Genomic DNA, 72089 nt, shown 5'->3' on the forward strand with positions numbered 1-72089 from the left:
ATCAACTCAGAAGCTATTTCATGGACAGGTGTGGGCTATTCCCTCGTTATTTCATTATCAATTAAGCAGGTAAAAGGTCTGGAGTTGATTCTAGGTGTGACATTTGCATTTGGAATCAGTTGATGTCAACTCTCAATATGAGATCCAAAGAGCTGTCACTATCAGTGAAGCAAGCCATCATTAGGCTGAAAAATCAAAACAAACCCATCAGAGAGATAGCAAAAACATTAGGTGTGGCCAAATCAACTGTTTGGAACATTCTTAAAAAGAAAGAACGCACCGGAGAGCTCAGCAACACCAAAAGACCCTGAAGACCACGGAAAACAACTGTGGTGGATGACAGTAGAATTATTTCCCTGGTGAAGAAAACCCCCTTCACAACAGTTGGCCAAATCAAGAACACTCTCCAGGAGGTAGATGTATATGTGTCAAAGTCAACAATCAAGAGAAGACCTCACAAGAGTGAATACAGAGGGTTCAACACAAGATGCAAACCATTGGTGAGCCACAAAAACAGGAAGACCAGATTAGAGTTTGCCAAACAACATCTAACAAAGCCATTACAGTTCTGGAACAACATCCTATGGACAGATGAGACAAATATCAACTTGTACCAGAGTGATGGGAAGAGAAGAGTAAGGAGAAGGAAAGGAACTGCTCATGATCCAAAACATACCACCTCATCAGTGAAGCATGGTGGTGGTAGTGTCATGGCGTGGGCATGTATGGCTGCCAATGGAACTGGTTCTTTTGTATTTATTGATGATGTGACTGCTGACAAAAGCAGCAGAATGAATTCTGAAGTGTTTCGGGCAATATTATATGCTCATATTCAGTCAAATGCTTCAGAACTCATTGGACGGCGCTTCACAGTGCAGATGGACAATGACCCGAAGCATACTGCAAAAGCAACCAAAGAGTTTTTTTAAGGCTAAAAAGTGGAATGTTATGCAATGGCCAAGTCAATCCCCTGACCTGAATCCGACTGAGCATGCATTTCACTTGATGAAGACAAAACTGAAGGGAAAATGCCCCAAGAACAAGCAGGAACTGAAGACATTTGCAGTAGAGGCCTGGCAGAGCATCACCAGGGATGAAACCCAGCGTCTGGTGATGTCTATGCGTTCCAGACTTCAGGCTGTAATTGCCGGCAAAGGATTTGCAACAAAGTATTAAAAAGTGAAAGTTAGAATTAGGATTGTTTAGTTTGTCCCATTACTTTTGGCCCCTTAAAAAGTGGGAGGCACATATAGAAACCGTTGTAATTCCTACACCATTCACCTGATTTGGATGTAATTACCCTCAAATAAAATCTGAAAGTCTGCAGGTAAAGCACATCTTGTTTGTTTCAGTTCAAAGCCATTGTGGTGGTGAATAGAGGCCAAAATATGAAAATTCTGTCAATGTCCCAATATTTATGGACCTGACTGTGTGTGTGTGTGTGTGTGTATATATATATATATATATATATATATATATTTTATATACACACACACACACAGCATATAGTCTTGTTTTGTTACTGTTAGTTCCCGATTGTAAAGCACAACAGAATATGCTGGCGCTCTATACGTAAAGGTTATTAATAATAATAATAATAATAATAAATACAAATCTGGAATTAGAAGTACAGCACCTGGTACCTATAACTGGGTCCACAGGTCCAATTGTGACAGCTGGTATCCCAATCGCCTGAATTTCATACCCAACTCCTTTATAGCAACTCCAGTGCACTTATAAAGTGATTGAGTAACTCCCATCTTTATTGTCACCTTGCAACTAACATGTAAAAGGGGAAAACAAATAGGCCTAGCCAGTTTTTAAGAAAAAAAAATACAAAAACTGGTTGCATAAGTTTGCACACCCTCTCGTAACTGGACTGTAGTGGTGTGCAGAGTCATACAATCACAATCAAAAGGGGCCCGTAAACCTAACAACGGATTGCGTGATCCTGCAATTGGATCGGAAACGATGTTCCGCTACCCATCGGAGGATCGGTGAAATTGTTCATGTTAAAATTTCAGTGATTTACAATTCACGATCATATTTTGATCGTGATCGGCAAATCCGTGAAATTCAATATGTTGGATTTCACAGATTCTACAAACCGGCATCTCCAGATTACAGGAACACGAGAATCCGTTGCTAGTGTATGGAGGAAATTAGTCATGTCCAAAGGTAATTGGCATACACCTGCCAGCAAGGAAAAATCAGATATTCCTGTAGGATTTCCATTCAGTGTTCTCGGTTGTAGTTTTCGAATTTGCACCTTACTGGGTCAGCCGTGGTCCTCAAGGAGCATTCACAACACCCGCAGGATCTCATTATACAGTACCGAGCAGGAAAATTAAAAAAAATAAATAAATATATATATATATATATATATATATATATATATATATATATATATAAATAATGAAGGTTTACATTCTGGAGATTTTTATTTTCCAGTACGTTTGTTTCATTTCACATTCAATTCATTAAATTCCCATGTTCTGGCAGGGGCATGCTCACTTCCCTTCTGTGACATCAACGCATAGGAGTCTGCCAGCTTTACGCCCGTAACCGCTGGATGGTCACAAGTGTTACAGGATCTTCAGTTCACAGCAGCTCATTTATATGGTGAACAAAGAATTATATCAGGAAGTATGGGCACGGGTAGGGCACAACACCAGCTCATCCCATAATTGCCTACTTTTGAAAAAAGTACGCCCATACTACGCTACATCTGCATCTGATTACCCAACTCCCTGTAACCGCCAAGGAACACCCAACACCTTTCTAATACACTACAATAACACGCCCATACTACGCTACATCTGCATCTGATTACCCAACTCCCTGTAACCGCCCAGGAACACCCAACACCTTTCTAATACACTACAATAACACGCCCATGCTACGCTACACCTGTATCAGATTACCCAACTCCCTGTAACCGCCCAGGAACACCCAACACCTTTCTAATACACTACAATAACACGCCCATACTACGCTACATCTGTATCTGATTACCCAACTCCCTGTAACCGCCCAGGAACACCCAACACTTTTCTAATACACTACAATAACACGCCCATACTACGCTACATCTGTATCTGATTACCCAACTCCCTGTAACCGCCCAGGAACACCCAACACCTTTCTAAAACACTACACTATTTGCTTGTTGGGGGTGACAGCTGGGGAGGGGACAGTACAGAGATGGGGTGATAGCTGGAGTGGGGATAGTGTTGAGATTGGATGGGAGCCAGACAGGGGACCCCTGTGCTGACATGGAGTGAGAACAGTGCTGGACTGCTGCCAACCTACGTTGCTACTACCAGCTAACAGCACCAGGATATACAGTGGTGGCCAAAATTGCAGACACTTTTTGAAATTTGAATGTTTTTCAACTTCCAATGCTTATAAAAACTGTTACACTTCACGCAGTGCAATGATTCATATATCAAATGAAAGGAAATTTAATGCCGAAATCAACACAATAGAGGTCAAATATTTGCATTGCAAGGGAAGTTATGCCGTGAAAACAACACTTAGGGTGAAAATCCCTGTGTACTTATGATGTTACTGTCCTATCAGTATGTTGTTGGGTATCCTTTATTTTTCAAGACAGCAGCACAGCGACATGGAATTGAGCCAACCAATGTTTGGAGCTCTTCCTTCTTTATTATGTGGCGCCATGAGACAATTATAGCCTCAATTAATTGTCTTTTATTGGATAGACGCCTCAGATGTACCAGTTTTTTCCAACAAAACCACAAATGTTCTATGGGGTTCAGGTCTGGGCTGTTTCCTGGCCATCCCAGCACCTGTATGTCATTCTCCATGAACCACTGCTTGCATATCCGTGCAGTGTGGCAGGGAGCTGAATCCTGATGGGAAAAAAATGGGACATTATCTGGAAAAAGATCCCTGATAGAAGGTAGAAGTTTTGGTTGTAGGATTGTGTCAATGTACTTTCTGCCGTTCAGTGTGCCATCTATGACATAAAGGTGGCCTACAGCATCTGCTGTCATACATGCCCAGATCATAACACTTGTAGGATGGTGTCAGTGTGCCATCTATGACATAAAGGCGGCCTACAGCACCTGCTGTCATACATGCCCAGATCATAACACTTGTAGGATGGTATCAGTGTGCCATCTATGACATAAAGAGAGCCTACAGCATCTGCTGTCATACATGCCCAGATCATAACACTTGTAGGATGGTATCAGTGTGCCATCTATGACATAAAGGCGGCCTACAGCATCTGCTGTCATACATGCCCAGATCATAACACTTGTAGGATGGTGTCAGTGTGCCATCTATGACATAAAGGCGGCCTACAGCATCTGCTGTCATACATGCCCAGATCATAACACTTGTAGGATGGTATCAGTGTGCCATCTATGACATAAAGGCGGCCTACAGCATCTGCTGTCATACATGCCCAGATCATAACACTTGTAGGATGGTATCAGTGTGCCATCTATGACATAAAGGCGGCCTACAGCATCTGCTGTCATACATGCCCAGATCATAACACTTGTAGGATGGTGTCAGTGTGCCATCTATGACATAAAGGCGGCCTACAGCATCTGCTGTCATACATGCCCAGATCATAACACTTGTAGGATGGTGTCAGTGTGCCATCTATGACATAAAGGCGGCCTACAGCATTTGCTGTCATACATGCCCAGATCATAACACTTGTAGGATGGTGTCAGTGTGCCATCTATGACATAAAGGCGGCCTACAGCATCTGCTGTCATACATGCCCAGATCATAACACTTGTAGGATTCTTTGTTGTCGCTTGAATGCAATCTGGATGTACCTCTTCCCTGATGCGACGTCTCCGATATTTTCTCCCATCACTGCCTAATATGGATATCTTAGTTTCGTCACTCCATATCACTTGTTTCCACTGACCCTCTGTCCATGCAATGTGTTCTTTTGGCCACTGTATTTGTTTCTGCCGCTGCTTTTTATTCAGCAATGGCTTTTTTCGGGGAATCCTACCTTATAGGCCAACCTCCGTTAGTCTTCTCCGTACCGTTCTTGCACTGACAAAAATACCAGTTGCACTCAGGTCACTGCTAATGGCCGCAGATGACATCCGTCTGTCCCTGACGCAAATTAGTTTTATTCTCCTATCATCACACAGCTGTTGTGCACTTTTTCCGGCCTTTTCCTTCTTTTTTGTGTATAGATTGTGTTTCCTGATCGCGTAAACAAAACTTTCGTACACCTGATGTTGTCACATTCCCACCAACGTCTCTCGCAATTGCTGCATATGAAAGACCATTTTCACTTTGCCTGGACGACATTGTTGTGTTTATTTTTTACACTGTCAATAGCACTAAACAATACACACAAACATCCGACTGTAATTGCATTTCAGTAACCAACTTTATTCTGCAAAATGAAACAGTCAAACTGACCTTTCCCACCTTTGAACATGACCCGACCTCGCATCTGCTCATCAATGACAACTGATTGGTCCTCAGAACGACGATTCCGATTGGCTGGTAGTAGCTGTTACTACAATCCGCTTCTTGAATCTAACGCATCTGTGCTTCTATGTCTGACTGAAAGTAGCAGAACTTCCCTTGTAATGCAAATATTTGACCTCTGTTTATTGTGTTGAATTCAGCATTAAATTTTCTTTCATTTGATATATGAATCATTGCACTGCGTAAAGTGAAACAGTTTTTATAAGCATTCAAAGTTGAAAAACATTCAAATTTCAAAATGTGTCCGCAATTTTGGCCACCAGTGTGTGTGTAGTGTGGGAGGTGAGGCATCCCGTATGATTGACTGGAAGGTGGGCAGGTGTATCTCAGGGCCTGATTCAGGGCCGGACGCTATTTGCGGTCGTTCGTTCACAAAAAAGGGGTGGCTATTCAAATGAACCGTTCGCTCTTTGCGGTCTGTTCACGCCTTTATGTCTGAACGAGCGAACAAAACTTGCGGTCGTAATTTTGAAAAAGACGCCCCCTGGCCGCTCGCATCCTACGTCATGTCCGCTATTTATTAGATTAATCGAGTACATCGAACAGCGTATGAACTGCTCACTATTCTTGTGGCTGGTTTTTCCTACCGCTATATTGCGAGCAGCTCTGACTTTAAAACAACCAAGTGGCGTGGTCAATGACGCTGCTGTATTAATTATGCACACCCATAAAACGCCCGTTTTGACCTTTAAGCACGCCTGCGTTCTGATCTCCACTCCCCGTTTTCAAGCACCTTCCCCTGTTACCAACCACATACGCCTCCTCCTGTCACTCAAAATAGCAGGCATTCGCTATATAGCGAACAAACGTTTTTCGGCCGCACTGACTGGTTCGCGCATGCGTATTACAAACCGTACGCATGCGCAGATGTGCGAACATCGCTCGGAACGAGCGAACGGCTGCTTACGAGCGGCTCTGAATCAGGCCCTCAGTCTGCTGAATGAGTGAGGGGAGGACAAAAACTTGAGACCTCAGACCAGGTAGAAAGGAGTACAGAAACAGCGGCCGCAGCTTACAAAATCCACGGCCGCATCCAAGCAATGTAAAAGCGTGAGTGCCGGCCCCGGCTAAAGGAACTCAGAAGCAGCGGCAGCAGACAGCTTCCGGTATGCGTTTCACAGCGGAGCGCAAAGCTCGGAAGCGCGTCAGCCGGTAAGTAGTGTGAGCCGGCCCGGCAGAGGGGTGCATGGGACCAGCCCAGCTGCCCCAATCCACCCCTGCATGTAGCCATAGGGATCATGGTGCCTTATATCCAATGCAGGGAAATGGCACTGATTATACCATTCAAATGTATATTTTTTTTCCCTTCTAGTATGTAACAGTTACATACACCCCCCCATTACTGTAAGTTACAATCAGGGAGATTTATGGACTTTTCAGGGAGATTGCCCGGGAGACTCCCTGGAATAGTAGCAATCAGGGAGAGTTTATATAATGGATAGAGCATTATATCAGGAAGTACAGGACACAGGGGGAAGGGCATCATTTATACCTTATTATTAAAGATGTGTTTATAACTACATATTACAATCAGTTGTTTTCAGTTTGGGCACTGAGGGTGTGGTTTAAATTTATGGCTCACATACTAAAGGAAACATTATTCCTGGGAGTACCAACGGTCTGATAACAGAGTCAAAAACAGTTTCAAGACATTTCTCTTACACGTATAAAGATGGTGAAATATCTGCGCTAAGATCCTGCGGAAGAAAGACGGCACTGGAAGAGGAACCAAACAACCCAGAAAATTCCTACAGGCGTTCCGGGCTCATGTAGCGGCTGCTGTATTTAAAATGTACATGGAACATATCGGTAAGTGATAAGCGGTTATATACCAGCAATATGAACATTGCAGGCAGCAAGATGTACGTTTGTTAGACAGAAAGGTTGATTACTGTATACGGTCTAGATAAACTGATGCACCTTTGCGTTTATAATGATCTCACATCATCGCCCACTGCCGTTAATAATTGCTGTGCGCTGTAAAACAACAATCTAGATCCTGTAAAGCGTCTCAAAGGAAATATTTTTATTAAAAAAAATACATTATGTACAAAACTCTGTAAATGTCCTTTTGCATTAATCGGTGAGCTGAGCGGATTGCATGGTGTTTATAACGCGTCTTTATCACCAATTCCAGTTAGACCAGAATATCCCAACACACGTTGCCAAGGTAGATTGCGCCAGTCACTGGAATGTTCATGGTAACCACTCTGACTCAGTGTCAACTTCTCCGGAACGCGAGGAAATGGGGGCTGTGAACAGATGTGGGGACTGGTGATGGTATAGAGCGCAGCTATCGTCCAGGCATGTTCCTCTCATACTCAGAGCAGGGTCCGCGTCACACATGCGTAACCCCCTCCTCCCCAGTCTTTAGGCGTTTAGCCCCTGGCTCTGCTGGGAGGAGGTTGGCAAAGTCCTTCAGAGTTTGGGCGACTGTAGCTATGTCCCAGCTGTCTTCTCTCAGCGTGTGTTCCTCCAGTGTGAATGGCCCCTGCTTGGTGCGGATAAGATCCTTTACATTGGCACAACACGACAAGGCTGTTAGAGGCAGGAGAATGGAATATAAAGCACTTCACAGTTCACAGTTAAGAGCACAGATGTAATTTCTATAGCTGCCGAGTTATCCTGGCGAGCGGTTACCTTCCTGATCTGACAACCCTGGGATTTAGCGAATGCTGGAAAATGACCCGGATATATCCGTAGAGAGTGATAGCAGCACCGGACACAGGCCTAGAGCAGGTCATTTATTCCTAAAATGCTGCTGTTATAAAGTGTTCTACACAGACCACGCTGGAACTTTAAAGTCACAACAGATTCCGCAAAGGAAGGAGACAGCAGACTAATGGCCTGATTCAGAGATGGAAGCAATGACTACGCTTACGCAGATGAGCGATTATCGGTGATCCGCGTCTGAGTCGCACTGCGCGGGCGTCAAATTCTATTACTGTTGTCGCTCTCAGTGAGGTTTTATTTGCAAGTAACTGACAGGAAGGGGCCGTTTGTAGGCGGCGGCAGGGGGTGGCGGGTCAAACGCAAGCGTGTTGCAACAGTTTTCAGGGCGTGTCTCAGACCACGACTGCAATCCTGTACGAAGTAAAAATGGCCTCTGGCGGCTCAATCCTGGCAGCCATTCTACGAGACACTATAGTTATTCAGATTTCCGTTAATCAGCTGATCATCGACTGAGCTGCGCCTTTGTACGCAGTCGCTTGGATTTTGGACTTGTGAAGCCGTTGGTGGGCGTGTCAAAACAAATCCCGGCTGCTGCGACATTTGCATATTTCCACACAGCCACTGCGGCATTAGCGTTCACCTCTGAATCAGGCGCTAAATGCTTTTATACCGGTCACGGGACCTCCAGGGTGACTTCTAATATTTATAATAATTCAGAGAGGACACCTCAACTATTATATAAACATTATGAGTCATGTGTATTATATCTAGTACAATAAAAGTAACACATTGGTTATGTTAAATAGAAAAACCAGCTAAGGAGCCAGTCCGGGCCGAGCACCTGCTATTTAGTTGCAGGGGGGGGGGTGTTACGCCAATTACTCAATCTTAGTGCACCGTACAGATATGGGGAGCAAAAAAATATATCCGCTTACCTTTCCCAATGTCGCTGACCAGGCTCCTGACGTAAAAGCCACCGCCGCACTCAACGTCTGTCAACAGAGAAGGTGAAGTCTGGTTACATTTGCAGAGAACGTACATGGAGTATGAACACTAAGCTGGTCCGGTAATATTGCATTGTATAGCTCTGTCTGACACATTTGGTGACGTGCTATCACCATCCTCACTGTCTGCACCATCCTCCTGACACTTACCCAGGACATACAGCTGACAGATACTCAGAAGTAATATTACATACCTCTTCTAAAGGAGAAATCGCAGTAACTTGAGACCAACTCAAAAAAAGGATATTAAGTTATGGTAGACTTACCTTTGCCAACTTGATTTCTTCAAAGTCCATAGGATCCACAGGGATACCATGGGGTGGGTTTGGTTGGAGTGATCCAGGCACCAAAACAGTTAAGCTTTAGCTCCCAGGATGCCCCAAGTCCTCTTCCACATATACCCCATCCCCAGCCACAGGCAGACAGTTTCGTAAACGAGCCCAAGGCAGGAGCAGAAAAGAGGGGAAGGAAGAACATTACTATCAAGAAACACTCTCCCAGAAGATGAAGGAATCAGTGATCGAGGGAGAAAATACCAATTGAAGCCAGGTGCATCAGGGTGGGCGCCCTGTGGACTTTGAAGAAAAAGAGTTATCAAAAGGTAAGTCTACCATAACTCTTCATTTCTACTTCTGGGTCCATAGGGGATCCACAGGGATACCATGGGGATGTCCCAAAGCAGTTCCCCTAAGGGTGGGGACGCTCCTGAGCAGAAAGGAGAACTCGTAGTCCAAAGGAAACATCCTGGGAGGCAAAAGTAATAAAGGCGTAGAACCTGAGAAAGGTGTGAACAGAAGACCACGTGGCTGTCTTGCACAATTGCTCAACAGAGGCACCACGACTAACCGCCCATGATGGCCCTACAGACCGAGTAGAATGTGCTGTCACCGTGCTTGAGACAGGGAGATCAGCCTGTGTCTACACCTGAGAGATAGTCATGCGTAGCCATCTCGCCAGAGTCTGCTTATTAGCCGGCCATCCTCGTTTGTGAAATCCATATAATACAAAAAGAGCATCTGATTTTCTAAAAGAGTTTGTATACTCCACATAGGTACGTAGAGCTCAAACTACATCCAGGGAGGCTTCACCTACAGAAAGATCTGGTGCCTGAAAGGCTGAAACCACAATCCCTTCATTCACATAAAACTGGGACACTACCTTGGGAAGGTAACCCTCCCTTGTGCAGAGAACAGCTCTATCCTGGTGAAAAATAAAATATGGGGAGCGACAAGAGAGCACTGTCAAATCATAGACTCTGCGTGCAGAAGAGATAGCGAGGAGAAAAGTGTCTTCGCTGCCAACCACTTCAAATCTACAGAGTCAAGATATTCAATTGGGGGAGCTTGTAGCCCCTTGAGAACCAAAGACAAATCCCACGGTGTAACCGGTGGGACAAAAGGAGGCTGAACTCGCAGAAACCACTGAAAAAAAATTCTAACATCTGGTACCAGACTGACAGTGCAGAAACCTGCATTCTCAAAGTGGCCAGGCGGAGACAAAGGTCCAGTCCAGCCTGAAGAAAAGCCAGTACCCGGGAAACCCTACACACCTTAGGGTCATATTTTCTGTGGGAACACCACTGACCAAAAGAATGTCAAACTCTAATAGATGCGGGCAGAGGCAGGCTTCCGTGCCCTAAGCATCGTTTGAATCACAGAGCTGGAGAAGTCCGGAAACAGATAGGGACCCTGCGCCAACAGATCCGGCCATAGAGGAAAAGGATACGGACTGTCTATGGATAGATTCTGTATGTCGGTGAACCAGTGATGTCTGGGCCCAGTAGTATTACTGTTCCGCCTTCCTGCTTGAATTTCCTGAAAACTTTTGGGAGGAAGGAAATCGGAGGCAAGCTTGAAGTCCCATCTTACTGCTAGTGCGTCCACGAAGGCTGCTGAGCGAGTTCTCACTCGCTCCGGGGCACGCGCGTGCACACTGCCCAACCATCGACCCGCTTGCGAGCGCTATGCGCTCGTGAGCGGGTCTGAATCAGGCCCTAAGTGCGTCACATGAGCACCCACACTAGGAGGGATTTTCAACTTAGTACATTCAGAAGCTGGGAAAGGATACAATGATGCTAAGCTTTTAGTAATATAAAACCGTTGATCCGGGTTACCCCATGCCTCTTCCATAGCTCAGTGAGCTGCTCAGATCTAGGAAACGCAGCTTTTACCACCTTCTGGTGATTAAACACTGGAGCCTTCTTACCAGGAGCTGGCTCATCATCCTGTATATCTAGGATTGATGTAACCGCCCTCACCAAAGAATGAGCATCCACTGTAGACAGATGGTCCTCCTCTGCCGAGCTAGACCGCGAAAAAGAATCCTGCGCATTATCCGATTTTTCCGATGATGCGTCTGAATCCATATGCTGAAGAGACCGATAAAAAGACAACTTCCGTTTAGGCGCCTTAGTGACTACCGGTCTGCTCGCAATGGCTGACTGACTTGAGCGGGCATAAGCATCCATCCAGGAAGGATACATAGGAGGTGAAAACATGGCATGCTGTGGGAACCCCATACAAGGAGGCAGCGTGGGAGCAGCCATAAGATGCATATACTGCTTCATTACCTGAGACAAGGAGGACACCCAATATGGCACCTGTACAGGGACTGCTATACTGGACAAGCCCGCCAAACAGGATTTACATGAAAACAGCACAGGGGCCTCTTCCCTCCCGAATCCCTTTAATTTTTGACATTTCAATTATAAAGGTAACAATGCAAAGTAATGTAACGTGACTTCACAAAGAAAAATACCCCATACACCTGCAACAGAGGGATGAGGAGAAAACAGTGATCGTTATAACTACAGAAATAAAAGGCAGTATCAACACAGCAGTCAGCACACAGTCACATACAATGCATATGCAATTTAGGGGCATATTCAATTAGGTGCGAAAAGTCCCATACTTATCGCCATCATCGCTGGTTTTCCATTGGAAAAAGTAACGCGCTCGTCCCCGCTTATCCCTGTATTCAATTAGAAATCGGCAAAAACAATGCATTGACTTTCTGCACCGGCGAAAAGTCGTTGGAATTCAAGAGGGCGATACGTTTTTGCCTAGCGAAATGACGTAACCGGAGAAACTTTTCCGCAGAAACTACCTTTTCGCACCTAATTGAATATGGCCCTTAGTTGCAATGGGCTCTGAATCAACTACTCAAAACATCATCTGTATTCTCTCCATACAGCCAGAACAACTAAACCCAACCCCACTACACCCATCACCTGTATCCTTATGTGCTCTCCATACAGCCAGAACCACTAACCCCAACCCCACTACACCCATCACCTGTATCCCTTTGTGCTCTCCATACAGCCAGAACCCCAACTCCACTATACCCATCACCTGTATCCCTATGTGCTCTCCATACAGCCAGAACCACTAACCCCACTACATCCATCACCTGTATCCCTATGTGCTCTCCATACAGCCAGAGCCACTAACCCCAACCCCTCTACACCCATCACCTGTATCCCTTTGTGCTCTCCATACAGCCAGAACAACTAACCCCAACCCCACTACACCCATCACCTGTATCCCTATGTGCTCTCCATACAGCCAGAACCACTTACCCCAACCCCACTACACCCATCACCTGTATCCCTATGTGCGCTCCATACAGCCAGAACCACTAACCCCAACCCCACTACACCCATCACCTGTATCCCTATGTGCTCTCCATACAGCCAAAACCATTAACCCCACTACACCCATCACCTGTATCCCTATGTGCTCTCCATACAGCCAGAACCACTAACCCCAACGCCACTACACCCATCACCTGTATCCCTATGTGCTCTCCATACAACCAGAACCACTAACCCCAACCCCACTACACCCATCACCTGTATCTATATGTGCTCTCCATACAGCCAGTACCATTAACCCCAACCCCCACTACACCCATCACCTGTACCCCTATGTGCTCTCCATACAGCCAGAGCCACTAACCCCAACCCCACTACACCCATCACCTGTATCCCTATGTGCTCTCCATACAGCCAGAACCACTAACCCCACTACACCCATCACCTGTATCCCTATGTGCTCTCCATACAGCCAGAACCACTAACCCCAACCCCACTACACCCATCACCTGTATCCCTATGTGCTCTCCATACAGCCAGAACCACTAACCCAAACCCAAATACACCCATCACCTGTATCCCTATGTGCTCTCCATACAGCCAGTACCACTAACCCCAACCCCACTACACCCATCACCAGTATCCCTATGTGCTCTCCATACAGCCAGAACCACTAACCCCAACCCCACTACACCCATCAACTGTATCCCTATGTGCTCTCCATACAGCCAGAGCCACTAACCCCAACCCCTCTACACCCATCACCTGTATCCCTGTGTGCTCTCCATACAGCCAGAACAACTAACCCCTACCCCACTACACCCATCACCTGTATCCCTATGTCCTCTCCATACAGCCAGAACCACTAACCCCAACCCCACTACACCCATCACCTGTATCCCTATGTGCTCTCCATACAGCCAGAACCACTAACCCTAACCCCACTACTTCCATCACCTGTATGCCTGTGTGCTCTCCATACAGCAAGAGCCACTAACCCCAACCGCACTACACCCATCACCTGTATCCCTATGTGCTCTCCATACAGCCAGGGACACTAACCCCAACCCCACTACACCCATCACCTGTATCCCTATGTGCTCTCCATACAGCCAGAACCACTAACCCCAACCCCACTACACCCATCACCTGTATCCCTATGTGCGCTCCATACAGCCAGAACCACTAACCCCAACCCCACTACACCCATCACCTGTATCCTTATGTGCTCTCCATACAGCCAAAACAACTAACCCCACTACACCCATCACCTGTATCCCTATGTGCTCTCCATACAGCCAGAACCACTAACCTCAACCACTCTACACCCATCAACTGTATCTCTATGTGCTCTCCATACAGCCAGAGCCACTAACCGCAACTCCACTATACCCATCACCTGTATCCCTATGTGCTCTCCATACAGCCAGAACCACTAACTCCAACCCCACTACACCCATCACCTGCATCCCTATGTGCTCTCCATACAGCCAGAACCACTAACCCGAACCCCACTACACCCATCACCTGTATCCCTATGTGCTCTCCATACAGCCAGAGCCACTAACCCCACTACACCCATCACCTGTATCCCTATGTGCTCTCCATACAGCCAGAACCACTAACCCCAACCCCACTACACCCATCACCTGTATCCCTATGTGCTCTCCAAACAGCCAGAGCTACTAACACCAACCCCACTACACCCATCACCTGTATCCCTATGTGCTCTCCATACAGCCAGAACCACTAACCCCAACCCAACTACACCCATCACCTGTATCCCTATGTGCTCTCCATACAGCCAGAACCACTAACCCCAACCCCACTACACCCATCACCTGTATCCCTATGTGCTCTCCATACAGCCAGAACCACTAACCCCAACCCCACTACACCCATCACCTGTATCCCTATGTGCTCTAAATACAGCCAGAACCCCAACTCCACTATACCCATCACCTGTATCCCTATGTGCTCTCCATACAGCCAAAACCACTAACCCCAACCCCACTACACCCATCACCTGTATCCCTATGTGCTCTCCATACAGCCAGAACTACTAACCCCAACCCCACTACACCCATCACCTGTATCCCTATATGCTCTCCATACAGCCAGAGCCACTAGCCCCAAACCCTCTACACCCATCAACTGTATCTCTATGTGCTCTCCATACAGCCAGAGCCAATAACTCCAACTCCACTATACCAATCACCTGTATCCCTATGTGCTCTCCATACAGCCAGAACCACTAACCCCAACCCCACTACACCCATCACCTGTATCCCTATGTGCTCTCCATACAGCCAGAACCACTAACCCTAACCCCACTACATCCATCACCTGTATACCAGTGTACTCTCCATACAGCCAGAATCACTAAACCCAACCCCACTACACCCATCACCTGTATCCCTATGTGCTCTCCATACAGCCAGAACCACTTACCCCAACCCCACTACACCCATCACCTGTATCCCTATGTGCGTTCCATACAGCCAGAACCACTAACCCCAACCCCACTACACCCATCACCTGTATCCCTATGTGCTCTCCATACAGCCAAAACCACTAACCCCACTACACCCATCACCTGTATCCCTATGTGCTCTCCATACAGCCAGAACCACTAACCCCAACCCCACTACACCCATCACCTGTATCCCTATGAGCTCTCCATACAGCCAGAACCACTAACCCCAACCCCACTACACCCATCACCTGTATCCCTATGTGCTCTCCATACAGCCAGAACCACTAACCCCAACCCCACTACACCCATCACCTGTATCCCTATGTGCTCTCCATACAGCCAGAACCACTAACCCCAACCCCACTACACCCATCACCTGTATCCCTATGTGCTCTCCATACAGCCAGAACCACTAACCCCAACCCCAATACACCCATCACCTGTATCCCTATGTGCTCTCCATACAGCCAGAACCCCAACTCCACTATACCCATCACCTGTATCCCTATGTGCTCTCCATACAGCCAAAACCACTAACCCCAACCCCACTACACCCATCACCTGTATCCCTATGTGCTCTCCAGACAGCCAGAACTACTAACCCCAACCCCACTACACCCATCACCTGTATCCCTATATGCTCTCCATACAGCCAGAGCCACTAGCCCCAAACCCTCTACACCCATCAACTGTATCTCTATGTGCTCTCCATACAGCCAGAGCCAATAACTCCAACTCCACTATACCAATCACCTGTATCCCTATGTGCTCTCCATACAGCCAGAACCACTAACCCCAACCCCACTACACCCATCACCTGTATCCCTATGTGCTCTCCATACAGCCAGAACCACTAACCCTAACCCCACTACATCCATCACCTGTATACCAGTGTACTCTCCATACAGCCAGAATCACTAAACCCAACCCCACTACACCCATCACCTGTATCCCTATGTGCTCTTCATACAGTCAGAACCACTTACCCCAACCCCACTACACCCATCACCTGTATCCCTATGTGCGTTCCATACAGCCAGAACCACTAACCCCAACCCCACTACACCCATCACCTGTATCCCTATGTGCTCTCCATACAGCCAAAACCACTAACCCCACTACACCCATCACCTGTATCCCTATGTGCTCTCCATACAGCCAGAACCACTAACCCCAACCCCACTACACCCATCACCTGTATCCCTATGAGCTCTCCATACAGCCAGAACCACTAACCCCAACCCCACTACACCCATCACCTGTATCCCTATGTGCTCTCCATACAGCCAGAACCACTAACCCCAACCCCACTACACCCATCACCTGTATCCCTATGTGCTCTCCATACAGCCAGAACCACTAACCCCAACCCCACTACACCCATCACCTGTATCTATATGTGCTCTCCATACAGCCAGTACCATTAACCCCAACCCCCACTACACCCATCACCTGTATCCCTGTGCTCTCCATACAGCCAGAACCACTAACCCCACTACACCCATCACCTGTACACCTATGTGCTCTCCATACAGCCAGAGCCACTAACCCCAAACCCACTACACCCATCACCTGTATCCCTATGTGCTCTCCATACAGCCAGAACCACTAACCCCAACCCAAATACACCCATCACCTGTATCCCTATGTGCTCTCCATACAGCCAGTACCACTAACCCCAACCCCACTACACCCATCACCTATATCCCTATGTGCTCTCCATACAGCCAGAACCACTAACCCCAACCCCACTACACCCATCAACTGTATCCCTATGTGCTCTCCATACAGCCAGAACAACTAACCCCAACCCACTACACCCATCACCTGTATCCCTATGTGCTCTCCATACAGCCAGAGCCACTAACCCCAACCCCACTACACCCATCACCTGTATCCCTATGAGCTCTCCATACAGCCAGAACCACTAACCCCAACCCAAATACACCCATCACCTGTATCCCTATGTGCTCTCCATACAGCCAGTACCACTAACCCCAACCCCACTACACCCATCACCTGTATCCCTATGTGCTCTCCATACAGCCAGAACCACTAACCCCAACCCCACTACACCCATCAACTGTATCCCTATGTGCTCTCCATACAGCCAGAACAACTAACCCCAACCCACTACACCCATCACCTGTATCCCTATGTGCTCTCCATACAGCCAGAGCCACTAACCCCAACCCCTCTACACCCATCACCTGTATCCCTGTGTGCTCTCCATACAGCCAGAACAACTAACCCCAACCCCACTACACCCATCACCTGTATCCCTATGTCCTCTCCATACAGCCAGAACCACTAACCCCACTACACACCATCACCTGTATCCCTATGTGCTCTCCATACAGCCAGAGCCACTAACCCCAACCCCTCTACACCCATCACCTGTATCCCTGTGTGCTCTCCATACAGCCAGAACTAACCCCAACCCCACTACACCCATCACCTGTATCCCTATGTGCTCTCCATACAGCCAGAGCCACTAACCTCAACTCCACTATACCCATCACCTGTATCCCTATGTGCTCTCCATACAGCCAGAACCACTAACCCCAACCCCACTACACCCATCACCGGTATTTCTATGTGCGCTCCATACAGCCAGAACCACTAACCCCAACCCCACTACACCCATCACTTGTATCCCTATGTGCTCTCCATACAGCCAGAGCCACTAACTCCAACCCCACTACACCCAACACCTGTATCCCTATGTGCTCTCCATACAGCCAGAGCCACAAACTCCAACCCCACTACACCCATCACCTTTATCCCTATGTGCTCTCCATACAGCCAGAACCACTAACCCCACTACATCCATCACCTGTATACCTGTTTGCTCTCCATACAGCAAGAGCCACTAACCCCAACCGCACTACACCCATCACCTGTATCCCTATGTGCTCTCCATACAGCCAGAGCCACTAACCCCAACCCCACTACACCCATCACCTGTATCCCTATGTGCTCTCCATACAGCCAGAACCACTTACCCCAACCCCACTACACCCATCACCTATATCCCTATGTGCGCTCCATACAGCCAGAACCACTAACCCCAACCCCACTACAAGCATCACCTGTATCCCTATATGCTCTCCATACAGCCAAAACCACTAACCCCACTACACCCATCACCTGTATCCCTATGTGCTCTCCATACAGCCAGAACCACTAACCCCAAACCCACTACACCCATCACATGTATCTATATGTGCTCGCCATACAGCCAGAACCATTAACCCCAAACCCCACCCCCACTACACCCATCACCTGTACCCCTATGTGCTCTCCATACAGCCAGAGCCACTAACCCCAACCCCACTACACCCATCACCTGTATCCCTATGTGCTCTCCATACAGCCAGAACCACTAACCCCACTACACCCATCACCTGTATCCCCATGTGCTCTCCATACAGCCAGAACCACTAACCCCACTACACCCATCACCTGTATCCCTATGTGCTCTCCATACAGCCAGAACCACTAACCCCAACCCCACTACACCAATCACCTGTATCCCTATGTGCTCTCCATACAGCCAGAACCACTAACCCCAACCTCAATACACCCATCACCTGTATCCCTATGTGCTCTCCATACAGCCAGAACCACTAACCCCAACCCCACTACACCCATCACCTGTATCCCTATGTGCTCTCCATACAGCCAGAACCAATAACCCAACTACATCCATCACCTGTATCCCTATGTGCTCTCCATACAGCCAGAGCCACTAACCCCAACCCCTCTACACCCATCACCTGTATCCCTGTGTGCTCTCCATACAGCCAGAACAACTAACCCCAACCCCACTACACCCATCACCTGTATCCCTATGTGCTCTCCATACAGCCAGAACCACTTACCCCAACCCCACTACACCCATCACCTGTATCCCTATGTGCGCTCCATACAGCCAGAACCACTAACCCCAACCCCACTACACCCATCACCTGTATCCCTATGTGCTCTCCATACAGCCAAAACCACTAACCCCAACCCCACTACACCCATCACCTGTATCCCTATGTGCTCTCCATACAGCCAGAACCACTAACCCCAACCCCAATACACCCATCACCTGTATCCCTATGTGCTCTCCATACAGCCAGAACCACTAACCCCAACCCCACTACACCCATCAACTGTATCCCTATGTGCTCTCCATACAGCCAGAAATACTAACCACAACCCACTACACCCATCACCTGTATCCCTATGTCCTCTCCATACAGCCAGAACCACTAACCCCACTACACCCATCACCTGTATCCCTATGTGCTCTCCATACAGCCAGATCCACTAACCCCAACACCACTACACCCATCACCTGTATCCCTGTGTGCTCTCCATACAGCCAGAACAACTAACCCCAACCCCACTCCACCCATCACCTGTATCCCTATGTGCTCTCCATACAGCCAGAGCCACTAACCTCAACCCCACTACACCCATCACCTGTATTTCTATGTGCGCTCCATACAGCCAGAACCACTAACCCCAACCCCACTACACCCATCACTTGTATCCCTATGTGCGCTCCATACAGCCAGAACCACTAACCCCAACCCCACTACACCCATCACTTGTATCCCTATGTGCTCTCCATACAGCCAGAGCCACTAACTCCAACCCCACTACACCCATCACCTGTATCCCTATGTGCTCTCCAAACAGCCAGAGCCACTAACTCCAACCCCACTACACCCATCACCTTTATCCTTATGTGCTCTCCATACAGCCAGAACCACTAACCCTAACCCCACTACATCCATCACCTGTATACCTGTGTGCTCTCCATACAGCAAGAGCCACTAACCCCAACCGCACAACACCCATCACCTGTATCCCTATGTGCTCTCCATACAGCCAGAGCCACTAACCCCAACCCCACTACACCCATCACCTGTATCCATATGTGCTCTCCATACAGCCAGAGCCACTAACCCCAACCCCACTACATCCATCACCTGTTTCCCTATGTGCTCTCCATACAGCCAGAGCCACTAACCCCAACCCCTCTACACCCATCACCTGTATCCCTGTGTGCTCTCCATACAGCCAGAACAACTAACCCCAACCCCACTACACCCATCACCTGTATCCCTATGTGCTCTCCATACAGCCAGAACCACTTACCCCAACCCCACTACACCCATCACCTGTATCCCTATGTGCGCTCCATACAGCCAGAACCACTAACCCCAACCCCACTACACCCATCACCTGTATCCCTATGTGTTCTCCATACAGCCAAAACCACTAACCCCACTACACCCATCACCTGTATCCCTATGTGCTCTCCATACAGCCAGAACCACTAACCTCAACCACTCTACACCCATCAACTGTATCTCTGTGCTCTCCATACAGCAAGAGCCACTAACCCCAACTCCACTACACCCATCACCTGCATCCCTATGTGCTCTTCATACAGCCAGAACCACTAACCCCAACCCCACTACACCCATCACCTGTATCCCTAAGTGCTCTCCATACAGCCAGAGCCACTAACCCCAACACCACTACACCCATCACCTGTATCCCTATGTGCTCTCCATACAGCCAGAACCACTAACCCCAACCCCACTACACCCATCACCTGTATCCCTATGTGCTCTCCATACAGCCAGAACCACTAACCCCAACCCCACTACACCCATCACCTGTATCCCTATGTGCTCTCCATACAGCCAGAACCACTAACCCCAACCCCACTACACCCATCACCTGCATCCCTATGTGCGCTCCATACAGCCAGAACCACTAACCCCAACCCTACTACACCCATCACCTGAATCCCTATGTGCTCTCCATACATCCAAAACCACTGACCCCACTACACCCATCACCTGTATCCCTATGTGCTCTCCATACAGCCAGAACCACTAACCCCAACCCCACTACACCCATCACCTGTATCCCTATGTGCTCTCCATACAGCCAGAGCTACTAACACCAACCCCACTACACCCATCACCTGTATCCCTATGTGCTCTCCATACAGCCAGAACCACTAACCCCAACCCCACTACACCCATCACCTGTATCCCTATGTGCTCTCCATACAGCCAGAACCACTAACCCCAACCCCACTACACCCATCACCTGTATTTCTATGTGCGCTCCATACAGCCAGAACCACTAACCCCAACCCCACTACACCCATCACTTGTATCCCTATGTGCGCTCCATACAGCCAGAACCACTAACCCCAACCCCACTACACCCATCACTTGTATCCCTATGTGCTCTCCATACAGCCAGAGCCACTAACTCCAACCCCACTACACCCATCACCTGTATCCCTATGTGCTCTCCAAACAGCCAGAGCCACTAACTCCAACCCCACTACACCCATCACCTTTATCCTTATGTGCTCTCCATACAGCCAGAACCACTAACCCTAACCCCACTACATCCATCACCTGTATACCTGTGTGCTCTCCATACAGCAAGAGCCACTAACCCCAACCGCACAACACCCATCACCTGTATCCCTATGTGCTCTCCATACAGCCAGAGCCACTAACCCCAACCCCACTACACCCATCACCTGTATCCATATGTGCTCTCCATACAGCCAGAGCCACTAACCCCAACCCCACTACATCCATCACCTGTTTCCCTATGTGCTCTCCATACAGCCAGAGCCACTAACCCCAACCCCTCTACACCCATCACCTGTATCCCTGTGTGCTCTCCATACAGCCAGAACAACTAACCCCAACCCCACTACACCCATCACCTGTATCCCTATGTGCTCTCCATACAGCCAGAACCACTTACCCCAACCCCACTACACCCATCACCTGTATCCCTATGTGCGCTCCATACAGCCAGAACCACTAACCCCAACCCCACTACACCCATCACCTGTATCCCTATGTGTTCTCCATACAGCCAAAACCACTAACCCCACTACACCCATCACCTGTATCCCTATGTGCTCTCCATACAGCCAGAACCACTAACCTCAACCACTCTACACCCATCAACTGTATCTCTGTGCTCTCCATACAGCAAGAGCCACTAACCCCAACTCCACTACACCCATCACCTGCATCCCTATGTGCTCTTCATACAGCCAGAACCACTAACCCCAACCCCACTACACCCATCACCTGTATCCCTAAGTGCTCTCCATACAGCCAGAGCCACTAACCCCAACACCACTACACCCATCACCTGTATCCCTATGTGCTCTCCATACAGCCAGAACCACTAACCCCAACCCCACTACACCCATCACCTGTATCCCTATGTGCTCTCCATACAGCCAGAACCACTAACCCCAACCCCACTACACCCATCACCTGTATCCCTATGTGCTCTCCATACAGCCAGAACCACTAACCCCAACCCCACTACACCCATCACCTGCATCCCTATGTGCGCTCCATACAGCCAGAACCACTAACCCCAACCCTACTACACCCATCACCTGAATCCCTATGTGCTCTCCATACATCCAAAACCACTGACCCCACTACACCCATCACCTGTATCCCTATGTGCTCTCCATACAGCCAGAACCACTAACCCCAACCCCACTACACCCATCACCTGTATCCCTATGTGCTCTCCATACAGCCAGAGCTACTAACACCAACCCCACTACACCCATCACCTGTATCCCTATGTGCTCTCCATACAGCCAGAACCACTAACCCCAACCCCACTACACCCATCACCTGTATCCCTATGTGCTCTCCATACAGCCAGAACCACTAACCCCAACCCCACTACACCCATCACCTGTATCCCTATGTGCTCTCCATACAGCAAGAACCACTAACCCCAACCCCACTACACCCATCACCTGTATCCCTATGTGCTCTCCATACAGCCAGAACCACTAACCCCAACCCCAATACACCCATCACCTGTATCCCTATGTGCTCTCCATACAGCCAGAACCCCAACTCCACTATACCCATCACCTGTATCCCTATGTGCTCTCCATACAGCCAGAACCACTAACCCCACTACATCCATCACCTGTATCCCTATGTGCTCTCCATACAGCCAGAGCCACTAACCCCAACCCCTCTACACCCATCACCTGTATCCCTTTGTGCTCTCCATACAGCCAGAACAACTAACCCCAACCCCACTACACCCATCACCTGTATCCCTATGTGCTCTCCATACAGCCAGAACCACTTACCCCAACCCCACTACACCCATCACCTGTATCCCTATGTGCGCTCCATACAGCCAGAACCACTAACCCCAACCCCACTACACCCATCACCTGTATCCCTATGTGCTCTCCATACAGCCAAAACCATTAACCCCACTACACCCATCACCTCTATCCCTATGTGCTCTCCATACAGCCAGAACCACTAACCCCAACGCCACTACACCCATCACCTGTATCCCTATGTGCTCTCCATACAACCAGAACCACTAACCCCAACCCCACTACACCCATCACCTGTATCTATATGTGCTCTCCATACAGCCAGTACCATTAACCCCAACCCCCACTACACCCATCACCTGTACCCCTATGTGCTCTCCATACAGCCAGAGCCACTAACCCCAACCCCACTACACCCATCACCTGTATCCCTATGTGCTCTCCATACAGCCAGAACCACTAACCCCACTACACCCATCACCTGTATCCCTATGTGCTCTCCATACAGCCAGAACCACTAACCCCAACCCCACTACACCCATCACCTGTATCCCTATGTGCTCTCCATACAGCCAGAACCACTAACCCCAACCCAAATACACCCATCACCTGTATCCCTATGTGCTCTCCATACAGCAAGAGCCACTAACCCCAACCGCACAACACCCATCACCTGTATCCCTATGTGCTCTCCATACAGCCAGAGCCACTAACCCCAACCCCACTACATCCATCACCTGTATACCTGTGTGCTCTCCATACAGCAAGAGCCACTAACCCCAACCGCACAACACCCATCACCTGTATCCCTATGTGCTCTCCATACAGCCAGAGCCACTAACCCCAACCCCACTACACCCATCACCTGTATCCATATGTGCTCTCCATACAGCCAGAGCCACTAACCCCAACCCCACTACATCCATCACCTGTTTCCCTGTGCTCTCCATACAGCCAGAGCCACTAACCCCAACCCCTCTACACCCATCACCTGTATCCCTATGTGCTCTCCATACAGCCAGAACCACTTACCCCAACCCCACTACACCCATCACCTGTATCCCTATGTGCGCTCCATACAGCCAGAACCACTAACCCCAACCCCACTACACCCATCACCTGTATCCCTATGTGTTCTCCATACAGCCAAAACCACTAACCCCACTACACCCATCACCTGTATCCCTATGTGCTCTCCATACAGCCAGAACCACTAACCTCAACCACTCTACACCCATCAACTGTATCTCTGTGCTCTCCATACAGCAAGAGCCACTAACCCCAACTCCACTACACCCATCACCTGCATCCCTATGTGCTCTCCATACAGCCAGAACCACTAACCCCAACCCCACTACACCCATCACCTGTATCCCTATGTGCTCTCCATACAGCCAGAACCACTAACCCCAACCCCACTACACCCATCACCTGTATCCCTATGTGCTCTCCATACAGCCAGAACCACTAACCCCAACCCCACTACACCCATCACCTGTATCCCTATGTGCTCTCCATACAGCCAGAACCACTAACCCCAACCCCACTACACCCATCACCTGTATCCCTATGTGCTCTCCATACAGCCAGAACCATTAACCCCAACCCCCACTACACCCATCACCTGTACCCCTATGTGCTCTCCATACAGCCAGAGCCACTAACCCCAACCCCACTACACCCATCACCTGTATCCCTGTGCTCTCCATACAGCCAGAACCACTAACCCCACTACATCCATCACCTGTATCCCTATGTGCTCTCCATACAGCCAGAGCCACTAACCCCAACCCCTGTACACCCATCACCTGTATCCCTTTGTGCTCTCCATACAGCCAGAACAACTAACCCCAACCCCACTACACCCATCACCTGTATCCCTATGTGCTCTCCATACAGCCAGAACCACTAACCCCACTACATCCATCACTTGTATCCCTGTGCTCTCCATACAGCAAGAGCCACTAACCCCAACCCCTCTACATCCATCACCTGTATCCCTGTGTGCTCTCCATACAGCCAGAACAACTAACCCCAACCCCACTACACCCATCAACTGTTTCTCTATGTGCTCTCCATACAGCCAGAACCACTAACCCCAACCCCACTATACCCATCAACTGTATCCCTATGTGCTCTCCATACAGCCAGAACAACTAACCCCAACCCACTACACCCATCACCTGTATCCCTATGTGCTCTCCACACAGCCAGAGCCACTAACCCCAACCCCACTACACCCATCACCTGTATCCCTATGTGCTCTCCATACAGCCAGAACCACTAACCCCACTACACCCATCACCTGTATCCCTATGTGCTCTCCATACAGCCAGAGCCACTAACCCCAACCCCACTACACCCATCACCTGTATCCCTATGTGCTCTCCATACAGCCAGAACCACTAACCCCACTACACCCATCACCTGTATCCCTATGTGCTCTCCATACAGCCAGAGCCACTAACCTCAACCCCTCTACACCCATCAACTGTTTCTCTATATGCTCTCCATACAGCCAGAGCCACTAACCCCAACTCCACTATACCCATCACCTGTATCCCTATGTGCTCTCCATACAGCCAGAACCACTAACCCCAACCCCACTACACCCATCAACTGTATCCCTATGTGCTCTTCAAACAGCCAGAGCAACTAACCCCAACCCCTCTACACCCATCATCTGTATCCCTGTGTGCTCTCCATACAGCCAGAATAACTAACCCCAACCCCACTACACCCATCACCTGTAACCCTATGTCCTCTCCATACAGCCAGAACCACTAACCCCACTACACCCATCACCTGTATCCCTATGTGCTCTCCATACAGCCAGAGCCACTAACCCCAACCCCTCTACACCCATCACCTGTATCCCTGTGTGCTCTCCATACAGCCAGAACAACTAACCCCAACCCCACTACACCCATCACCTGTATCCCTATGTGCTCTCCATACAGCCAGAGCCACTAACCTCAACTACACTATACCCATCACCTGTATCCCTATGTGCTCTCCATACAGCCAGAACCACTAACCCCAACACCACTACACCCATCACCTGTATCCCTATGTGCGCTCCATACAGCCAGAACCACTAACCCCAATCCCATTACACCCATCACTTGTATCCCTATGTGATCTCCATACAGCCAGAACCACTAACCCTAACCCCACTACATCCATCACATGTATCCCTGTGACCTCTCCAGCCAGAACAACTAACCCCAACCCCCACTACACCCATCACCTGTATCCCTATGTGCTCTCCATACAGCCAGAACCACTAACCCCAACCCCCACTACACCCATCACCTGTATCCCTATGTGCTCTCCATACAGCCAGAACCACTAACCACAACCCCACTACACCCATCACCTGTATCCCTATGTGCTCTCCATACAGCCAGAATCACTAAACCCAACCCCACTACACCCATCACCTGTATCCCTATGTGCTCTCCATACAGCCAGAACCACTAACCCCAACCCCACTACACCCATCACCTGTATCCCTATGTGCGCTCCATTCAGCCAGAACCACTAACCCCAACCCTACTACACCCATCACCTGAATCCCTATGTGCTCTACATACAGCCAAAACCACTAACCCCACTACACCCATCACCTGTATCCCTATGTGCTCTCCATACAGCCAGAACCAATAACCCCAACCCCACTACACCCATCACCTGTATCCCTATGTGCTCTCCATACAGCCAGAGCTACTAACACCAACCCCACTACACCCATCACCTGTATCCCTATGTGCTCTCCATACAGCCAGAACCACTAACCCCAACCCCACTACACCCATCACCTGTATCCCTATGTGCTCTCCATACAGCCAGAACCACTAACCCCAACCACACTACACCCATCACCTGTATCCCTATGTGCTCTCCATACAGCCAGAACCACTTACCCCAACCCCACTACACCCATCACCTGTATCCCTATGTGCGCTCCATACAGCCAGAACCACTAACCCCAACCCCACTACACCCATCACCTGTATCCCTATGTGCTCTCCATACAGCCAAAACCACTAACCCCAACCCCACTACACCCATCACCTGTATCCCTATGTGCTCTCCATACAGCCAGAACCACTAACCCCAACCCCAATACACCCATCACCTGTATCCCTATGTGCTCTCCATACAGCCAGAACCACTAACCCCACTACACCCATCAACTGTATCCCTATGTGCTCTCCATACAGCCAGAACAACTAACCCCAACCCACTACACCCATCACCTGTATCCCTATGTGCTCTCCATACAGCCAGAGCCACTAACCTCAACCCCTCTACACCCATCACCTGTATCCCTATGTGCTCTCCATACAGCCAGAACAACTAACCCCAACCCCACTACACCCATCACCTGTATCCCTATGTCCTCTCCATACAGCCAGAACCACTAACCCCACTACACCCATCACCTGTATCCCTATGTGCTCTCCATACAGCCAGAGCCACTAACCCCAACCGGACTACACCCATCACCTGTATCCCTGTGTGCTCTCCATACAGCCAGAACTAACCCCAACCCCACTCCACCCATCACCTGTATCCCTATGTGCTCTCCATACAGCCAGAGCCACTAACCTCAACCCCACTACACCCATCACCTGTATTTCTATGTGCGCTCCATACAGCCAGAACCACTAACCCCAACCCCACTACACCCATCACTTGTATCCCTATGTGCGCTCCATACAGCCAGAACCACTAACCCCAACCCCACTACACCCATCACTTGTATCCCTATGTGCTCTCCATACAGCCAGAGCCACTAACTCCAACCCCACTACACCCATCACCTGTATCCCTATGTGCTCTCCATACAGCCAGAGCCACTAACTCCAACCCCACTACACCCATCACCTTTATCCCTATGTGCTCTCCATACAGCCAGAACCACTAACCCTAACCCCACTACATCCATCACCTGTATACCTGTGTGCTCTCCATACAGCAAGAGCCACTAACCCCAACCGCACAACACCCATCACCTGTATCCCTATGTGCTCTCCATACAGCCAGAGCCACTAACCCCAACCCCACTACACCCATCACCTGTATCCATATGTGCTCTCCATACAGCCAGAGCCACTAACCCCAACCCCACTACATCCATCACCTGTATCCCTATGTGCTCTCCATACAGCCAGAACCACTTACCCCAACCCCACTACACCCATCACCTGTATCCCTATGTGCGCTCCATACAGCCAGAACCACTAACCCCAACCCCACTACACCCATCACCTGTATCCCTATGTGTTCTCCATACAGAAAAAACCACTAACCCCACTACACCCATCACCTGTATCCCTATGTGCTCTCCATACAGCCAGAACCACTAACCTCAACCACTCTACACCCATCAACTGTATCTCTGTGCTCTCCATACAGCAAGAGCCACTAACCCCAACTCCACTACACCCATCACCTGCATCCCTATGTGCTCTTCATACAGCCAGAACCACTAACCCCAACCCCACTACACCCATCACCTGTATCCCTAAGTGCTCTCCATACAGCCAGAGCCACTAACCCCAACACCACTACACCCATCACCTGTATCCCTATGTGCTCTCCATACAGCCAGAACCACTAACCCCAACCCCACTACACCCATCACCTGTATCCCTATGTGCTCTCCATACAGCCAGAACCACTAACCCCAACCCCACTACACCCATCACCTGTATCCCTATGTGCTCTCCATACAGCCAGAACCACTAACCCCAACCCCACTACACCCATCACCTGCATCCCTATGTGCGCTCCATACAGCCAGAACCACTAACCCCAACCCTACTACACCCATCACCTGAATCCCTATGTGCTCTCCATACATCCAAAACCACTGACCCCACTACACCCATCACCTGTATCCCTATGTGCTCTCCATACAGCCAGAACCACTAACCCCAACCCCACTACACCCATCACCTGTATCCCTATGTGCTCTCCATACAGCCAGAGCTACTAACACCAACCCCACTACACCCATCACCTGTATCCCTATGTGCTCTCCATACAGCCAGAACCACTAACCCCAACCCCACTACACCCATCACCTGTATCCCTATGTGCTCTCCATACAGCCAGAACCACTAACCCCAACCCCACTACACCCATCACCTGTATCCCTATGTGCTCTCCATACAGCAAGAACCACTAACCCCAACCCCACTACACCCATCACCTGTATCCCTATGTGCTCTCCATACAGCCAGAACCACTAACCCCAACCCCAATACACCCATCACCTGTATCCCTATGTGCTCTCCATACAGCCAGAACCCCAACTCCACTATACCCATCACCTGTATCCCTATGTGCTCTCCATACAGCCAGAACCACTAACCCCACTACATCCATCACCTGTATCCCTATGTGCTCTCCATACAGCCAGAGCCACTAACCCCAACCCCTCTACACCCATCACCTGTATCCCTTTGTGCTCTGCATACAGCCAGAACAACTAACCCCAACCCCACTACACCCATCACCTGTATCCCTATGTGCTCTCCATACAGCCAGAACCACTTACCCCAACGCCACTACACCCATCACCTGTATCCCTATGTGCTCTCCATACAACCAGAACCACTAACCCCAACCCCACTACACCCATCACCTGTATCTATATGTGCTCTCCATACAGCCAGTACCATTAACCCCAACCCCCACTACACCCATCACCTGTACCCCTATGTGCTCTCCATACAGCCAGAGCCACTAACCCCAACCCCACTACACCCATCACCTGTATCCCTATGTGCTCTCCATACAGCCAGAACCACTAACCCCACTACACCCATCACCTGTATCCCTATGTGCTCTCCATACAGCCAAAACCACTAACCCCAACCCCACTACACCCATCACCTGTATCCCTATGTGCTCTCCATACAGCCAGAACCACTAACCCCAACCCAAATACACCCATCACCTGTATCCCTATGTGCTCTCCATACAGCAAGAGCCACTAACCCCAACCGCACAACACCCATCACCTGTATCCCTATGTGCTCTCCATACAGCCAGAGCCACTAACCCCAACCCCACTACATCCATCACCTGTATACCTGTGTGCTCTCCATACAGCAAGAGCCACTAACCCCAACCGCACAACACCCATCACCTGTATCCCTATGTGCTCTCCATACAGCCAGAGCCACTAACCCCAACCCCACTACACCCATCACCTGTATCCATATGTGCTCTCCATACAGCCAGAGCCACTAACCCCAACCCCACTACATCCATCACCTGTTTCCCTGTGCTCTCCATACAGCCAGAGCCACTAACCCCAACCCCTCTACACCCATCACCTGTATCCCTGTGTGCTCTCCATACAGCCAGAACAACTAACCCCAACCCCACTACACCCATCACCTGTATCCCTATGTGCTCTCCATACAGCCAGAACCACTTACCCCAACCCCACTACACCCATCACCTGTATCCCTATGTGCGCTCCATACAGCCAGAACCACTAACCCCAACCCCACTACACCCATCACCTGTATCCCTATGTGTTCTCCATACAGCCAAAACCACTAACCCCACTACACCCATCACCTGTATCCCTATGTGCTCTCCATACAGCCAGAACCACTAACCTCAACCACTCTACACCCATCAACTGTATCTCTGTGCTCTCCATACAGCAAGAGCCACTAACCCCAACTCCACTACACCCATCACCTGCATCCCTATGTGCTCTCCATACAGCCAGAACCACTAACCCCAACCCCACTACACCCATCACCTGTATCCCTATGTGCTCTCCATACAGCCAGAACCACTAACCCCAACCCCACTACACCCATCACCTGTATACCTATGTGCTCTCCATACAGCCAGAACCACTAACCCCAACCCCACTACACCCATCACCTGTATCCCTATGTGCTCTCCATACAGCCAGAACCACTAACCCCAACCCCACTACACCCATCACCTGTATCCCTATGTGCTCTCCATACAGCCAGAACCATTAACCCCAACCCCCACTACACCCATCACCTGTACCCCTATGTGCTCTCCATACAGCCAGAGCCACTAACCCCAACCCCACTACACCCATCACCTGTATCCCTGTGCTCTCCATACAGCCAGAACCACTAACCCCACTACATCCATCACCTGTATCCCTATGTGCTCTCCATACAGCCAGAGCCACTAACCCCAACCCCTCTACACCCATCACCTGTATCCCTTTGTGCTCTCCATACAGCCAGAACAACTAACCCCAACCCCACTACACCCATCACCTGTATCCCTATGTGCTCTCCATACAGCCAGAACCACTAACCCCACTACATCCATCACCTGTATCCCTGTGCTCTCCATACAGCAAGAGCCACTAACCCCAACCCCTCTACATCCATCACCTGTATCCCTGTGTGCTCTCCATACAGCCAGAACAACTAACCCCAACCCCACTACACCCATCAACTGTTTCTCTATGTGCTCTCCATACAGCCAGAATCACTAACCCCAACCCCACTATACCCATCAACTGTATCCCTATGTGCTCTCCATACAGCCAGAACAACTAACCCCAACCCACTACACCCATCACCTGTATCCCTATGTGCTCTCCACACAGCCAGAGCCACTAACCCCAACCCCACTACACCCATCACCTGTATCCCTATGTGCTCTCCATACAGCCAGAACCACTAACCCCACTACACCCATCACCTGTATCCCTATGTGCTCTCCATACAGCCAGAGCCACTAACCCCAACCCCACTACACCCATCACCTGTATCCCTATGTGCTCTCCATACAGCCAGAACCACTAACCCCACTACACCCATCACCTGTATCCCTATGTGCTCTCCATACAGCCAGAGCCACTAACCTCAACCCCTCTACACCCATCAACTGTTTCTCTATATGCTCTCCATACAGCCAGAGCCACTAACCCCAACTCCACTATACCCATCACCTGTATCCCTATGTGCTCTCCATACAGCCAGAACCACTAACCCCAACCCCACTACACCCATCAACTGTATCCCTATGTGCTCTTCAAACAGCCAGAGCAACTAACCCCAACCCCTCTACACCCATCATCTGTATCCCTGTGTGCTCTCCATACAGCCAGAATAACTAACCCCAACCCCACTACACCCATCACCTGTAACCCTATGTCCTCTCCATACAGCCAGAACCACTAACCCCACTACACCCATCACCTGTATCCCTATGTGCTCTCCATACAGCCAGAGCCACTAACCCCAACCCCTCTACACCCATCACCTGTATCCCTGTGTGCTCTCCATACAGCCAGAACAACTAACCCCAACCCCACTACACCCATCACCTGTATCCCTATGTGCTCTCCATACAGCCAGAGCCACTAACCTCAACTACACTATACCCATCACCTGTATCCCTATGTGCTCTCCATACAGCCAGAACCACTAACCCCAACACCACTACACCCATCACCTGTATCCCTATGTGCGCTCCATACAGCCAGAACCACTAACCCCAATCCCATTACACCCATCACTTGTATCCCTATGTGATCTCCATACAGCCAGAACCACTAACCCTAACCCCACTACATCCATCACATGTATCCCTGTGACCTCTCCAGCCAGAACCACTAACCCCAACCCCCACTACACCCATCACCTGTATCCCTATGTGCTCTCCATACAGCCAGAACCACTAACCCCAACCCCCACTACACCCATCACCTGTATCCCTATGTGCTCTCCATACAGCCAGAACCACTAACCCCAACCCCACTACACCCATCACCTGTATCCCTATGTGCTCTCCATACAGCCAGAATCACTAAACCCAACCCCACTACACCCATCACCTGTATCCCTATGTGCTCTCCATACAGCCAGAACCACTAACCCCAACCCCACTACACCCATCACCTGTATCCCTATGTGCGCTCCATTCAGCCAGAACCACTAACCCCAACCCTACTACACCCATCACCTGAATCCCTATGTGCTCTACATACAGCCAAAACCACTAACCCCACTACACCCATCACCTGTATCCCTATGTGCTCTCCATACAGCCAGAACCAATAACCCCAACCCCACTACACCCATCACCTGTATCCCTATGTGCTCTCCATACAGCCAGAGCTACTAACACCAACCCCACTACACCCATCACCTGTATCCCTATGTGCTCTCCATACAGCCAGAACCACTAACCCCAACCCCACTACACCCATCACCTGTATCCCTATGTGCTCTCCATACAGCCAGAACCACTAACCCCAACCACACTACACCCATCACCTGTATCCCTATGTGCTCTCCATACAGCCAGAACCACTAACCCCAACCCCACTACACCCATCACCTGTATCCCTATGTGCTCTCCATACAGCCAGAACCACTAACCCCAACCCCACTACACCCATCACCTGTATCCCTATGTGCTCTCCATACAGCCAGAACAACTAACCCCAACCCCACTACACCCATCACCTGTATCCCTATGTGCTCTCCATACAGCCAGAACAACTAACCCCAACCCCACTACACCCATCACCTATATCCCTATGTGCTCTCCATACAGCCAGAACAACTAACCCCAACCCCCACTACACCCATCACCTGTATCCCTGTGTGCTCTCCATACAGCCAGAACAACTAACCCCAACCCCACTACACCCATCACCTGTATCCCTATGTGCTCTCCATACAGCCAGAACCACTAACCCCAACCCCAATACACCCATCACCTGTATCTATATGTGCTCTCCATACAGCCAGTACCATTAACACCAACCCCCACTACACCCATCACCTGTACCCCTATGTGCTCTCCATACAGCCAGAGCCACTAACCCCAACCCCACTACACCCATCACCTGTATCCCTGTGCTCTCCATACAGCCAGAACCACTAACCCCACTACACCCATCACCTGTACACCTATGTGCTCTCCATACAGCCAGAGCCACTAACCCCAAACCCACTACACCCATCACCTGTATCCCTATGTGCTCTCCATACAGCCAGAACCACTAACCCCAACCCAAATACACCCATCACCTGTATCCCTATGTGCTCTCCATACAGCCAGTACAACTAACCCCAACCCCACTACACCCATCACCTATATCCCTATGTGCTCTCCATACAGCCAGAACCACTAACCCCAACCCCACTATACCCATCAACTGTATCCCTATGTGCTCTCCATACAGCCAGAACAACTAACCCCAACCCACTACACCCATCACCTGTATCCCTATGTGCTCTCCACACAGCCAGAGCCACTAACCCCAACCCCACTACACCCATCACCTGTATCCCTATGTGCTCTCCATACAGCCAGAACCACTAACCCCACTACACCCATCACCTGTATCCCTATGTGCTCTCCATACAGCCAGAGCCACTAACCCCAACCCCACTACACCCATCACCTGTATCCCTATGTGCTCTCCATACAGCCAGAACCACTAACCCCACTACATCCATCACCTGTATCCCTGTGCTCTCCATACAGCAAGAGCCACTAACCCCAACCCCTCTACACCCATCACCTGTATCCCTGTGTGCTCTCCATACAGCCAGAACAACTAACCCCAACCCCACTACACCCATCACCTGTATCCCTATGTGCTCTCCATACAGCCAGAGCCACTAACCTCAACCCCTCTACACCCATCAACTGTTTCTCTATATGCTCTCCATACAGCCAGAGCCACTAACCCCAACTCCACTATACCCATCACCTGTATCCCTATGTGCTCTCCATACAGCCAGAACCACTAACCCCAACCACACTACACCCATCAACTGTATCCCTATGTGCTCTTCAAACAGCCAGAGCAACTAACCCCAACCCCTCTACACCCATCATCTGTATCCCTGTGTGCTCTCCATACAGCCAGAATAACTAACCCCAACCCCACTACACCCATCACCTGTATCCCTATGTCCTCTCCATACAGCCAGAACCACTAACCCCACTACACCCATCACCTGTATCCCTATGTGCTCTCCATACAGCCAGAGCCACTAACCCCAACCCCTCTACACCCATCACCTGTTTCTCTATGTGCTCTCCATACAGCCAGAGCCACTAACCCCAACTCCACTATACCCATCACCTGTATCCCTATGTGCTCTCCATACAGCCAGAACCACTAACCCCAACCCCACTACACCCATCAACTGTATCCCTATGTGCTCTTCATACAGCCAGAGCCACTAACCCCAACCCCTCTACACCCATCACCTGTATCCCTGTGTGCTCTCCATACAGCCAGAATAACTAACCCCAACCCCACTACACCCATCACCTGTATCCCTATGTCCTCTCCATACAGCCAGAACCACTAACCCCACTACACCCATCACCTGTATCCCTATGTGCTCTCCATACAGCCAGAGCCACTAACCCCAACCCCTCTACACCCATCACCTGTATCCCTATGTGCTCTCCATACAGCCAGAACCACTAACCCCAACCCCAATACACCCATCACCTGTATCTATATGTGCTCTCCATACAGCCAGTACCATTAACACCAACCCCCACTACACCCATCACCTGTACCCCTATGTGCTCTCCATACAGCCAGAGCCACTAACCCCAACCCCACTACACCCATCACCTGTATCCCTGTGCTCTCCATACAGCCAGAACCACTAACCCCACTACACCCATCACCTGTACACCTATGTGCTCTCCATACAGCCAGAGCCACTAACCCCAAACCCACTACACCCATCACCTGTATCCCTATGTGCTCTCCATACAGCCAGAACCACTAACCCCAACCCAAATACACCCATCACCTGTATCCCTATGTGCTCTCCATACAGCCAGTACAACTAACCCCAACCCCACTACACCCATCACCTATATCCCTATGTGCTCTCCATACAGCCAGAACCACTAACCCCAACCCCACTATACCCATCAACTGTATCCCTATGTGCTCTCCATACAGCCAGAACAACTAACCCCAACCCACTACACCCATCACCTGTATCCCTATGTGCTCTCCACACAGCCAGAGCCACTAACCCCAACCCCACTACACCCATCACCTGTATCCCTATGTGCTCTCCATACAGCCAGAACCACTAACCCCACTACACCCATCACCTGTATCCCTATGTGCTCTCCATACAGCCAGAGCCACTAACCCCAACCCCACTACACCCATCACCTGTATCCCTATGTGCTCTCCATACAGCCAGAACCACTAACCCCACTACATCCATCACCTGTATCCCTGTGCTCTCCATACAGCAAGAGCCACTAACCCCAACCCCTCTACACCCATCACCTGTATCCCTGTGTGCTCTCCATACAGCCAGAACAACTAACCCCAACCCCACTACACCCATCACCTGTATCCCTATGTGCTCTCCATACAGCCAGAGCCACTAACCTCAACCCCTCTACACCCATCAACTGTTTCTCTATATGCTCTCCATACAGCCAGAGCCACTAACCCCAACTCCACTATACCCATCACCTGTATCCCTATGTGCTCTCCATACAGCCAGAACCACTAACCCCAACCCCACTACACCCATCAACTGTATCCCTATGTGCTCTTCAAACAGCCAGAGCAACTAACCCCAACCCCTCTACACCCATCATCTGTATCCCTGTGTGCTCTCCATACAGCCAGAATAACTAACCCCAACCCCACTACACCCATCACCTGTATCCCTATGTCCTCTCCATACAGCCAGAACCACTAACCCCACTACACCCATCACCTGTATCCCTATGTGCTCTCCATACAGCCAGAGCCACTAACCCCAACCCCTCTACACCCATCACCTGTTTCTCTATGTGCTCTCCATACAGCCAGAGCCACTAACCCCAACTCCACTATACCCATCACCTGTATCCCTATGTGCTCTCCATACAGCCAGAACCACTAACCCCAACCCCACTACACCCATCAACTGTATCCCTATGTGCTCTTCATACAGCCAGAGCCACTAACCCCAACCCCTCTACACCCATCACCTGTATCCCTGTGTGCTCTCCATACAGCCAGAATAACTAACCCCAACCCCACTACACCCATCACCTGTATCCCTATGTCCTCTCCATACAGCCAGAACCACTAACCCCACTACACCCATCACCTGTATCCCTATGTGCTCTCCATACAGCCAGAGCCACTAACCCCAACCCCTCTACACCCATCACCTGTATCCCTGTGTGCTCTCCATACAGCCAGAACAACTAACCCCAACCCCACTACACCCATCACCTGTATCCCTATGTGCTCTCCATACAGCCAGAGCCACTAACCTCAACTACACTATACCCATCACCTGTATCCCTATGTGCTCTCCATACAGCCAGAACCACTAACCCCAACACCACTACACCCATCACCTGTATCCCTATGTGCGCTCCATACAGCCAGAACCACTAACCCCAATCCCATTACACCCATCACTTGTATCCCTATGTGATCTCCATACAGCCAGAACCACTAACCCTAACCCCACTACATCCATCACATGTATCCCTGTGACCTCTCCAGCCAGAACCACTAACCCCAACCCCCACTACACCCATCACCTGTATCCCTATGTGCTCTCCATACAGCCAGAACCACTAACCCCAACCCCCACTACACCCATCACCTGTATCCCTATGTGCTCTCCATACAGCCAGAACCACTAACCCCAACCCCACTACACCCATCACCTGTATCCCTATGTGCTCTCCATACAGCCAGAATCACTAAACCCAACCCCACTACACCCATCACCTGTATCCCTATGTGCTCTCCATACAGCCAGAACCACTAACCCCAACCCCACTACACCCATCACCTGTATCCCTATGTGCGCTCCATTCAGCCAGAACCACTAACCCCAACCCTACTACACCCATCACCTGAATCCCTATGTGCTCTACATACAGCCAAAACCACTAACCCCACTACACCCATCACCTGTATCCCTATGTGCTCTCCATACAGCCAGAACCAATAACCCCAACCCCACTACACCCATCACCTGTATCCCTATGTGCTCTCCATACAGCCAGAGCTACTAACACCAACCCCACTACACCCATCACCTGTATCCCTATGTGCTCTCCATACAGCCAGAACCACTAACCCCAACCCCACTACACCCATCACCTGTATCCCTATGTGCTCTCCATACAGCCAGAACCACTAACCCCAACCACACTACACCCATCACCTGTATCCCTATGTGCTCTCCATACAGCCAGAACCACTAACCCCAACCCCACTACACCCATCACCTGTATCCCTATGTGCTCTCCATACAGCCAGAACCACTAACCCCAACCCCACTACACCCATCACCTGTATCCCTATGTGCTCTCCATACAGCCAGAGCAACTAACCCCAACCCCACTACACCCATCACCTGTATCCCTATGTGCTCTCCATACAGCCAGAACCACTAACCCCAACCACACTACACCCATCACCTGTATCCCTATGTGCTCTCCATACAGCCAGAACCACTAACCCCAACCCCACTACACCCATCACCTGTATCCCTATGTGCTCTCCATACAGCCAGAACAACTAACCCCAACCCCACTACACCCATCACCTGTATCCCTATGTGCTCTCCATACAGCCAGAACAACTAACCCCAACCCCACTACACCCATCACCTGTATCCCTATGTGCTCTCCATACAGCCAGAACAACTAACCCCAACCCCCACTACACCCATCACCTGTATCCCTGTGTGCTCTCCATACAGCCAGAACAACTAACCCCAACCCCACTACACCCATCACCTGTATCCCTATGTGCTCTCCATACAGCCAGAACCACTAACCCCACTACACCCATCACCTGTATCCCTGTGTGCTCTCCATACAGCCAGAACAACTAACCCCAACCCCACTACACCCATCACCTGTATCCCTATGTGCTCTCCATACAGCCAGAACCACTAACCCCAACCCCACTACACCAATCACTTATATCCCTATGTGCTCTCCATACAGCCAGAACCACTAACCCCAACCCCACTACATCCAGCACCTGTATACCAGTGTGCTCTCCATACAGCCAGAATCACTAAACCCAACCCCACTACACCCATCACCTGTATCCCTATGTGCTCTCCATACAGCCTTAACCACTTACCCCAACCCCACTACACCCATCACCTGTATCCCTATGTGCTCTCCATACAGGCAAAACCACTAACCCCAACCCCACTACACCCATCACCTGTATCCCTATGTGCTCTCCATACAGCCAGAACCACTAACCCCAACCCCACTACATCCATCACCTGTATCCCTATGTGCTCTCCATGCAGCCTTAACCACTTACCCCAACCCCACTACACCCATCACCTGTATCCCTATGTGCGCTCCATACAGCCAGAACCACTAACCCCAACCCCACTACACCCATCACCTGTATCCCTATATGCTCTCCATGCAGCCAAAACCACTAACCCCACTACACCCATCACCTGTATCCCTATGAGCTCTCCATACAGCCGGAACCAATAACCCCAACCCCACTACACCCATCACCTGTATCCCTATGTGCTCTCCATACAGCCAGAACCACTAACCCCAACCCCACTACACCCATCAACTGTATCTATATGTGCTCTCCATACAGCCAGAACCATTAACCCCAACCCCCACTACACCCATCACCTGTACCCCTATGTGCTCTCCATACAGCCAGAGCCACTAACCCCAACCCCACTACACCCATCACCTGTATCCCTATGTGCTCTCCATACAGCCAGAACCACTAACCCCACTACATCCATATCCTGCATCCCTATGTGCTCTCCATACAGCCAGAACCACTTACCCCAACCCCACTACACCCATCACCTGTTTCCCTATGTGCGCTGCATACAGCCAGAACCACTATCCTCAACCCCACTACACCCATCACCTGTATCCCTATGTGCTCTCCATACAGCCAAAACCACTAACCCCACTACACCCATCACCTGTATCCCTATGTGCTCTCCATACAGCCAGAACCACTAACCCCAACCCCACTACACCCATCACCTGTATCTATATGTGCTCTCCATACAGCCAGAACCATTAACCCCAACCCCCACTACACCCATCACCTGTACCGCTATGTGCTCTCCATAAAACCAGAGCCACTAACCCCAACCCCACTACACCCATCACCTGTATCCCTATGTGCTCTCCATACAGCCAGAACCACTAACCCCACTACACCCATCACCTGCATCCCTATGTGTTCTCCATACAGCCAGAACCACTAACCCCAACCCCACTACAACCATCACCTGTATCCCTATGTGCTCTCCATACAGCCAGAACCACTAACCCCAACACACCCATCACCTGTATCCCTATGTGCTCTCCATACAGCCAGAACCACTAACCCCAACCCCACTACACCCATCACCTGTATCCCTATGTGCTCTCCATACAGCTAGAGCCACTAACCTCAACTCCACTATACCCATCACTTGTATCCCTATGTGCTCTCCATACAGCCAGAACCACTAACCTCAACCCCACTACACCCATCACCTTTATCCCTATGTGCTCTCCATACAGCCAGAGCCACAAACCCCAACACCACTACACCCATCACCTGTATCCCTATGTGCTCTCCATACAGCCAGAACCACTAAACCCAACCCCACTACACCCATCACCTGTATCCCTATGTGCTCTCCATACAGCCAGAACCACTAACCCCAAACCCCACTACACCCATCACCTGTATCCCTATGTGCGCTCCATACAGCCAGAACCACTAACCCCAACCCTACTACACCCATCACCTGAATCCCTATGTGCTCTCCATACAGCCAAAACCACTAACCCCACTACACCCATCACCTGTATCCCTATGTGCTCTCCATACAGCCAGAACCACTAACCCCAACCCCACTACACCCATCACCTGTAACCCTATGTGCTCTCCATACAGCCAGAACCACTAACCCCACTACACCCATCACCTGTATCCCTATGTGCTCTCCATACAGCCAGAACCACTAACCCCAACCCCACTACACCCATCACCTGTATCCCTATGTGCTCTCCATGCAGCCAGAACCACTTACCCCACTACACCCATCACCTGTATCTCTATGTGCTCTCCATACAGCCAGAGCTACTAACCCCAACCCCACTACACCCATCACCTGTATCCCTATGTGCTCTCCATACAGCCAGAACCACTAACCCCAACCCCACTACACCCATCACCTGTATCCCTATGTGCTCTCCAGACAGCCAGAACAACTAACCCCAACCCCACCACACCCATCATCTGTATCCCTATGTGCTCTCCATACAGCCAGAACAACTAACCCCAACCCCACCACACCCATCATCTGTATCCCTATGTGCTCTCCATACAGCCAGAACAACTAACCCTAACCCCACTACATCCATCACCTGTATCCCTATGTGCTCTCCATAGAGCCATAACCACTAACCTCAACCCCACTACACCCATCACCTGTATCCCTATGTGCTCTCCATACAGCCAGAGCCACTAACCCCAACCGCACCACACCCATCACCTGTATCCCTATGTGCTCTCCATACAGCCAGAACCACTAACCCCACTACACCCATCACCTGTATCCCTATGTGCTCTCCATACAGCCAGAACCACTAACCCCAACCCCACTACACCCATCACCTGTATCCCTATGTGCTCTCCATACAGCCAGAACCACTAACCCCACTACACCCATCACCTGTATCCCTATGTGCTCTCCATACAGCCAGAACCACTAACCCCAACCCCACTACACCCATCACCTGTATCCCTATGTGCTCTCCATACAGCCAGAACCACTTACCCCACTACACCCATCACCTGTATCCCTATGTGCTCTCCATACAGCCAGAGCTACTAACCCCAACCCCACTACACCCATCACCTGTATCCCTATGTGCTCTCCATACAGCCAGAACCACTAACCCTAACCCCACTACACCCATCACCTGTATCCCTATGTGCTCTCTATACAGCCAGAACCACTAACCCCAACCCCACTACACCCATCACCTGTATCCCTATGTGCTCTCCATACAGCCAGAACCACTAACCCCAACCCCAATACACCCATCACCTGTATCCCTATGTGCTCTCTATACAGCCAGAACAACTAACCCTAACCCCACTACACCCATCACCTGTATCCCTATGTGCGCTCCATACAGCCAGAACCACTAACCCCAACCCCACTACATCCATCACCTGTATACCTGTGTGCTCTCCATACACTCTCCTACCCTTGTGCCATCAGCAGCGAGCAGGTGTGGTTTTGGTGCGGGCCCGCCAGCTAAATACAGCTAACACACAGGCAGTGGCAGACATGGACAGACAATGCCGATGCAATTTGAAACTGACCGGTCGCGAGCCAATCAGAGCTTGCAGACCAGCAACCAAACAGGAGCCGCCACTGCTGAATGGCTGGCGGTCTGTGAGCTCTGATTGCCTCGCCACCGGCAGTGCTGTCTCTCGGTCTGTCTACCAATGCACCAGCTGTAATCAGCTGGCGGGACGGCACCAAAACACCACCACTGACACCCGGGCCCCCCTCGGCGGCCCTGACTAGACCGGCCCACCTTGTGTGCGTGACTGGGTGCAGGGGGAGTGGCGGGCCACAGAGGCAGCGCGAGCACCATAACAGCCGCACTCCTGGCACACACGGTGCACGTTATCATACAGTGAGGTGCTTTTCAGGATGAATGGAATGGGGTTATAGGTGAGGACAATGTAAATAAAGGCTGCAGGTTTACTTCAGGCTCCAGACTTTAACCCGGGCAACGCCGGATATCCCAGCTAGTATGTTATAAACAGCCACATCCCCACACCGACAGTCATAGAATTTACCATTTATCAGAGATCTATGCGAGACCTTTCTTACCCAGAGTAAACAGGGGGGGCCGAAAATCAGTCACAGTCAGCTGGTAGACTACCACTGGCCTGGCCGGCTTTGGTGCCACCTCTGCCCCTTCCCTTAGGAGGCAGGACAGTCTCTTCCCATCCTGCTTTAGGGCAGAAAAGCTGAAAAATAAATTAGAATGTCTTAAGGTTTTGTCACTTACTTCAGCCACCACCGCTGACGCCCTACTCGTCACAAACCAGAGATTATCCCCAATAAGTTACTGCGCTGATTTATACGATGTACAAGGCATCGCTAACATGTAGTGCACTAGTTGTACGCCAAAGGCGGTATCACCCACAACTGCATAAAATGTTGTTCTCCATAGATGGTGGGAGGGAATATTGTATCCTATATCACCCACACTGGCCCAGGGGGAAGAACCCTGACCAGACGATGTGCCGCTTATCACCCACACTCAGGGTTGTCTTAACAGCAGTGTGGGCAATGGGCAAAGAAATACACTGGGGCCCCTACCCACCCATTCATGGGAAAAATTTTTTAAAAGGTCAATAAAATTAAACCCCCCTGCATGCCCATCAGACCTCCCACACATGCAGAGACTGGTCTGAAGCCGGCGGATGAAGTGAAACTGGGACTGAGGTGAGTACTCGCGGCTGTAGGGGGATTGGTTGGTGGGCCCCTACAAGCTTCGGGCCCTTGGGCAACTGCCCAACAAGCCCAATGGAAGAGATGGCCCTGCCCACACTGGCCCCGGGGAAGAACCCTGACCAGACGATGTTGCCCTTATCACCCACACTGGCCCTGGGGGAACCCTGACCAGACAATGTGCCGCTTATCACCCACACTGGCCCTGGGGGAACCCTGATCAGACCATGTGCCCCTTATCGCCCACACTGGCCCTGGGGGAACCCTGATCAGACGATGTGCCGCTTATCACCCACACTGGCCCTGGGGGAACCCTGATCAGACGATGTGCCGCTTATAACCCACACTGGCCCTGGGGGAACCCTGACCAGACCATGTGCCGCTTATCACCCACACTGGCCCTGGGGGAACCCTGACCAGACCATGTGCCGCTTATCACCCACACTGGCCCTGGGGGAACCCTGACCAGACGATGTGCCGCTTATCACTCACACTGGCCCTGGGGGAACCCTGACCAGACCATGTGCCGCTTATCACCCACACTGGCCCTGGGGGAACCCTGACCAGACCATGTGCCGCTTATCACCCACACTGGCCCTGGGGGAACCCTGACCAGACCATGTGCCGCTTATCACCCACACTGGCCCTGGGGGAACCCTGATCAGACGATGTGCCCCTTACTGCCCACACTGCCCCAGGGGGAACCCTGATCAGACGATGTGCCCCTTACTGCCCACACTGGCCCCTGGATTTAAAATCGATCAAAATAGATCATGAATGTTTTGTTTCTGGGACTAAATCATACATTTACTAACAGACAATGTTTTTTAAGTGTTTGTAAATGTGTGATTTAGTCCCAGAAACAAAACATCGATGATGATCGATTTTAAATCGATTAAAATCAACCTTTAGTAAATATACCCCCTCAGAGAGTGTGGACCTCATTCAGAGTCGGTCGCTGCGGCCGCACAGTCGTACGCCACCGATGTTCGCTAAACTGCGCATGCGTAAAGTTCGCAGTGCGCGTGCGCAAAGTAGCTGCTACGATCAGAAATTTCTCTCTCCTTGAACACAGCCAGGTCGATAGTTTGAGTGACAGGATGAGGCGTTTGTGGGTGGTAACAGGGGAAGGTGCTTGAAAACGGGGAATGGAGATCCGAACGCAGGCGTGCCTAATTATGTGAACGGCGTTTTATGGGAGTGCATAATTAACAAAGTAGTGTCATGGCACACGTGACATGGGAGGTTTTCACACTGACTAGATCGTAGTGCTTAAGAGAGAGTATGGTCAGCCTTAAGCTCTGCGACCAGCTCCGATGGTTCCCGATGCTCGCGATTAATCCTTATATCCCAGGAGATGACGTGTGTTGTGATTGAGAAGGGGGCGTGATTTAGTCTTACGGCCGCTTCCTACCCTCAGTCGTTCAGCTAACGATCTCATCTTAGGACCGCAACTTGTGATCGCTTAGTTTGCATATCCGGCCCCTTTCCCCTATGACCGTGCGGCCGCAACGACCGACTCTGAATGAGGTCCTGTGTGTGTAATAATACTCCCCACAAATCAGGACATTTATTAAATGGATTTTCACGGCAGGAGCAGCCGGCTCTCCGCGGCACATACACGGCTGGAGCAGCCGGCCCCCCGCGGCACACACACGGCAGGAGCAGCCGGCCCCTCGCGGCACACACACGGCAGGAGCAGCCGGCCCCCCGCGGCACACACACGGCAGGAGCAGCCGGCCCCCCGCGGCACACACAGTCTGTAACTATGAAAAGACTATAATGTAAATCCCACTTACAGTGGGGGAACCTGCATGATATCCCCCGTGAATGTTTTCAGCACGTTCTCCAGGTCCTCTCTAGTGATGTGATCTGTGCAGGAGATCAGACAGGACAGATATACAGACACTGATTAAACGGTACCGGCCAGGGAAACACATGAAACCCACAGTGCACACTATGGGGATAACGGAGCCGCGTTCTTTTCCCCAGGTCTACCATACTAACATACACTATGAGACAAGGTGCCCTTCAAGTCATCAGCACCGGTCAGACTAGTAATGTGGATTACTACTACTTACCTATCCGCACCACCGTCATCCACTGCTGACCGTCCTCAACAACCAACACTGGGACTGGCGGTAACGCTGCCACCAGTCATCGCCAACAGTCAGCCAGTATAGGAGAACACAGGTCGGCTGCTGCCAGATTAGAGGCAGCCAGAATCCCTACATGCCCAGTGCTGCCTGCTCCCTAAAGTAGCGCCACAGAGCGGCTTCTCCCTCCGCTCTCGCTGATTCGGTCCACATATAAAATCCTAACACGGGGGATGGCTGCGCTTAGAATCTCGGCCCTGGCATCCCTAAGGTAAGTAGCGGGGTTGGGGGGCGGGTTAGGGATTAGGCAGTAGGGGAGGGTTAGGGTTAGGCACTATGGTTAGGATTAGGGTGTGGGGAGGGGGAGGTTAGATTTAGGCACTAGGGGGGAGGGTTAGGGTAGGGAAAGGGTTAGGATACCTACCGAGAAGTATCTGCATCCTAACTCTGTCGGCATGCCGACGCTGGGATTTTGACCGCCGGGATACCGCACCCATTCCTGTAAAATAGTTGTGGAAATCACGCATGGTAAAGCGATCCAATCAGAATCCTTCTACCATATGTGCAAACCTCCAGCAGCTACAAGTCCCTAATCCAGTCTGCCGCGGCGGGTGATAATCGCACGTGGTACAGTGAGATAATGGGGTAGAATCATGTTGAAATATATACGGCTACAGATTATGTCTATGAATTGGAATATTCAATATATTTTACTGCAGGAAGCCGACAGCTGATTATTATGAATGGCCTCTATGTACTGACAATGGGACGATGGGAAGTTATTACCAGTAACTGTGAATGGGGAGAAATCCTGGCCCAGCAGGCGGCCGGCACTACAAGCGATGGAAACACAGGAGACACCGAGGAGGAGTAATATATAAACACAAGTATTAGGCCTATATGTCCTTTACACTAATAATAATGGGCTGCAGTACTATACTGTACAGGAAATGTTACATTACACCTATAGATCCCTTCCCTCTCCATATGGTTAACTTCTACAAGCTACGCTGGTCCTTGTGGCTAGTCCCTGACTCCCCATTCTGGCCACAGAACCAGGAAAGAGAAATAGCAGTATGTACCGTAAGGCTTCTCTTCTGTTACAGCCCCAGAGGCGTCCAGCGTATCCGTGGCTTTCCCCAGCTCACCAACAGCTGTGTATTTCTGTAGAGAGAGAGAGACACGTATGTGTGTATGTCCACACGCGTGTATGCTGATAATCTGAGATACTGCATAATGTACAGCTTGTCTACATACATGTGCAATTACAATGAGAATAAACCATGATAACAATTGCTGAATGATATAGATATTTGTCTCCTCTGCACAATGAACATTTCCCCAGAAAGGTCAGGTCATATGATCCAAAGTCAGTGTAAGTGGCCTGAGGGTCAGGTCATATGATCCAAAGTCAGTGTAAGTGGTCTGAGGGTCAGGTCATATGATCCAAAGTCAGTGTAAGTGGTCTGAGGGTCAGGTCATATGATCCAAAGTCAGTGTAAGTGGTCCGAGAGTCAGGTCATACCATCTGAAGTTAGTGTAAGTGGTCCGAGAGTCAGGTCATACCATCTGAAGTTAGTGTAAGTGGTCCGAGAGTCAGGTCATATGATCCAGAGTTAGTGTAAGTGGTCTGAGAGTCAGGTCATACCATCTGAAGTTAGTGTAAGTGGCCTGAGAGTCAGGTCATACCATCTGAAGTTAGTGTAAGTGGTCTGAGAGTCAGGTCATATGATCCGAAGTTAGTGTAAGTAGTCTGAGAGTCAGGTCATATGATCCAAAGTTAGTGTAAGTGGTCTGAGGGTCAGGTCATACCATCTGAAGTTAGTGTAAGTGGCCTGAGAGTCAGGTCATACCATCTGAAGTTAGTGTAAGTGGCCTGAGAGTCAGGTCATACCATCTGAAGTTAGTGTAAGTGGCCTGAGAGTCAGGTCATACCATCTGAAGTTAGTGTAAGTGGTCTGAGGGTCAGGTCATACCATCTGAAGTTAGTGTAAGTGGTCTGAGGGTCAGGTCATACCATCTGAAGTTAGTGTAAGTGGTCTGAGAGTCAGGTCATACCATCTGAAGTTAGTGTAAGTGGTCTGAGAGTCAGGTCATATGATCCAAAGTTAGTGTAAGTGGTCTGAGGGTCAGGTCATACCATCTGAAGTTAGTGTAAGTGGTCCGAGAGTCAGGTCATACGATCCAAAGTTAGTGTAAGTGGCCTGAGAGTCAGGTCATACCATCTGAAGTTAGTGTAAGTGGCCTGAGAGTCAGGTCATACCATCTGAAGTTAGTGTAAGTGGTCTGAGAGTCAGGTCATACCATCTGAAGTTAGTGTAAGTGGTCTGAGAGTCAGGTCATACCATCTGAAGTTAGTGTAAGTGGTCTGAGAGTCAGGTCATACCATCTGAAGTTAGTGTAAGTGGTCTGAGAGTCAGGTCATACCATCTGAAGTTAGTGTAAGTGGTCTGAGAGTCAGGTCATACCATCTGAAGTTAGTGTAAGTGGTCTGAGAGTCAGGTCATACCATCTGAAGTTAGTGTAAGTGGTCTGAGAGTCAGGTCATACCATCTGAAGTTAGTGTAAGTGGTCTGAGAGTCAGGTCATACCATCTGAAGTTAGTGTAAGTGGTCTGAGAGTCAGGTCATACCATCTGAAGTTAGTGTAAGTGGCCTGAGAGTCAGGTCATACCATCTGAAGTTAGTGTAAGTGGCCTGAGAGTCAGGTCATACCATCTGAAGTTAGTGTAAGTGGCCTGAGAGTCAGGTCATACCATCTGAAGTTAGTGTAAGTGGCCTGAGTGTGAAATCATGGAGTCTCACAGGTAACACATGAAACAAAGTCCCACCTCTGTCAAAACAGTACCTTCCTTTAGCACTGATGCGACCATGATGGTACGGTTACTTTGTCTTGGTTTAATAACAATGATATTTGCATAGAAATTAAGAAACAAGAGATGATTTGTGCCATTTTCTGCACAATAATATTCTTGAGATCTAGATTGGGGCTCTCTCTAACAAACTGCCCCTTCCCCACCACACTCTGACAGACTACACAGATCTCACCGAAACATGGCTCCGCCACAACCTCACAGAGTGCCCCTCCCCCACACCCTGACAGACTGCGCATAGCTCATCGAAACATGGCTCCAACACAATCTCACAGAGTGCACCTCCCACACCACATACTGACAGACTGCGCATAGCTCGCCGAAACATGGCTCCGCCACAACCTCACAGAGTGCCCCTCCCCACCACACCCTTACAGACTACATGGATCTCACCGAAACATGGCTCCAACACAACCTCACAGAGTGCCCCTCCCCCACCACACCCTTACAGACTACACAGAGCTCACCGAAACATTGCTCCAACACAACCTCACAGAGTGCCCCTCCCCCACCACATCCTGAGACTACACAGAGCTCGCCGAAACATGGCTCCGCCACAACCTCACAGAGTGCCCCTCCCCCACCACACCCTGAGACTACACAGAGCTCGCCGAAACATGGCTCCGCCACAACCTCAGAGTGCCCCCCCTCCACATCCTGACAGACTACGCATAGCTCGCCGAAACATGGCTCCAACACAACCTCACAGAGTGCCCCTCCCCCACCACATCCTGAGACTACACAGAGCTCGCCGAAACATGGCTCCGCCACAACCTCACAGAGTGCCCCTCCCCCACCACACCCTGAGACTACACAGAGCTCGCCGAAACATGGCTCCGCCACAACCTCAGAGTGCCCCCCCACCACATCCTGACAGACTACGCATAGCTCGCCGAAACATGGCTCCGCCACAACCTCACAGAGTGCCCTTCCCCAACACCAACAGACTACGCATAGCTCAGCGAAACATGGCTCCGCCACAACCTAACAGAGTGCCCTTCCCCCACAGCCCCCTGCAGATGGCCCCCGCTACCCCCTGACATAGTAACCTTACAAATGCGGCCCTCTGTGTGCGGAATTGATGGACAGATGAGAAACGTGTTGCTATATCCTTACCTTGGTCCCGGAGAGCATTACACTCAGCAGCTTTGTACCATCCCCGATGCCAACCACTAAAGGAGAGATTAGGGGAGGCTTAGAGAAGATGACACACAATGGAGGACATCAGTGAGACATGTATTAGTACCGGGATGTCGTTATAAACCCGACACCGGTATCCCGACAGGAAGTACTGGAGTTATGGGGAGGGTTAGGATAAGGCATTAGGGGGAGGGTTAGGGTTAGGCACTAGGGAAGGGGGAGGGTTAGGGAAAGAGGAAGATGGGTTAGGATACTGACCAACAGATGTCGGTATCCTAACCGTGTCGCCGGCATCCCGTAGCCAACCCATTAGTAAAGTCTCTTAGTATGGTGACTTCGGTCAGTCAGGTTTAGGTAGCCTGAGGCTGCTCAGGCCACAATAGCAGGGAGCCCACAAGCTGCACCATAAATGATCCAACAGAAGGAGGAGAGCAGCTCAGCCCCAACCATGCTGCACAGTAATAATCCCCCTCTAACCCCATCTCCTTGCCGCATCCAAGGTCCTGGAGGGAGCACCGCCGCCTTTCATTTCTATGGTGACCGAAAAGGCAGAGCAGAGATGGCCAACCCTCTCCCACCTATGTCCATGTGACGGGTATAGGGGAGAGAGGACAGACATCGCTCCATATACATAGTGGTAAGGCCCTTATACACAGCACATAATAAAGAACGCGAGGGTAAGGGCAGCGATCACATTTACTGGCACCTTCTGGGTATCTGAGCTAGAGAGGAGAGGCAGAGGATCATTACTGGCACATTCTGGGTATCTGAGCTAGAGAGGAGAGGCAGAGGGTCATTACTGGCACATTCTGGGTATCTGGGCTAGAGAGAAGAGGCAGAGGGTCATTACTGGCACATTCTGGGTATCTGAGCTAGAGAGAAGAGGCAGAGGGTCATTACTGGCACATTCTGGGTATCTGAGCTAGAGAGAAGAGGCAGAGGGTCATTACTGGCACATTCTGGGTATCTGAGCTAGAGAGGAGAGGCAGAGGGTCATTACTGGCACATTCTGGGTATCTGAGCTAGAGAGGAGAGGCAGAGGGTCATTACTGGCACATTCTGGGTATCTGTGCTAGAGAGGAGAGGCAGAGGGTCATTACTGGCACATTCTGGGTATCTGAGCTAGAGAGGAGAGGCAGAGGGTCATTACTGGCACATTCTGGGTATCTGAGCTAGAGAGGAGAGGCAGAGGGTCATTACTGGCACATTCTGGGTATCTGGGCTAGAGAGAAGAGGCAGAGGGTCATTACTGGCACATTCTGGGTATCTGAGCTAGAGAGAAGAGGCAGAGGGTCATTACTGGCACATTCTGGGTATCTGAGCTAGAGAGGAGAGGCAGAGGGTCATTACTGGCACATTCTGGGTATCTGAGCTAGAGAGAAGAGGCAGAGGGTCATTACTGGCACATTCTGGGTATCTGAGCTAGAGAGAAGAGGCAGAGGGTCATTACTGGCACATTCTGGGTATCTGAGCTAGAGAGAAGAGGCAGAGGGTCATTACTGGCACATTCTGGGTATCTGAGCTAGAGAGGAGAGGCAGAGGGTCATTACTGGCACATTCTGGGTATCTGAGCTAGAGAGGAGAGGCAGAGGGTCATTACTGGCACATTCTGGGTATCTGAGCTAGAGAGAACAGACAGAGGGTCATTATTGGCACATTCTGGGTATCTGAGCTAGAGAGGAGAGGCAGAGGGTCATTACTGGCACATTCTGGGTATCTGAGCTAGAGAGGAGAGGCAGAGGGTCATTACTGGCACATTCTGGGTATCTGTGCTAGAGAGGAGAGGCAGAGGGTCATTACTGGCACATTCTGGGTATCTGAGCTAGAGAGGAGAGGCAGAGGGTCATTACTGGCACATTCTGGGTATCTGAGCTAGAGAGGAGAGGCAGAGTGTCATTACTGGCACATTCTGGGTATCTGAGCTAGAGAGGAGAGGCAGAGGGTCATTACTGGCACATTCTGGGTATCTGAGCTAGAGAGGAGAGGCAGAGGGTCATTACTGGCACATTCTGGGTATCTGAGCTAGAGAGGAGAGGCAGAGGGTCATTACTGGCACATTCTGGGTATCTGAGCTAGAGAGAAGAGGCAGAGGGTCATTACTGGCACATTCTGGGTATCTGAGCTAGAGAGAAGAGGCAGAGGGTCATTACTGGCACATTCTGGGTATCTGAGCTAGAGAGGAGAGGCAGCGGGTCATTACTGGCACATTCTGGGTATCTGAGCTAGAGAGGAGAGGCAGAGGGTCATTACTGGCACATTCAGGGTATCTGAGCTAGAGAGGAGAGGCAGCGGGTCATTACTGGCACATTCTGGGTATCTGAGCTAGAGAGAAGAGGCAGCGGGTCATTACTGGCACATTCTGGGTATCTGAGCTAGAGAGGAGAGGCAGAGGGTCATTACTGGCACATTCTGGGTATCTGAGCTAGAGAGAAGAGGCAGAGGGTCATTACTGGCACATTCTGGGTATCTGAGCTAGAGAGAAGAGGCAGAGGGTCATTATTGGCACATTCTGGGTATCTGAGCTAGAGAGGAGAGGCAGAGGGTCTTTACTGGCACATTCTGGGTATCTGAGCTAGAGAGGAGAGGCAGAGGGTCATTACTGGCACATTCTGGGTATCTGAGCTAGAGAGGAGAGGCAGAGGGTCATTACTGGCACATTCTGGGTATCTGAGCTAGAGAGGAGAGGCAGAGGGTCATTACTGGCACATTCTGGGTATCTGAGCTAGAGAGGAGAGGCAGAGGGTCATTACTGGCACATTCTGGGTATCTGAGCTAGAGAGAAGAGGCAGAGGGTCATTACTGGCACATTCTGGGTATCTGAGCTAGAGAGGAGAGGCAGAGGGTCATTACTGGCACATTCTGGGTATCTGAGCTAGAGAGAAGAGGCAGAGGGTCATTACTGGCACATTCTGGGTATCTGAGCTAGAGAGAAGAGGCAGAGGGTCATTACTGGCACATTCTGGGTATCTGAGCTAGAGAGGAGAGGCAGAGGGTCATTACTGGCACATTCTGGGTATCTGAGCTAGAGAGGAGAGGCAGAGGGTCATTACTGGCACATTCTGGGTATCTGAGCTAGAGAGAAGAGGCAGAGGGTCATTACTGGCACATTCAGGGTATCTGAGCTAGAGAGGAGAGGCAGCGGGTCATTACTGGCACATTCTGGGTATCTGAGCTAGAGAGAAGAGGCAGCGGGTCATTACTGGCACATTCTGGGTATCTGAGCTAGAGAGGAGAGGCAGAGGGTCATTACTGGCACATTCTGGGTATCTGAGCTAGAGAGAAGAGGCAGAGGGTCATTATTGGCACATTCTGGGTATCTGAGCTAGAGAGGAGAGGCAGAGGGTCTTTACTGGCACATTCTGGGTATCTGAGCTAGAGAGGAGAGGCAGAGGGTCATTACTGGCACATTCTGGGTATCTGAGCTAGAGAGGAGAGGCAGAGGGTCATTACTGGCACATTCTGGGTATCTGAGCTAGAGAGGAGAGGCAGAGGGTCATTACTGGCACATTCTGGGTATCTGAGCTAGAGAGGAGAGGCAGAGGGTCATTACTGGCACATTCTGGGTATCTGAGCTAGAGAGGAGAGGCAGAGGGTCATTACTGGCACATTCTGGGTATCTGAGCTAGAGAGGAGAGGCAGAGGGTCATTACTGGCACATTCTGGGTATCTGAGCTAGAGAGGAGAGGCAGAGGGTCATTACTGGCACATTCTGGGTATCTGAGCTAGAGAGGAGAGGCAGAGGGTCATTACTGGCACATTCTGGGTATCTGAGCTAGAGAGGAGTGGCAGAGGGTAATTACTGGTGGCAGGGTAATTACTGGTGGGGGTCTAAGGTGCACAAGAAGAGGTGAATTATGATGCTACCCAGAGAAAGTAAGGTAAGACCCAACATCTTTTAAATGATCAGTCCCTGAGACCCAAATAATTATGAACCATCTGCGATCACTGGAAAGGTAACAAGACAAGTTAGATCTTGTGATCCAGGAGGTGAAATGTAACCTCTGCTCCCAGCACCCCTCCTCCCAGCAGCCCCTCCTCCCCCCAGCGGCCACCCTCCTCCCCCCAGCGGCCACCCTCCTCCCCCCAGCGGCCCCTCCTCCCAGCAGCCACCCTCCCCCCAGCGGCCACCCTCCTCCCCCCAGCGGCCACCCTCCTCCCCCCAGCAGCCCCTCCTCCCCCCAGCGGCCACCCTCCTCCCCCCAGCGGCCACCCTCCTCCCCCCAGCGGCCACCCTCCTCCCAGCAGCCACCCTCCTCCCAGCAGCCACCCTCCTCCCAGGTGTCTCCTCTACGGCTGGCAGATAAATAGCACAAGGATGCATGGTCAGGGAAGGTGGAGTGTAACATACACACAGGGCGGGAGATTGGGGTAACTCATAGTGACAGGCTGGGGCTGTATAAAGAACAATATAGTCTACGCTTCACCCTGAATTGACGCAAAGCACTATGTCCCAATATTTCTGTATAGTTATATATACTCTGTGAATAATGAGTTACCCATCACTCCGGAGGCGGTGCAGTCCAGGGTCCCTCCGTGCCCAATTTTCAGGGTCTGTTTCCTTTTCTTTGTTTGTTCTTTTAGGCCGGCTTCTAGAAAATGGACAGTAGACACCCATAAAACAATCCCTCCAAATACAGGGGACTATTACCCACCATAGACGCTGTACACTGTCCCCACCATAGCGCTGTACACTGTCCCCACCATAGCGCTATACAGTAACCCAGCTGATATATTACTCCGTAGCTTCCGTCTGGTCACCTGATACAATCCCTCCATATACAGGGGACCCATAGACGCTGTACACTGTCCCCACCATAGCGCTGTACAGTCACCCAGCTGATATATTACTCCATAGCTTCCGTATGGTCACCTGATACAATCCCTCCATATACAGGAGACTATTACCCATAGACGCTGTACACTGTCCCCACCATAGCGCTGTACACTGTCCCCACCATAGCGCTATACAGTCACCCAGCTGATATATTACTCCATAGCTTCGGTATGGTCACCTGATACAATCCCTCCATATACAGGAGACTATTACCCATAGACGCTGTACACTGTGCCCACCATAGCGCTATACACTGTCCCCACCATAGCGCTGTACACTGTCCCCACCATAGCGCTATACAGTAACCCAGCTGATATATTACGCCATAGCTTCCGTATGGTCGCCTGATACAATCCCTCCATATATAGGAGACTATTACCCATAGACGCTGTACACTGTGCCCACCATGCGCTGTACAGTCACCCAGCTGATATATTACTCCGTAGCTTCCGTATGGTCACCTGATACAATCCCTCCATATACAGGGGACTATTACCCATAGACGCTGTACACTGTCCCCACCATAGCGCTGTACACTGTCCCCACCATAGCGCTATACAGTAACCCAGCTGATATATTACGCCGTAGCTTCCGTATGGTCACCTGATACAATCGCTACTGTTTTTTTATTTTTCGCCATTGAACAGTTTTGATGAATCCTTGTCCTGAGCCTCCATCCAATCAGCCACCTGCTTTCATTCCCAAACTATAAACGAAGACTGCAGACACAATATGGCTGCAGGGAACATGCAGGAGGGGACAGGGGGAGGATACCCAATAATAGCCCCCACCCAGTCCTCAGGGGAGAGAACGTGCTATGTGCTGCCCAGGGCTCCTGTAGCAGCCTCCTCTCCATCTCCCTGGTCTCCTGGGTGCGGGGAGCTGTGTGTTACAGGCTGCGCTCTCTGCTGGGCAGACATAGGGGCAACAGGAACATGTATATAATACACAGATCACACAGAGCTGCGACTACACATGGGTGTAACCTGCACAGTACTCTGCATAGTGCTGCTACTCCCCTAGTGCTGTGCACATTATATCTATATAACACACAGAGGAAGCTCATACATCATGGTAACACACTGCACTGTATACATATATACCTGTACTGACTGGCAGGGACATGTCAATGGGTAATATAATATAATAACAGTAAATATTATTTCCCCCTCTCCCCAGAGTTATACTGCCTAGCAGGAACATAGGAGTGATATAATATAAGTATATATTATAACCATATAAACATATGAATAATATGAGTATATATTATGACCTGAGTAATGTAATATGAGGATATATAATGACATGAGTAATGTAATATGAGGATCTATAATGACCTGAGTAATGTAATATGAGGATATATAATGACCTGAGTAATGTAATATAGGGATATATAATGACCTGAGTAATGTAATATGAGGATATATAATGACCTGAGTAATGTAATATGAGGATATATAATGACATGAGTAATGTAATATGAGGATATATAATGACATGAGTAATGTAATATAAGGATATTTAATGACCTGAGTAATGGAATATGAGGATATATAATGACACGAGTAATGTAATATAGGGATATATAATAACCTGAGTAATGTAATATGAGGATATATAATGACCTGAGTAATGTAATATAGGGATATATAATGACCTGAGTAATGTAATATGAGGATATATTATGACCTGAGTAATGTAATATGAGGATATATAATGACATGAGTAATGTAATATAAGGATATTTAATGACCTGAGTAATGTAATACAAGGATATTTAATGACCTGAGTAATGGAATATGAGTATATATTATGACCTGAGTAATGTAATATAGGGATATATAATAACCTGAGTAATGTAATATAGGGATATATAATAACCTGAGTAATGAGGATATATAATGACCTGAGTAATGTAATATGAGGATATATAATAACCTGAGTAATGTAATATAGGGATATATAATGACCTGAGTAATGTAATATAGGGATATATAATGACCTGAGTAATGTAATATAGGGATATATAATAACCTGAGTAATGTAATATAGGGATATACAATGACCTGAGTAATGTAATATGAGGATATATAATGACCTGAGTAATGTAATATAGGGATATATAATAACCTGAGTAATGTAATATGAGAATATATAATGACCTGAGTAATGTAATATAGGGATATATAATAACCTGAGTAATGTAATATGAGGATATATAATGACCTGAGTAATGTAATATGAGGATATATAATGACCTGAGTAATGTAATATAGGGATATATAATAACCTGAGTAATGTAATATGAGGATATATAATGACCTGAGTAATGTAATATAGGGATATATAATGACCTGAGTAATGTAATATGAGGATATATAATAACCTGAGTAATGTAATATGAGGATATATAATGACCTGAGTAATGTAATATAGGGATATATAATGACACGAGTAATGTAATATGAGGATATATAATGACCTGAGTAATGTAATATAGGGATATATAATGACCTGAGTAATGTAATATAGGGATATATAATGACCTGAGTAATGTAATATGAGGATATATAATGACCTGAGTAATGTAATATAGGGATATATAATGACCTGAGTAATGTAATATGAGGATATATAATGACCTGAGTAATGTAATATAGGGATATATAATAACCTGAGTAATGTAATATGAGGATATATAATGACCTGAGTAATGTAATATGAGGATATATAATGACCTGAGTAATGTAATATAGGGATATATAATGACCTGAGTAATGTAATATGAGGATATATAATAACCTGAGTAATGTAATATGAGGATATATAATGACCTGAGTAATGTAATATAGGGATATATAATGACCTGAGTAATGTAATATAGGGATATATAATGACCTGAGTAATGTAATATAGGGATATATAATGACCTGAGTAATGTAATATGAGGATATATAATGACCTGAGTAATGTAATATAGGGATATATAATGACCTGAGTAATGTAATATGAGGATATATAATGACCTGAGTAATGTAATATAGGGATATATAATGACCTGAGTAATGTAATATAGGGATATATAATGACCTGAGTAATGTAATATGAGGATATATAATGACCTGAGTAATGTAATATAGGGATATATAATAACCTGAGTAATGTAATATGAGGATATATAATGACCTGAGTAATGTAATATGAGGATATATAATGACCTGAGTAATGTAATATAGGGATATATAATGACCTGAGTAATGTAATATGAGGATATATAATAACCTGAGTAATGTAATATGAGGATATATAATGACCTGAGTAATGTAATATAGGGATATATAATGACCTGAGTAATGTAATATAGGGATATATAATGACCTGAGTAATGTAATATAGGGATATATAATGACCTGAGTAATGTAATATGAGGATATATAATGACCTGAGTAATGTAATATAGGGATATATAATGACCTGAGTAATGTAATATGAGGATATATAATGACCTGAGTAATGTAATATAGGGATATATAATGACCTGAGTAATGTAATATAGGGATATATAATGACCTGAGTAATGTAATATGAGGATATATAATGACCTGAGTAATGTAATATAGGGATATATAATGACCTGAGTAATGTAATATGAGGATATATAATGACCTGAGTAATGTAATATAGGGATATATAATGACCTGAGTAATGTAATATAATAGTAACATAATATATAATGACATGAGTGATATAATATAATAGTAAGATAATAATACATGATGACATGAGTGATATAATATAATAGTAAGATAATAATACATGATGACATGAGTGATATAATATAATAGTAAGATAATAATACATGATGACATGAGTGATATAATATAATAGTAAGATAATAATACATGATGACATGAGTGATATAATATAATAGTAAGATAATAATACATGATGACATGAGTGATATAATATAATAGTAAGATAATAATACATGATGACATGAGTGATATAATATAATAGTAAGATAATAATACATGATGACATGAGTGATATAATATACAGTCACCTCCCAGCAGCCGCAGCTTCAGGCCGCTCAGGAGCTGGGCTGAGGTCGGTCCCCGGGGCTTGTACACCGGGAAGAGACCGCTCAGTGACAGCAGCTTGCTCGCCTTCTCCTTTGCCATAGCCATGCCTGACTCCTGCACTGCCAGCAGCCGCGCACACCAGTGACGTCAGAGGGAGCCGCAGCCCGGGGGATTCTGGGAGATGTAGTTTCATGCAGAGGCATTTGTTCCTCTGGTATAATCAGAGCGCCCCCTGGTGACACTGACTGGGCCAAATTAAGGCTTGTGGAGGTCCCCTCTAATAAGATTGACACCCCGCAGCCACTATGCCCCTTACCGTGCCTCACAGTCCCCCCTGTATGCAACACAGTGCCCCCCCCTGTATGCTACACAGCGCCCCCCTGTATGCTACACAGTACCCCCCCTCTGTATGCTACACAGTGCCCCCCCCTGTATGCAACACAGTGCCCCCCCCTGTATGCAACACAGTGCCCCCCCCTGTATGCTACACAGCGCCCCCCTGTATGCTACACAGTGCCCCCCCCCCTGTATGCAACACAGCGCCCCCCTGTATGCTACACAGTGCCCCCCCTGTATGCAACACAGTGCCCCCCCCTGTATGCTACACAGCGCCCCCCTGTATGCTACACAGTGCCCCCCCCCTGTATGCAACACAGCGCCCCCCTGTATGCTACACAGTGTCCCCCCTGTATGCAACACAGTGCCCCCCCTGTATGCAACACAGTGCCCCCCCCTGTATGCTACACAGTGCCCCCCCCTGTATGCAACACAGTGCCCCCCTGTATGCTACACAGTGTCCCCCCTGTATGCAACACAGTGCCCCCCGTATTCTACACAGCGCCCCCTCTGTATGCTACACAGTGTCCCCCCCTATGCTGCACAGTGTCCCCCTCTGTATGCTACACAGTGCCCCCCCCTGTATGCAACACAGTGCCCCCCCCTGTATGCAACACAGTGCCCCCCCCTGTATGCTACACAGCGCCCCCCTGTATGCTACACAGTGCCCCCCCTCTGTATGCAACACAGCGCCCCCCTGTATGCTACACAGTGCCCCCCCTGTATGCAACACAGTGCCCCCCCTGTATGCAACACAGTGCCCCCCCCTGTATGCTACACAGCGCCCCCCTGTATGCTACACAGTGCCCCCCCCCTGTATGCAACACAGCGCCCCCCTGTATGCTACACAGTGTCCCCCCTGTATGCAACACAGTGCCCCCCCTGTATGCAACACAGTGCCCCCCCCTGTATGCTACACAGTGCCCCCCCCTGTATGCAACACAGTGCCCCCCCTGTATGCAACACAGTGCCCCCCGTATTCTACACAGCGCCCCCTCTGTATGCTACACAGTGTCCCCCCCTATGCTGCACAGTGTCCCCCTCTGTATGCTACACAGTGCCCCCCCTGTATGCAACACAGTGCCCCCCCCTGTATGCAACACAGTGCCCCCCCTGTATGCTACACAGCGCCCCCCTGTATGCTACACAGTGCCCCCCCCCTGTATGCAACACAGCGCCCCCCTGTATGCTACACAGTGCCCCCCCTGTATGCAACACAGTGCCCCCCCTGTATGCAACACAGTGCCCCCCCCTGTATGCTACACAGCGCCCCCCTGTATGCTACACAGTGCCCCCCCCCCTGTATGCAACACAGCGCCCCCCTGTATGCTACACAGTGTCCCCCCTGTATGCAACACAGTGCCCCCCCTGTATGCAACACAGTGCCCCCCCCTGTATGCTACACAGTGCCCCCCCCTGTATGCAACACAGTGCCCCCCCTGTATGCTACACAGTGTCCCCCCTGTATGCAACACAGTGCCCCCCGTATTCTACACAGCGCCCCCTCTGTATGCTACACAGTGTCCCCCCCTATGCTGCACAGTGTCCCCCTCTGTATGCTACACAGTGCCCCCCCCTGTATGCAACACAGTGCCCCCCCCTGTATGCAACACAGTGCCCCCCCCTGTATGCTACACAGCGCCCCCCTGTATGCTACACAGTGCCCCCCCCCCTGTATGCAACACAGCGCCCCCCTGTATGCTACACAGTGCCCCCCCTGTATGCAACACAGTGCCCCCCCTGTATGCAACACAGTGCCCCCCCCCTGTATGCTACACAGCGCCCCCCTGTATGCTACACAGTGCCCCCCCCCCTGTATGCAACACAGCGCCCCCCTGTATGCTACACAGTGTCCCCCCTGTATGCAACACAGTGCCCCCCCTGTATGCAACACAGTGCCCCCCCCTGTATGCTACACAGTGCCCCCCCCTGTATGCAACACAGTGCCCCCCCTGTATGCTACACAGTGTCCCCCCTGTATGCAACACAGTGCCCCCCGTATTCTACACAGCGCCCCCTCTGTATGCTACACAGTGTCCCCCCTATGCTGCACAGTGTCCCCCTCTGTATGCTACACAGTGCCCCCCCCTGTATGCAACACAGTGCCCCCCCCTGTATGCAACACAGTGCCCCCCCTGTATGCTACACAGCGCCCCCTGTATGCTACACAGTGCCCCCCCCCTGTATGCAACACAGCGCCCCCCTGTATGCTACACAGTGCCCCCCCTGTATGCAACACAGTGCCCCCCCTGTATGCTACACGTCGCCCCCCCTGTATGATGCACAGCGCTCCCCTGTATTCTACACAGCGCCCCCCGTATGCTACACAGCGCCCCCCGTATGCTACACAGCGCCCCCGTATGCTACACAGCGCCCCCCCGTATGCTACACAGTGCCCCCCCTGTATGCTACACAGTGCCCCCCCTGTATGCTACACAGTGCCCCCCCTGTATGCTGCACAGAGCTCCCCCCTGTATGCTGCACAGTGCTCCCCCCTGTATGCTGCACAGTGCCCCCCCTGTATGCTGCACAGTGCCCCCCCTGTATGCTGCACAGTGCTCCCCCTGTATGCTGCACAGTACCCCCCCTGTATGCTACACAGTACCCCCCCTGTATGCTACACGTCGCCCCCCCTGTATGATGCACAGCGCTCCCCTGTATTCTACACAGCGCCCCCCGTATGCTACACAGCGCCCCCCCGTATGCTACACAGTGCCCCCCCTGTATGCTACACAGTGCCCCCCCTGTATGCTACACAGTGCCCCCCCTGTATGCTGCACAGAGCTCCCCCCTGTATGCTGCACAGTGCCTCCCCCTGTATGCTGCACAGTGCCCCCCCTGTATGCTGCACAGTGCCCCCCGTATGCTGCACAGTGCTCCCCCCGTATGCTGCACAGTGTTCCCCCCGTATGCTGCACAGTGCTCCCCCCGTATGCTGCACAGCGCCCCCCCGGTTGCTGCACAGCGCTCCCCCTGTATGCTGCACAGCGTTCCCCCCTGTATGCTGCACAGCGCCCCCCCGTATGCTACACAGCGCTCCCGCCGTATGCTACACAGTGCTCCCCCTGTATGCTGCACAGTGTCCCCCCTGTATGCTACACAGTGCTCCCCCTGTATGCTGCACAGTGTCCCCCCTGTATGCTACACAGTGCTCCCCCTGTATGCTACACAGTGCTCCCCCCTGTATGCTACACAGTGCTCCCCCTGTATGCTGCACAGTGTCCCCCCTGTATGCTACACAGTGCTCCCTGTATGCCCCCCTGTTTGCTACACAGTGCACCCCCTGTATGCTACACAGTGCTCCCCCCTGTATGCTACACAGTGCTCCCCCTGTATGCTGCACAGTGTCCCCCCTGTATGCTACACAGTGCTCCCTGTATGCCCCCCTGTTTGCTACACAGTGCACCCCCTGTATGCTACACAGTGCCCCCCCTGTATGCAACACAGTGTCCCCCCTGTGTGCAACACAGTGCCCCCCCTGTATGCTGCACAGTGCCCCCCCCTGTATGCTGCACAGTGCCCCCCCCTGTATGCTACACAGTGCCCCCCCTGTATGCTACACAGTGTCCCCCCTGTATGCTACACAGTGTCCCCCTGTATGCAACACAGTGCCCCCTGTATGCATCACAGTGCCCCCTGTTTGCTACACAGCGCCCCCCTGTATGCAACACAGCGCCCCCCCTGTATGCTACACAGCGCCCCCCCTGTATGTTACACAGCGCCCCCCCCTGTATGCTACACAGCACCCCCCCGTATGCTACACAGCGCCCCCCCTTTATGCTACACAGCGCCCCCCCTGTATGCTACACAGTACTCCCCCTGTATGCTACACAGTACTCCCCCTGTATGCTACACAGTGCCCACCCTGTATGGTACACAGTGCCCCCCTGTATGCTACACAGTGCCCCCCCCGTATGCTACACAGTGCTCCCCCCGTATGCTACACTGTGTCCCCCCCGTATGCTACACAGTGCCCCCCCGTATGCTACACAGTGCCCCCCCGTATCCTACACAGTGCCCCCCCTGTATGCTGCACAGTGTCCCCCCCTGTATGCTACAAAGCGTCCCCCCATATGCTATACAGTGCTCCCCCCCGTATGCAACACAGTGCCCCCTCCGCAGTATGCTACACAGTGTCCCCCTGTATGTATGCTACACAGTGCCCCCCGAGTATGCTACACAATGCCCCCTCCCCAGTATGCTACACAGTGCCCCCTCTGTATGCTACACAGTGTCCCCGCCTGTATGCTACACTGTGTCCCCCCCCTGTATGCTACACAGTGTCCCCCTGTATTACACAGTGCCCCCTGTATGCTACACAGTGCTCCCCCCTGTATTCTACACAGTGCCCCCCCCTGTATGCTACAAAGTGCTCCCCCCTGTATTCTACACAGTGCCCCCCCCCCCTGTTTGCTACACAGTGTATATCTTATAATGTCACTGAGAGTTATATACACAGCTGTAACTGGTCTCATCTCTGGGGCCACTATATCATATAATGTCGCTGAGAGTTATATACACACCTGTAACTGGTCTCATCTCTGGGGCCACTATATCGTATAATGTCACTGAGAGTTATATACACACCTGTAACTGGTCTCATCTCTGGGGCCACTATATCGTATAATGTCACTGAGAGTTATATACACAGCTGTAACTGGTCTCATCTCTGGGGATACTATATCGTATAATATCACTGAGAGTTATATATACACCTGTAACTGGTCTCATCTCTGGGGCCACTATATCGTATAATATCACTGAGAGTTATATACACACCTGTAACTGGTCTCATCTCTGGGGCCACTATATCGTATAATGTCACTGAGAGTTATATACACACATGTAACTGGTCTCATCTCTGGGGATACTATATCGTATAATGTCGCTGAGAGTTATACACAGCTGTAACTGGTCTCATCTCTGGGGCCACTATATCGTATAATGTCACTGAGAGTTATATACACACATGTAACTGGTCTCATCTCTGGGGCCACTATATTGTATAATGTCACTGAGAGTTATACACACCTGTAACTGGTCTCATCTCTGGGGCCACTATATCGTATAATATCACTGAGAGTTATACACACCAGTAACTGGTCTCATCTCTGGGGCCACTATATCGTATAATATCAATGAGAGTTATATACACACCTGTAACTGGTCTCATCTCTGGGGCCCCTATATCGTATAATGTCACTGAGAGTTATATACACACCTGTAACTGGTCTCATCTCTGGGGCCCCTATATTGTATAATGTCACTGAGAGTTATATATACACATGTAACTGGTCTCATCTCTGGGGCCACTATATTGTATAATGGCCCTCATTCAGAGCCGGTCGCTATTTGCAGTCGTTCGTTCTAAAACAAGGGGTGGCTATTCAAATGAACCGTTCGCTGTTTGCGGTCTGTTCACGCCTCTATGTCTGAACGAGCGAACAAAACTTGCGTTCGTTTTTTGAAAAAATACGCCCCCTGGCCGCTCGCATCCTACGTCATGTCCGCTATTTATTAGATTAATCGAGTACATCGACCAGGGTATGAACTGCTCGCTATTCTTGGGGCTGGTGTTTGCTACCACAATTTTGCGAGCAGTTCTGGCTATAAAATAACCCAGTGACGTGGTCAACGACGCTGCTGTTTTAAATATGCACACCCATAAAACGCCCGTTTTGACCTTTAAGCACGCCTGCGATCGGATCTCCACTCCCCGTTTTCAAGCACCTTCCCCTGTTACCACCCACATACGCCTCTTTCTGTCACTCAAATTATCAGGCATTCGCTATTTTGCGAGCACATGAATTTCGGCCGCACTGAGTTGTTCGCGCATGCGTATAACGATCCGTACGCATGCGCAGTTGAGCAAACATCGCTCGGAGCGAACGAGCAGCGACTTGCGTCCGGCTCTGAATCAGGGCCAATGTCACTGAGAGTTCTATACACACCAGTAACTGGTCTCATCTCTGGGGCCACTATATCGTATAATGTCACTGAGAGTTATATACACACATCTGTAACTGGTCTCATCTCTGGGGCCACTATATCGTATAATGTCACTGAGAGTTATATACACACCTGTAATTGGTCTCATCTATGGGGCCACTATATCGTATAATGTCACTGAGAGTTATATACACACCTGTAACTGGTCTCATCTCTGGGGATACTATATCGTATAATGTCACTGAGAGTTATATACACAGCTGTAACTGGTCTCATCTCTGGGGCCACTATATCGTATAATGTCACTGAGAGTTATATACACACCTGTAACTGGTCTCATCTCTGGGGCCACTATATCGTATAATATCACTGAGAGTTATACACACAGCTGTAACTGGTCTCATCTCTGGGGCCCCTATATCGTATAATATCACTGAGAGTTATACACACAGCTGTAATTGGTCTCATCTCTGAGGATACTATATCGTATAATGTCACTGAGAGTTATATACACAGCTGTAATTGGTCTCATCTCTGGGGATACTATATCGTATAATGTCACTGAGAGTTATATACACAGCTGTAACTGGTCTCATCTCTGATCCACTATATCGTATAATGTCACTGAGAGTTATATACACAGCTGTAACTGGTCTCATCTCTGGGGCCACTATATCGTATAATGTCACTGAGAGTTATATATACACCTGTAACTGGTCTCATCTCTGGGGCCACTATATCGTATAATGTCACTGAGAGTTATATACACACCTGTAACTGGTCTCATCTCTATGGCCACTATATCGTATAATGTCACTGAGAGTTATATATACACAGCTGTAACTGGTATCATCCCTATGGCCACTATATCGTATAATGTCACTGAGAGTTATATACACAGCTGTAACTGGTCTCATCTCTGGGGCCACTATATCGTATAATGTCACTGAGAGTTATATACACACCTGTAACTGGTCTCATCTCTATGGCCACTATATCGTATAATGTCACTGAGAGTTATATACACAGCTGTAACTGGTCTCATCTCTGGGGCCACTATATCGTATAATGTCACTGAGAGTTATATACACACCTGTAACTGGTCTCATCTATGGGGCCACTATATCGTATAATGTCACTGAGAGTTATATACACACCTGTAACTGGTCTCATCTCTGGGGATACTATATCGTATAATGTCACTGAGAGTTATATACACAGCTGTAACTGGTCTCATCTCTGGGGCCACTATATCGTATAATGTCACTGAGAGTTATATACACACCTGTAACTGGTCTCATCTCTGGGGCCACTATATCGTATAATATCACTGAGAGTTATACACACAGCTGTAACTGGTCTCATCTCTGGGGCCCCTATATCGTATAATATCACTGAGAGTTATACACACAGCTGTAATTGGTCTCATCTCTGAGGATACTATATCGTATAATGTCACTGAGAGTTATATACACAGCTGTAATTGGTCTCATCTCTGGGGATACTATATCGTATAATGTCACTGAGAGTTATATACACAGCTGTAACTGGTCTCATCTCTGATCCACTATATCGTATAATGTCACTGAGAGTTATATACACAGCTGTAACTGGTCTCATCTCTGGGGCCACTATATCGTATAATGTCACTGAGAGTTATATATACACCTGTAACTGGTCTCATCTCTGGGGCCACTATATCGTATAATGTCACTGAGAGTTATATACACACCTGTAACTGGTCTCATCTCTATGGCCACTATATCGTATAATGTCACTGAGAGTTATATATACACAGCTGTAACTGGTATCATCCCTATGGCCACTATATCGTATAATGTCACTGAGAGTTATATACACAGCTGTAACTGGTCTCATCTCTGGGGCCACTATATCGTATAATGTCACTGAGAGTTATATACACACCTGTAACTGGTCTCATCTCTATGGCCACTATATCGTATAATGTCACTGAGAGTTATATACACAGCTGTAACTGGTCTCATCTCTGGGGCCACTATATCGTATAATGTCACTGAGAGTTATATACACAGCTGTAACTGGTCTCATCTCTGGGGCCACTATATCGTATAATGTCACTGAGAGTTAGATATACACATCTGTAACTGGTCTCATCTCTGGGGCCACTATATCGTATAATATCACTGAGAGTTATACACACAGCTGTAACTGGTCTCATCTCTGGGGCCACTATATCGTATAATATCACTGAGAGTTATACACACATCTGTAACTGGTCTCATCTCTGGGGCCACTATATCGTATAATGTCACTGAGAGTTATATACACACCTGTAACTGGTCTCATCTCTGGGGCCACTATATCGTATAATGTCACTGAGAGTTATATACTCATCTGTAACAGGTCTAATCCCTCGGGCTCCTTTTTCATTACCAATTTGCTCAGGATGTAGCCATGAGACCGGCGGCCACAAAGCTGCTGGTCTCAATACCGACACAGACACCCAAATACCAACACCCATATTCCATCAAGGGACTTAAGATAAGTGGAGAAATACCGAGGCTTATCTTATTCCCGACGCCGGAACACCAGACCGAACGAGGTAAGTCCGTGGCACCCTTAGTGTTAGCTACGGGGGGGGGGGGGTTAGATTGAGGGAGCGTAGCGGGTTTAGGGTTAGGTGTTGGGGTGGGGAGGTTAGGGTTAGGCACCTCCAAGGGGAGGTCAGGGCTAGGCACCCCCCCAGGAGGGTTAGGTTTAGGGTGTGGTAAGGGGGGGTTACGGTTAGGCACCCCAGGGGGGAGATTAGGGTTAGGCACCACTAAGGGAGGGTTAAGGTTAGGGGGGAGAGGGTTAGGGATAGAGTACTTACCTGCCCTTCCGCGATCCTCTCCTTTTCTCCCTTCAGGCTGCCAGCATCGGGATACGAAACTATTCAGCTGCCGGGACTTCATGCCCATTCCATTTGTTAATATATATATATTATATATATTATATATATTGAGACTATGGGGAGGGAAGATACTGGGCAGCTTTATACTTACCCCGCGAGGTCCATAGGGGTCCACAGGGATACCATGGGGATAATATGGTTGGAAAGATCCAGGCACCAAACAGTTAAAGCTTTTAGCTCCCAGGATGCCTCGGGTCCTCCTCCATATATACTGTTGTAACCTCATTGACCTCTGGTACAATCCTTCCTATAAACCTCTAAACATTCCTTCCTATAAACCTCTACAATTGACGCTATTTGCGCACGCAGTCATAGCATAAAATAAAAGCCTTCAGACCTTGAACATGTGTTTCCAAAGCACAAAGTATTATTCAAGTAAAGTACAGATAGTTACACGCTGTGATCTAAGTACAATTTAGCGCAAAGAAATTATATAGACCCAAGGTACAGTTATACATACGCAAGCGCACTGGGACCAGTTACCGGCATCCATAAGAAACCTCCATCAACAGCATCAGCATGAAGACTCCAGATTGGGGTCAGAACCCACATATATATACCCTTACAGAAATAGACTATACAATAGAAAAGTTTGGCATGGTTTCATTGGTTCCCAGTGTGGGTGCATCTGTTACAGGATATTTAACAGGTTGATTCAAATGGACACAGGTCAGCCTCCGACAGCCTATTGTCTCCTCTATTCCCCCTGCATGCAAATCTAGGCTGTTGGTTTCACAATGTACATTTTGGTGCTTTAAGTCTCTATGGTCCATAAGTTGGGAATGCATGTTGCGATCTTCACACAGATGATACCGGAAAGCTGTTGAGAAAGTGCAGATCAGTATAACACCAAACACGGCTTACTTATCATGTATTAAACCTTAGATACCAAATAGCCTTTATTTCACAGCATTTGTAATAAATGGATACAACTTGAATCTTATACTTTAAAGCTATGGAACCTTTTATGTGGGTGTGCATTGTGTAAGTATTAGGGGTTTGGGAAAAGACGCTAATTAGGTTTATCTGATTTGGGGCAGATGTGCACGCATGCAGCTAATAAACAGCGTTCGCATGCAGGATATTGTGCATTCGCTAATGTGCGTCATGTTAACAGTGCAACTGTGCGTAATGTGCGGTGTTTATGCATGTGATTCTATTTATGATGGATTTAATATATATATATATATATATATATATATATATATATATATGAAATGTCAAAAGGAGAATCAAGGGCGCTTATAGTTAGGATAGAACAGACTTTTATATATGAAAAACACAGGTAAATACACTCTATTGAAAGATGATAAAAAAATCTAAAAATGATCAATCCAATATCAAGAGATAAAGTCCTTTTTCACTTATAGGAACTGTTGTTGAAACACTCTTGTTACTCCTTTATGGGAATCGTAGATGTACTGTTCTTTTTCGGATAACCAATAGATTCTTTACAGTTTCCAGTGAAAGACACCCTCACACCAAAATACACCCAAAGAAGGGCCACAATGGCCACTATCAGTAAATGAAGAATACTTTCTTGATTAAAAATTTATTATTTTAACAGCATAAAAAACATTTAGGTCTATACAAAAGCTTACATTCAACGAAAGCATACAGACAATGAAGAACCCAACGCGTTTCGTTCCTCAATGGAACTTCATCAGGGGTACATCTTTTAGAAACAAACAAACATGGGTGTAAAAAGTGCAAGGAACAACCAGTCGATATTTAACATAGACTAAAGGTAGATCATATATTACATATAAAAGAGATATCCTATACATACCATTGTAGCATTAAACCTGCAATTCTATTAATGACAAGATGGGATCACACCACAACAACTCAGTTCTCCCACTAAGATTTTTTAGGGGATGAAATAATCCACTTGACAGTTTGAATAAAATTCTTGGATGGGATGCAAATAATGAATAAATTTGCCTAAAAAAAGGACATAGTAGCAATTCATTTATTTAATAATACTCCACTAATTAATTTGTCTCTATTTAGACTAAAATAATAGTTAGAAAATTAGTAAATAAATTTGCCTATAACATGACATAGCATATACAACAATTTATCTATTGATTTGATGACTTAATAATAATACAACATTTAAATTGTCTCTGATTGAAAAACCGAGGTATATATAACTACTCAGCTGGCAACATTATTTAAAAATACTCTAATGTAATATAGCCCATAAATATAGAGCCAAATGTTGTCTATTAACTTAATAATAACATACCATCTGTAGTCCTTAAATGGAATGTAAATTAAATAGCCCCAGTTTTTTACATGTAACCTCAGATAGACTAAGCAATCTCTTAAGAGACTTATCATTAGGAATACAGATCAAAACTTAACAATCTTTTTATCTATCATAATATAATCGAAATTGCATAAAATCAATATAATCCAAGACCAGAATAAGACAGTAACTATATCCTGCATAGAGAGTCTCACAGTATAAACATGAACTCTAATTTTACTTACATTCCAATCCTTCACCACAGGAGCCACAAAATAGCTGGTTCAGCAAAGCTATACCTATTACTAATGGAGCAGCTGTATGTTTTTTATACCCCCTCCCAGGAAGTGTTACCTTGACCTTTAATATAATTAACTAAATAGCTAAACTTAGCTTAAAAAATCTAGACTTGAATCTATAAACTCAAATTAGTGAAATTGAGATTCAGTGTAAAAAACACATATACTCCTTATTCCTTATAACTGGATAATATATAACAAAATCCAATATCTAGAGGTCGGTGAACTGTGAGTGAAGGAAGTATACCTACTACATGCCCTCAGTGATACACGGTGATCATGCTACAGGGCTGCACACAGGACAACATATGTAACATTGTAGCCCTCAGTGATACACGGTGATCATGCTACAGGGCTGCACACAGGACAACATATGTAACATTGTAGCCCTCAGTGATACACGGTGATCATGCTACAGGGCTGCACACAGGACAACATATGTAACATTGTAGCCCTCAGTGATACACGGTGCTCATGCTACAGGGCTGCACACAGGACACAATATGTAACATTGTAGCCCTCAGTGATACACGATGCTCATACTACAGGGCTGCACACAGGACACAATATGTAACATTGTAGCTCTCAGTGATACACAGTATTCATGCTACAGGGCTGCACACAGGACAACATATGTAACATTGTAGCCTTAAGTGATACACAGTATTCATGCTACAGGGCTGCACACAGGACAACATATGTAACATTGTAGCCCTCAGTGATACACGGTATTCATGCTACAGGGCTGCACACAGGACAACATATGTAACATTGTAGCCCTCAGTGATACACGATGCTCATACTACAGGGCTGCACACAGGACACAATATGTAACATTGTAGCCCTCAGTGATACACGGTGCTCATACTACAGGGCTGCACACAGGACACAATATGTAACATTGTAGCCCTCAGTGATACACGGTGCTCATGCTACAGGGCTGCACACAGGACACAATATGTAACATTGTAGCCCTCAGTGATACACGGTGCTCATGCTACAGGGCTGCACACAGGACAAAATATGTAACATTGTAGCCCTCAGTGATACATGGTGCTCATGCTACAGGGCTGCACACTGGACACAATATGTAACATTGTAGCCCTCAGTGATACACGGTGCTCATGCTACAGGGCTGTACACAGGACACAATATGTAACATTGTAGCCCTCAGTGATACACGATGCTCATACTACAGGGCTGCACACAGGACACAATATGTAACATTGTAGCCGTCAGTGATACACGGTGATCATGCTACAGGGCTGCACACAGGACAACATATGTAACATTGTAGCCCTCAGTGATACACGATGCTCATAC

At 49.0% G+C, this 72089-nt stretch overlaps 1 protein-coding gene across 3 annotated transcripts; it reads right to left on the minus strand.

Moving 5' to 3' along the window:
- Positions 1–7501: 7501 nt before the first annotated feature.
- TRUB1 (TruB pseudouridine synthase family member 1) lies at positions 7502–59166 on the minus strand. 3 transcript variants are annotated; one of them, XM_088479400.1, is made up of 8 exons: positions 58975–59166; positions 54574–54666; positions 50054–50109; positions 47148–47229; positions 45769–45841; positions 43343–43482; positions 9108–9164; positions 7502–8011 (listed from the first exon to the last, which is right to left on the minus strand). In XM_088479400.1, exons 1-8 carry the CDS (start codon positions 59096–59098, stop codon positions 7878–7880), a joined length of 759 nt encoding a protein of 252 aa, XP_088335526.1. In that variant the 5' UTR covers positions 59099–59166; the 3' UTR covers positions 7502–7877. The 3 variants fall into 3 exon arrangements, with proteins under 3 accessions (XP_088335526.1, XP_088335525.1, XP_088335524.1); XM_088479399.1 differs by having other exon boundaries at positions 7502–8037; positions 54574–54663; positions 58975–59165; XM_088479398.1 differs by having other exon boundaries at positions 7502–8037; positions 58975–59164.
- Between the last annotated feature and the right edge of the window lie 12923 nt (positions 59167–72089).

The sequence above is a fragment of the Taudactylus pleione genome, unplaced genomic scaffold (assembly GCF_031769625.1).
Source record: "Taudactylus pleione unplaced genomic scaffold, aTauple2 ptg000231l, whole genome shotgun sequence".
Lineage (NCBI taxonomy): Eukaryota > Metazoa > Chordata > Amphibia > Anura > Myobatrachidae > Taudactylus > Taudactylus pleione.

Excerpts from the sequence above, each read along its gene's own strand:
- TRUB1 (XM_088479398.1), bottom strand. The coding sequence starts at position 59,098 with ATGGCTATGGCAAAGGAGAAGGCGAGCAAGCTGCTGTCACTGAGCGGT. Across the intron at positions 50,110-54,573 it reads CACCGCCTCCGGAGTGATGG|TGGTTGGCATCGGGGATGGT; the intron begins GTAACTCATTAT and ends TCTCTCCTTTAG. Across the intron at positions 47,230-50,053 it reads TAATGCTCTCCGGGACCAAG|AAATACACAGCTGTTGGTGA; the intron begins GTAAGGATATAG and ends CTCTCTCTACAG.